The 68,719-nt window shown below is 44.9% G+C and overlaps 9 protein-coding genes across 13 annotated transcripts in view; 3 read left to right on the top strand and 6 right to left on the bottom strand.

Moving 5' to 3' along the window:
• Nucleotides 1-1,976, top strand: part of LOC120905554 (nuclear pore complex-interacting protein family member B3-like) — a 3,703-nt gene extending 1,727 nt beyond the window's left edge. The window contains exons 2-4 of the mRNA XM_040316443.1: nucleotides 1,515-1,628; nucleotides 1,758-1,818; nucleotides 1,892-1,976. Of these exons, the coding sequence (XP_040172377.1) occupies nucleotides 1,515-1,628; nucleotides 1,758-1,810 (167 nt within the window). The 3' untranslated portion in view covers nucleotides 1,811-1,818; nucleotides 1,892-1,976. The remainder of the gene's footprint in view (nucleotides 1-1,514; nucleotides 1,629-1,757; nucleotides 1,819-1,891) is intronic.
• Nucleotides 1,977-2,147: 171 nt separating this feature from the next.
• LOC120905576 (uncharacterized protein DDB_G0271670-like) lies at nucleotides 2,148-2,831 on the bottom strand (the record flags this gene model as incomplete). The annotated part of the gene is made up of 1 exon (XM_040316513.1): nucleotides 2,148-2,831. A coding segment is annotated over one exon (684 nt), but the record flags the coding sequence as incomplete, so codon positions are not given.
• A 12,215-nt stretch (nucleotides 2,832-15,046) lies between these two features.
• LOC120905552 (serine/threonine-protein kinase Doa-like) lies at nucleotides 15,047-30,384 on the top strand. The gene is made up of 13 exons (XM_040316439.1): nucleotides 15,047-15,598; nucleotides 17,099-17,402; nucleotides 18,962-20,542; nucleotides 21,839-21,911; nucleotides 21,982-22,048; nucleotides 22,132-22,245; nucleotides 22,333-22,423; nucleotides 22,506-22,676; nucleotides 22,755-22,924; nucleotides 23,011-23,124; nucleotides 26,211-26,401; nucleotides 26,472-26,534; nucleotides 28,077-30,384. Exons 1-13 carry the CDS (start codon nucleotides 15,300-15,302, stop codon nucleotides 28,199-28,201), a joined length of 3,363 nt encoding a protein of 1,120 aa, XP_040172373.1. The 5' UTR covers nucleotides 15,047-15,299; the 3' UTR covers nucleotides 28,202-30,384.
• Nucleotides 30,385-30,562: 178 nt separating this feature from the next.
• LOC120905553 (prolyl endopeptidase FAP) lies at nucleotides 30,563-48,256 on the bottom strand. Of its 2 annotated transcripts, XM_040316441.1 has the most exons (14): nucleotides 46,947-47,117; nucleotides 45,060-45,174; nucleotides 42,134-42,232; nucleotides 41,918-42,021; nucleotides 41,732-41,826; nucleotides 41,332-41,651; nucleotides 40,957-41,101; nucleotides 40,574-40,862; nucleotides 35,812-36,749; nucleotides 35,554-35,745; nucleotides 35,432-35,484; nucleotides 35,226-35,333; nucleotides 34,946-35,151; nucleotides 30,563-31,658 (listed from the first exon to the last, which is right to left on the bottom strand). In XM_040316441.1, exons 1-14 carry the CDS (start codon nucleotides 47,007-47,009, stop codon nucleotides 31,524-31,526), a joined length of 2,862 nt encoding a protein of 953 aa, XP_040172375.1. In that variant the 5' UTR covers nucleotides 47,010-47,117; the 3' UTR covers nucleotides 30,563-31,523. The 2 variants fall into 2 exon arrangements, with proteins under 2 accessions (XP_040172375.1, XP_040172374.1); XM_040316440.1 differs by lacking the exon at nucleotides 45,060-45,174 and having other exon boundaries at nucleotides 46,947-48,256.
• Nucleotides 48,257-50,381: 2,125 nt separating this feature from the next.
• Nucleotides 50,382-50,796, bottom strand: LOC120906090 (NADH dehydrogenase [ubiquinone] 1 beta subcomplex subunit 1). Its single transcript, XM_040317537.1, has one exon. It carries the CDS (start codon nucleotides 50,628-50,630, stop codon nucleotides 50,463-50,465), a length of 168 nt encoding a protein of 55 aa, XP_040173471.1. The 5' UTR covers nucleotides 50,631-50,796; the 3' UTR covers nucleotides 50,382-50,462.
• Nucleotides 50,797-53,567: 2,771 nt separating this feature from the next.
• LOC120906088 (syntaxin-16) lies at nucleotides 53,568-55,949 on the top strand. Its single transcript, XM_040317535.1, has 4 exons — nucleotides 53,568-54,079; nucleotides 54,158-54,255; nucleotides 54,335-54,425; nucleotides 54,490-55,949. The coding sequence occupies exons 1-4, from the start codon at nucleotides 53,999-54,001 to the stop codon at nucleotides 55,237-55,239; spliced, it is 1,020 nt and encodes a 339-aa protein (XP_040173469.1). The 5' UTR covers nucleotides 53,568-53,998; the 3' UTR covers nucleotides 55,240-55,949.
• A 1,409-nt stretch (nucleotides 55,950-57,358) lies between these two features.
• LOC120906089 (cytochrome c oxidase subunit 6A, mitochondrial) lies at nucleotides 57,359-58,164 on the bottom strand. The gene is made up of 2 exons (XM_040317536.1): nucleotides 57,948-58,164; nucleotides 57,359-57,724 (listed from the first exon to the last, which is right to left on the bottom strand). Exons 1-2 carry the CDS (start codon nucleotides 58,042-58,044, stop codon nucleotides 57,489-57,491), a joined length of 333 nt encoding a protein of 110 aa, XP_040173470.1. The 5' UTR covers nucleotides 58,045-58,164; the 3' UTR covers nucleotides 57,359-57,488.
• Nucleotides 58,165-60,369: 2,205 nt separating this feature from the next.
• LOC120906259 (small ubiquitin-related modifier 2-like) lies at nucleotides 60,370-62,853 on the bottom strand. Its single transcript, XM_040317804.1, has 3 exons — nucleotides 62,680-62,853; nucleotides 61,760-61,879; nucleotides 60,370-61,300 (listed from the first exon to the last, which is right to left on the bottom strand). The coding sequence occupies exons 1-3, from the start codon at nucleotides 62,695-62,697 to the stop codon at nucleotides 61,169-61,171; spliced, it is 270 nt and encodes an 89-aa protein (XP_040173738.1). The 5' UTR covers nucleotides 62,698-62,853; the 3' UTR covers nucleotides 60,370-61,168.
• Nucleotides 62,854-66,934: 4,081 nt separating this feature from the next.
• The window catches only part of LOC120906258 (glutathione hydrolase 1 proenzyme-like), a 4,567-nt gene continuing 2,782 nt past the window's right edge, over nucleotides 66,935-68,719 (bottom strand). For 3 of the 4 annotated variants that reach the window (XM_040317801.1, XM_040317802.1, XM_040317803.1), the window contains 6 exons: nucleotides 68,366-68,612; nucleotides 68,142-68,286; nucleotides 68,029-68,074; nucleotides 67,713-67,953; nucleotides 67,526-67,639; nucleotides 67,305-67,451 (listed from right to left, as the gene is read on the bottom strand). In XM_040317801.1, the coding sequence (XP_040173735.1) occupies nucleotides 67,305-67,451; nucleotides 67,526-67,639; nucleotides 67,713-67,953; nucleotides 68,029-68,074; nucleotides 68,142-68,286; nucleotides 68,366-68,612 (940 nt within the window). Of the gene's footprint in view, nucleotides 67,452-67,525; nucleotides 67,640-67,712; nucleotides 67,954-68,028; nucleotides 68,075-68,141; nucleotides 68,287-68,365; nucleotides 68,613-68,719 lie in introns of all 4 variants that reach the window. The other variant, XM_040317800.1, reaches the window with a different exon arrangement.

The following is a 68,719-nucleotide window of genomic DNA, read 5'->3' as shown; positions in this document are numbered from 1 at the left end:
TACAGTGTGTGTTTGTGTGTGTGTGTGTGAGAGAGAGAGAAAGAAAGAGTGAAAAAGAGAGTGATTGAGTGTGTATGCCCCCCCCACCCATTACCCGCCTTTGTCCCCAAACGTCCCCATACCACCATGTCCAATGCTGCAAAATGTCATGAGCATCACGTGATGATCGCAACCAAACTGATGCTGATACTCAATGAAAATGCGTCATGACATGCCAAACGCGACATGCGATTGTTTGAGTCAAATGCAATGCTCTTACTGACAAACCGTGTTTCATACCGTCGCTAGCATAGCTATGACTTCTTCTGGCTGTGATCAATGCTGCAAAATGCAACTGTTTCAGTCACCAACTGTGAGGATCAGGTGTTGGTGGACAACAGTTGGTGGACCAATCACATGCTTGGTGACATCTTTTTTTTTCACCACTCAACTCTTGGTCACTCACCTGCTCACGACATTTTCATTCGGTGATAATCACGACATTCATAGGATATACTTGAAGTGTGATCACAGACAACAAGCAGAGCATGCTTTCTCACACTGTCTGGTTCAATGGTCTGTCGGGTCAAACAGAGCGAGAAAGCATGCTCTGGTTGTTGCTTAGATCCATTTGCTGCACGCCCCGCATATTACTCATGACTATCGTGATAGGCTCATGAGTAGGCCGGTCTCGTAGTACAGTCGTCAACTCGTATGACTTAACAACATGCCCGTCATGGGTTCAATCTCCAAATGGACCGTGCCGCCATACGTAGGATTGACTATCCTTCTATGGGGGGAAATCAATTAGTCACTGAAAGCCAAACCCACAAGAGGTAAAGGCAGGCCTTGACCGACAACGGTTGTTGAGCCAAATAAGAAGAAGAAGATGATCGTAATGATTACCGACAGACAATGACGCGCCCAAGTGACTGACCAAGAGTTGGTAGCAAAACAATATAATCTCCAAGCATGTGATGGTTGCACCAACTGTTTGAGTCTCACCTCTGATCATCACAGTAGAGCACGTGACGCTGACATTTTTTTACAGCCACTATGACACTATGACTATGTCAGTGACATTTTGCAGAACTGATCATAGCAGAAAAAAAGTCATGCCAAGATGACTGACCAAGCGATGGTCGCAAAAATGACACGAAGTATGTTTTGGGTACGCCAACTGTTAGAGTATCAAACTCACCATCATCATAATTGAGTACGTGACGCTGACATGGATTTTGTTTTAGTCAGAATTGTGTATGACATTGACAGTGACATTTTGCAGCACTGGCACAAACGACAGCAAAACTCCTTCTTTCCCACCAACCCCCCCCCTCCATTAAACTCCCCCCTTCCCTCCGTAACCCCCCCCCCCTCCTTTATATTCATTCGCTCTGGGAAATGTCTCGGGATTTTTGCAACAGCTCTACACACGCGAACCGCACGCGTTTCGTTGCCGGCCAATGGCTAAGTTCAATCTTCTTTTTTCACCCGTCTAACCGCTGCTTTGCATTTGTACTCACGCCTAAACGCAGCTGAAGCAAAAGCTTTGCAGCAGCCGAACCCGAGACTGCTTACTCTGCTGCTAGCGGCAGTGTGTAGCGATACGGTACCGCCAGCACTGTCGCCAATATCCGATCTTCCGCTAGGTAAGCAACTGTCTGCTCTCTCTCTCTCTCCATCTCTCTATCTTCATACAACGCTCCCCACTCGCCCTCCCTCCTGGTTTTCCACTTTACACACACACAGCACGCATTAACGCCATGAACTTTACGCAGGTGCCGACTATTTTAATTGCAGCCGATCCAAAAGCCCCCCAGCTCTAGATTAGAAAGCTTCGTACGTACACGCGCATATGAAGTGTAGTACCGTTTTTCACACATCTCACCCATTGATCATTCCACAAACGCAGTGTGCGGGCGTGATCCAGAGCAGCAGCTGGAGCAACCGCAAGAACAGCCGCAGAAGCAACCGCAGGAACAGCAGCAGGAGCAGCATCAGGGGCAGCAGCAGAATCGATCGTCGCCGCACTATGTCCGACCGCTCAGCTTCCGACAGCGCACCACTAGCAGACCGCTCGACTTCGATGTACCAAAACCCTGCCAAGTGGCAGTCGTCGCTCCAATCTATCATGTACCACCACAGCATCAGCAGCAGCAGCAACAACGTCAGCAGCAGGTTGCCGTAGAACGACAGCAAGAGGAGGATGAACTAAGAGAAGAGGAGACCTTGTCTGAGGAAGGGGGGGAAGATGTGGAAGAGTCAGACGTGCAAGAGGAAGTTGAGGATGATGTGCAAGAGGTAGTTGAGGATGAGGAAGATGTGCAAGAGCAAGTTGAGAATGAGGAAGCTGAGGATGAGCGAGTTGAGGATGAGGAAGCTGAGGATGAGCGAGTTGAAGATGAGGAAGATGTGCAAGAGGAAGTTGAGAATGAGGAAGCTGAGGATGAGAGAGTTGAGGATGAGGAAGATGTGCAAGAGGAAGTTGAGAATGAGGAAGCTGAGGATGAGCGAGTTGAGGATGAGGAAGCTGAGGATGAGGAAGTTGAGGATGAGGAAGATGTGCAAGAGGAAGTTAAGAATGAGGAAGCTGAGGATGTTGAGGATGAGGAAATTTTGGAAGGAGAAGTTGTAGACGAGGAAGTTGTAGATGAGGAAGTTGGAGATGAGGAAGCTGTGGATGAGGAAGTTGAGGATGAGGAAGTTGAGGATGAGGAAGTTGAGGATGTGGAAGTTAAGGAAGAGGATGAGGGGGAAAGGCAAGAGGTGCAACAGAACGAGGAAGGGTACGATGGCCAGTCGGTGGAACGTAGTCCACAACCAGAGGAAACTGTAGGAAATGCTGGTGCTGGTCAGCTAGGGACGTCGCCCCTGCCCGATGTGCATCACTTAATGTACCCAGCACATCCCACCCACTCGTACGATGCCCACCACCACCACCGCCACCACGTCTATATGCCCACCATCTCGTACGATGAGATTCGGCCACGACAGCGTGGTACGTTGTATGGTGCATTTGGGCCGTTCTCCTCCCCGGAGCGACAAAATTGGGGTCCGTCCGATGATATTCATTACCGGGACCGCCGTCACTACCAGCAGCAGCGGGCTTTCGGTAGCACCTTCCTCTCCACCAACGAGGAGCACACCGAAACCGATGCCGAAACCGGTAGCACCACCACGAACAGCCCGGAACGGCAGTACGAGGAGCCTTGCACGCCGAACGATATCGAGGTACCGATGCATTCCTACCAACGCAGCGAGTAATGTGTGTGAGTGTGCTGCCTTTTGCTTGTGAAGCGTGTGCGCTTAGCATAACGGGTTGACCCTCTAAGATTTGCTTCTGTTCCGGCGCTTTTCGATTTTTGCACAGAATCATAGAAACAGTAAGAACCGCAAGCTATGATGCGTGCATAGGTGTTCCTCGAATTTCTCGCTCTCATTGTGATCCTTATTGTGATTACTATGCTGTCGATGCTTGGGTCACCGATTAGTTTTATTTTTTGCTTAGCTACACTATCACATTGCACCGTGCTACAAAAACTTATTTATATATACTGAACCTCTTATGTGTGCCATTTTTGTGGGCCACTGCGTAACTGCTACATATACACACACGCATAAAATTCTACACAAGCAGGCCCTTAACAAACCCGGACGGCTTATGCTGTTATTGGCATGTGTTAGTTTGTATATGCTTTTTGTCTCTTATTGTGTTGTAAATGTGTATATCGATTGCTTCGTGCATTCGGCATTTTATATAACTGCATTTTCTTCATTTAAAATTGTAAATATGTTTTTTTAAGTCATAATCGCAACTACAGATAGATTTCAACATCGTTAACTTTTTTCATACTGCATATCCATTTCTTTTTTATTCACACGCCCACATTACTGTTTTTATTACACGCCTAATCAACTCGAAACTACGTTTAAGTTCCTTCCTCTGTGCTATCTTCCACAGTTGTTGAAGATTGAATTAGTGCGAAAGATAGTATTAGTAATCGGGGCCTTAGATTTAATCAGTGACAGACGAAATTTGACGAATTTAGATTACGTGTTCGCTTGACAAAAAGTGAATTGTACAGTATGCCGCAGTGCTGAAATTGTAAATAAGTAAATATTGAAATTAAGCAAATGTTTCGCTTGAAATGGCATTTGCCTCACGACTAGTGATTCCCCAAGAAAACGTGCAACCAAAGCGGGGGCAAGTGTCGTCGTGTAAAAGTGAATCAAGGGTAGTAATTTTTGCATGCAAAATTTACATCTATTTTGAAAAACAAGAAATGAAACAAAAAGGAAAGAGAGAGAGAGAAAAATGGAGAGATAAAGAGAAGGAAGTTATAAGACGAAAGAAGATACGCAATGAAGAAGACGCAGAAAGACAATCAATGAAGAAACTGCATATTGAAATCTGACGAAATCAGATTCGATTTTGACCGAAAACTTTCTACAATCGATGCTAAGTGTTTGTATATCACTGTACAGTAATTTTTTGTAAATGAATTTCCTCACTTCATCTCATACACATATGTGAGGTTTGACTAAGAAAGCTTGAAACCACAACGAGCCCAAGTCTCGTATAGAAGGTTGAAATCGAAAAGTAAACAAAGAATCTAATAACGTATAGTGATTCCGACTTAACCGACTTAAGAAAGCGTGCAACCAAAGCGGGAGCAAGGGTCGTCGCGAGAAAGTGAACAATGGGGAGTAATAATTACATGCAAAATAGATGTAGAAAAAGAAGGAATGAGATAACGACAGCAAAGGAAGGAAAGATAGTAAGAGAGTGGGCGAGTGAGCTAGTGTGCTAGTGAGAAACTGTGAGAATGAGAAAGTGAGATAGATAGATAGAAATAGATGGTAAGAATAAGAGCGAAGACGGCCAGCAATGAAGAAACTGCATATTGCAATCTGACGAAATCAGAGTCGATTTTGACCGAAAACTATCTACAATAGATACTAAGTGTTTGTATATCACTGTACAGTAATTATTTGTAAATGAATGTCCTCACTACTGATATGTGAGATTTGACCGATATAAGAATGGTTGAAACCACAACGAGCCCAAGTCTCGTGTAAATTTGATCAATTCCAACCTTGCCGTGCGGTTGGATAAAGAACAACAAACTTTCCCAGTGTCAATACCCCCCAAAAGCCATAAACCTGATGACCATTTGAAATGAAGTTGCGTTAAACTTGGCTACTTTCCAAATTCATGGAAAATAGCTTAAGTTATAGCAATATGTTAGGCAGGCAGAGACCAAGTCTACTAGAAAGCTATGGATCGCATAGCCTTCTAAGTTGTCTAGGTACATTGTTCGAGATTTTTTTTTAAATAGTTATTTTGGTTTCATACACAAAAAATTTAATACTTAGTTCTTCTTGGGTTCTACTTGACACTGGGAAAGCATTTGACTTCTAGACGCCAACGAAATCATCAATCGAACAAAGCCACTACAAATGAACAAATCCAAAAAAAAAAACAATTGTAACCAATATTAACGTTGAGTAGAGTACAACGAAAAGAAAAAATTACAAGAACAGTACAAAATGAACAAACGAAAGAGGAAGAGCAACAAAACATGAGCCATATTAAGTGATTTGCCAAAAACAGATTGAACAAATAATCGGCCAAAAAAGTAGAACCAGTTCAGTCGAATTCTAGACAGTCAGTCACAATTTTGTTCCCGATCACGGTTACTTTATTCAATTCCTTATCCTTTTTATGGAATATCCTAGAATTAGGCATTTGTAGACACTAAGACCGCAAATTTCACTGTATAGCAATAGGTCCCAAGCAACTGATAAACAGTACAAATTATAATTGACATTTGAACGAACAACAAAACAATGAGCCCAAGTCTCGTGTAAAATCGAACAAAGAGCGTCAAAACTAAGGAACAAATCCCAAGAATCCCAATAATCGAATTTAGCATTGAGTAGAGTAGTAAATGGGCCGGTCTGGTGGTACAGTCGTCAACTCGAACGACTTAACAACACGCCCGTCAGGGTTCAAGCCCCGAATAGACCGTGTCCCCATACGTAGGACTGACTATCCTGCTATGGTAACAATAAGTCAATGAAAGCCAAGCCCACTTTACTAGTGGGTACTGGCAGGCCTTGACCGGCAGCGGTTGTTGTGCCAAAAGAAGAAGAAGAAGAGTAGTAAATATTATAGAAATAGATTTGTGATTTATAAATATGTAGTATATATGCCAACATTCTGTACATCGGTCAATAATTGTCCGTGTGATTTCAGCATTTTGTTCCTTAATGAAGATTAAAATTATTTTAATCCTTTGGTGCGAAATAATCCATAGGTGTTCTCTCTATTTCTTAATATTACATAAAAATACAAACACTTTCCGCTGCCCATCCCGGGCGATTATAGATTTATTGAGGGTTTGTTACTTAATGAAATATAATGTGTGTAAGCTGGTAGTTGGCAGGCATTAAAGCAAGCATCAAATCAAAAACTAAACATCTTCAAAGAGAACGAATACCGCCCAAGCAACAATTTCATTCCATTAACAACATCCAACAAGGAATGACATAGAAAAGGGCAGGAGAGAAAGAGACAGATAAACAAAGAGAGATGCAGAAAAAGAGGAAGAAAGAGAGAGTGAACGATTAGTATCCTCAGTGCCTCTAGCGATTTGGCAAAATCAGTATCAAACGTTTTATGTGTCAAAGGTGATGAAGGGTAGAAAAGTGCGTCACAACTGGTGCAGGTGATCGTCAGGTTTTATCTGATATACAGTGAAAGAGACAGCCTGCAGCCTGCTCCGTTTCGTGGTGCGTTGTTGTCTCCCCGACACACGAGAACCTTGAACTGCTTTTACTCGACGTTTCCCCGTGATTCGTTTTTGTCGCGTTGAAATGATCCTCCGCAGAGGATGGCCCCAATCCTCATTCCCGCCGTCCCTCCTCGCCCAGTTGTAGGTGTCGTGGGCGGCCGCGACAGTAAAATTTGTGTGACGGTTCGTGTCGGGTTTGCGCCAATAAAAACATTCTAGAGGTAGGACGAATTAGAGTGTCCCTAACCGGGCACTGTTCAGTATACAGTAGGACGGAGAGAGAAGGAGATAAAAGAGAGAGAAAGAGATGAGGATATGAAAGAGAGAGAGAGAGAGAGCAAGAGAGAGAGAGAGAGAGAGAGAGAGAGATTTTTTAACGGTTTGAAGCCACGATCACACACTGCGTGTGTATCTCGTTCTAGCGAGATGTATGTATCGCTTGCCAAAGCAGCAACGACCCCCGCCGGCGTGTGTGCTCATGTGTTCGATCACGCTTTCGGGCCGCGATCGACGATGTTTATAAATAGGTCCCTTCTCGAATACCCGCTGTAGACGCAGTCAAGGCGATGGTTATGAGCGCTAGCGGGGCGAACATGGAAAGAGAGATAGAGGGAAAGAGAGAAACAAAGTGAGAGAGAGAGAGAGATAATGAGAGAAATGAGGATAGAAAATCGGAAAAGCGGGAAGAGAGAAATGACGAAAGCGAGAGAAAGAGAACAGGGAAATTCGGTGCGTTACTTCTTCTGATCCTTTGCTGGTGGTCCTTCACTTGTATCTTATTACAACAAGATACAATTCGAGATCGAGAAAGAGAGAGAGAGAGATAAAGAGCGAGACAGATAGAAAGAGAGTTATGCATGAAGAGCGTGCATTAATGTGTTGCTTTTTTATCTGTTGGCGATCCAACAGAGTCGTGAGAGCATACGAGATGTGTCTTTGCATGCACGATGCACAGACTCGCGTACACCGCAGATACGCGTTACATTTACGTACCTACGTAGCCGTCTTGGTCTTGGTAGTGACCCTTCGGCCTACTCTCTCCATTGATACTGGCACACCGGGCCGCATTGCGGGCTTCCTGTGCACGCTCTGAAAAGATGAGTACAAGTGTCCTACACCCCAACACCCCCAAACCCGCTGTTGTGAGAAAAACTAGAAGGAGAGGAGATTAAAAAAATAACACACACACACACACATCATTCATCTCAGGTCCTCTCCACTCATACTCATATATGTCTGTCATTAGGTAGAAAGAAGCAGAAGAGGACGAAGCTATCATCGCCCCCAAAAACACTCCGTCCGCGACGGAAAGCCGCACAGTAAAGACCCAAGAGAGCACATTAACGCCACGCCAGTCTTCCTTACCGCGCCAGCGTAAGCGGGCACGCTGTTTGTTCGTGTAGCGCGCCGTGTGTGTTTGCAGTACTGTGCGAGCGGGTGGAGCAGCCACCGTGAGCGATCCCGCGGAGCATCGTGTGGGCCACCCGCACCCAGCATCCGCCACAGCAGTGTGTGGTGTGTTTTCGTACCAGGGTATTGATCGCGTGTGCCGTTAACGCTGGAGGTTCCTTAGTGTGTGCGGTTTTTCGTGTTGCTACCTGCGTGTGTTCCCATTGCAACAATGCTTGAGAGCGTTTGCAGTTAGTGCTGAACATCCCGCTAGGTGTACTATAGCGTGTACCGTGGCGTGGCTATGTGAATTTGCGCGTGCGTTTGCCCAGTGGTCATTTGTCCACCAGCGAACAAGATGTTGGAGTAGTTGGCTGCAGCCTCCCTCCTTTCATTCTATCGCTCGTTCTCTCTCTCTTTATCTCTTTATTCACCACTATCACACTCTCGACGCACCAAGACCGTTCCGACAAGAACGGGATGCCGCCTTCAAGCACCCAAACGCCACTCCATCAACTGCCGACAACTTCAACCTTCAACTGTCATCGTTGGTGCATAAGCTAAAATGCGGAAGAGGCTATAGTTAGAGGAGTTTTCCCGTTGCCCTGCTCGGGGAGATTTCCAGACCGTTATCAAGAACTCCCAGTTTGTGGGGTACTCCCAAACGCTCCGAGTATCTAAACGGAGCCCGAAATTACTGCTGTGGGGTGATGCGAAACAGGATCTGGTAAAGACGGCAGACCTTTAATCCTCCCATATATCTAAACCCATAAGACATGACGCCCTGATCTTTTCTCGTACTATGACGCACATCAGCGGACACATTGATTAACCTTTTGCGGATTGCTTTTGGAAGGAGCAACAAGACACAGAAAATGTAGAGTAAGGTGTAGAAAGGGTAAAAATCTTTTACTCTCTGACGTGTGTGTGTGTGTGTGTGTGTGTTTGTGTGTGTGCACCACACGTCATAGTCATAGGAATATACGCTGATGCTGGTGGCGATCGGATGCGAAAATTTGTGCGCAACTCTCACGGGGGTCTCACGTCGTTGTGTCGTGTCGTCCCGCGCTTGGGCGGAGAGATGAAAACATTCTAGAACGTTGTTGTTCGGTTTTCTTTTCCGTTCGCGCGTCTTCTTGTTTTGTCTTTCGCAAGGTGTTGCGAGCCCCGGCACAGGCCGGTCCACACCTTCACCTGCCACCGCTCGTTGTTTTTTTTTTCAAAGCGGTTTTTCCCCCACGCACCTCGTGTGCTCGGGGAAAATGCTGCTGCTGCTGCTGCTCTCCCACAGGCTGCCTGACATCGCGAGCCGTGTGTGTCTGTGTGTGTATTTCTCCATCGCAATATTTGCTTCGCTTGGATTAAAAATAAAAGCATCACGATGTGTATGTGACAGCATTCCACCATACCCAAACCTGCTTGGCCTGGCCGAACGGTGATTGAACGATCCGTTCCGCGAGCATCATATGTTTGTGACATAATGCGCGGTGGCCAACATACACACAAACAGGCTATCTTTTTTTTTTGTTTGCCCGAGGTGATGATGTGAGTTAGAGAAAAAGAAATATTTGCCCGTAGTTGACAAGGGTGTCCTATAGCAGGACCTCTTTTTTTTTCTTTCTTCTTTTATCCTCGCTCTCACTCACGCTCGCACTCGAGAAACGAAATTTACATCCCCTCTGCTCAGGCAACTCCCAATGGACGCCATCGCTTCGGCGGTATGCTGCGTGCGGGGAAACGGTGTAGTTTTTCTTTACCTCACTGCGCAAGTATTTTTATATTCGCGCGTGATTAAATCCCTCGCCACCAGTTACAACTGTTCGGGGAGGGTAGCTGATGATGGTGATGAGCTTGCGAATAGGTTTGCTAACTTCGTAAGCAACCAGGCGCCTCCTTTTGCATGTGCGCAGCGCTGGATGGGGACGGTGGTGGTGGTGGTGTGGCTTTTAGCTGCCATCATCTCGCGGGGGGCGGGGGGGGGGAGGGAAGTGAAAAAGCTAACCCCAACAGCAAGAAGCAGCAAAGCAGTTTTTATTTTATTCCTTTTTTGCTGCTGTTGCGCACGCTAATGCGCAAGTTTGCGTAAATACGAGACCGGCGTAGAAAAAAAAAATCCCCCCCCCTCATTTGGGGGAGGGATGTAGGAAAGGTGTATCTGTGTGTGGCGACACTGGTTAGGTCCAAGCAAGAACACGGCTAAGAAGTCAGGGGGATTAGGTACGGAGGACTAAGGGGAAAAAAAAGTTCTAGAAGGAAAGTAATCTTCTTTCGCTGGCTGAGCTATTTTGTTCTTCATGTCTCCATTTTTGCAGCAAAGAGAATTTTGCGATTCATACGGATTGGTATAGAGCATTATTACCTGCCCTAATGGCACCAGCCTTGGAGCATGAGTTCATGCTGTTTGGACGCTTGCTCGCGAAAAAATATGTTTTGTCAAAGAAAAACGAGATGTCATCAATTTTTATAAAAATATTGCTCATCTGGCTGGTGCTAAATGATGAGAGTGTTTTTTTATGATGGAAGCGGTTCCATGTGATTCATAAATATGTCATCTGCTTTCAATATTTCAACAGCGCCTCCTTGCTCTCTGCTGAGTTGAAGGACGCAGGTGACTTATTTGTGCTGCGTGAATTAGCGCACCTGGGTTAAGTTGTCGTCGGACGAGAAATGAAAATAGGGAAATAGAAAAGTCGTGAGCAACATCCAGGTCAGATCAGTATATTATCTCGCGTGCTCTCTCTCTCTCTCTCTCTCTCTCTCTCTCTCTCTCTCTCTTTATCCGCATTAGTACACACCTCCAGAGCGTATTAGAGAGCGTGAACGTTTGCGGGTTTAGAAATGTAATGCGAAAATACATTGCCCAGTTGGGTAAAATGCGATAAATGTGTTAAAATTAGCGAGTTAGTGATGAGAGTAGAACGGTGTCATACTGTCGAATGGGTCTTTTAACCGTTTTTCTTTTCTTTTCAAATAAGTAAGCATGCTTTTAAGTTTAAACAATATGTATTCTATTTTTTCATAATGTTACACCGTTTTCAAACTATTAGTGTATGAAGGCACTGTATGAAGCACATCTTCCACGGTACAATCGAAAAAGAAGAAGGGAAATTTGGCTGATCTAGCACTAAAGGATTTCTTATTGATTTATTTTCCTGTGTGTTAAATTTTCTACTATATCCCGTTTTGGATAACAATCAATGTAATTAAAAGCGAAATTGAGCCATTGATGTGAAATAACATAAATAATACAATAAAGTTCTTGTGTGTGCTTGTAATGCTTTGTATGGAGTTTTCATTCTCATCATCATCCGTCGAGATTTCATTGATAATCACTTGAACGTGTATGCGTGTGTGCTTGTTTTTGTTCTTTTTTTGTTTGTCTGCTATTTCACTGTGGTCATTCTAATCTGGCAGTTCAACACGTTCCTCGGCAGCTTTCCAACAAGCGAAATGCAAATTCGATGGAGTCGCCTGGTGCTTCATGTGTGCTGCTGCTTATGCGCCCCCTTGATACGCATATTAGCACGCCTGCTGGCCAAATCAAAGCACCAAAATGAACAAAAAACATCAACCAAACGTCTCAATATCTCTCTTCTCTTCTTCCCTTCCCTTTCTGATACTCCCCTTTCCTTCCATGTATCTTTTATTCTCACACAAACTCGCAAAAAACATACACACACACACACATGACCCCGGGTCTCTCCATCGTTTTCCATCATCCAGTGCCTTGCGACCTGTTTTTGTATTCTCTAAAAGTATATATACATGGTAGTGTGTGTGTGTGTGTGTGTTTATGTGGGTGCACTTAGAGTTAGGACTTGAAAAGAAAAAAAAAACAAACAAAAACAAAACCCCCCAAAGGCACAACACCATACATCCCTTCCCTATCCGGTTCCGCCTCCATTTTGTAGCCGCCTTCATATACGTACCCATATGTGAACATACGTGTTCAAGCCAAGATTCGACAAGCTGTGAATTTGTCCACTGAACGCTAAACAGAAAAAGCAAAAGAAAAGGTATTATTGTATTTGTATCATCACATGTAACGGAATGAACGGAAGTCAATGTTACACGATCGTGCTTTAACTATGCTTTGCTTTTAGTACTGCCTGGCTATTTGCATTATTTCGGTTTACTACATCGTTTCAACTCCACTAATATATCCAAGGATCGCCCGCCCATAGTGGTGATTGTTCGACTATGAACACAACTCACAACTACTCCTGGAAGAACTCCAAAAACACTGTCCCTATATACAGGCACGTCTGTCAATCGTCTGTTTGTGGGCTTTTCGTGACTCACGTCACTCAGAGCCTTGGAGATAGTCTAGCGCAGTGTAAAATGCACGCAACGTTCTCATAGCTTACCTTATATATTGGTATTTTGGCCCTCTTTGCATTACGATGAGGCATTCGGTTTAGTGATGGAAAAATGAAGGTTTCTCGAATCGATTCCGGAAATGGCTTCGGCATCAGCTGCGAAATCAGGATCGACTCCAAAATCGGAGTTGGTTCCGGCATCTCCATGAATACAGGCGTTAGGGTGCTGTGATGCTCCAACATTGTATTGGAAGCCGCAAAGAATCGAAATTAACTTATAAATGATCCATCCCTTCGGAGATTCTAGGACTGATTTCGCTCTCCAGAACTTCTGAATTCAATTCCAGAACTGATTTTGATTCTGGAGGCAATTCCAATTCCGGAGTCAATTCTATTTCCTATTCTGGAGCAAATTGCGACTCCCGGTTGGATTCGGATTTGGAAATTAATTCCGGAATAGGAGTCTACTCCAGAATCGGAATCGATTTCAGGTTCGGAATCGGGTGCAGAATTGTTGCCGAAAATGGAATCGAAGTCCGGTAGGTCCGATTACGAGCTACCACTAGTGCGGTCGATGGACAATGAATGGAATGCATTTTGCACCTCATTCCTCAATTACGTCCAAATTCCTCATAACATTTGTGCCTGGAGGCCGTGCCCTGTAACTCATCAAACATTTTTTTGGGCGATAGATACTACGCAGACTTTACTCGGTTGTATCCAATCTGATTAGCTCCGGAGCAAACCTGTTGCTCCCAAGTATGCAATAAAGCATGTTTAAATGTTGTGAGTATCTGGATTGACTCTTACGAGCTATATTTCCTAGAAGTAATCAAACATTCTATGTTACAACGCCACATTAGTGGTTGCCCTGATGACGTCACACGCATCTCGTATCCTTTCCAACACGATGGTACGATGGTGTGGGAAAAGGGGAAAAAAGGGAGCGTGGGTGTACCATCCATGAACGCGATGAATGCTGAATTATTCCGGAGGTTCGTGGACTGTGAATCGCCCTGTGGTCTTTTATGGACCCAAGCCTTTGACCATCCTGGCGGTGGATGCAAACGCTCTGGGCGTGTTTGAGCGACGCATGCTCCGGTCCATTTTTGGCGGTGTGTTCGAGCATGCAGTTTGTAGGAAAAGGATTTACCTAAGAGCTTGCTGCCCTGCACCGAGCATCCTGACGGCGATGAACGCGATGTTATGAGGATACCGGACTCATGCCCCACCAAGAAGTTGTTCGACGGCAACGCCCAGTCCGGCACGTTGCGCAGGGCAGCGAGCTCGATGGCTGGATCAGGTGCAGCGAGATCTGTTGGAGATCGGATGTCTACATGGGTAGGAGGCAGCATCCTGGAGCATTATTGTTGAACGAGCCATGTCAGAACGACGTGCTCTACTCTACAAGCAGAAAAAACGAGAGGGAGATAGATAAAGAGAAAGAAAGAGAAACATAGAGAGAGGAAGAGATCGAGAGAGAGAGAGAGAGAAAACGATCGCGATGAATAAAATCCACCACAGCACAATGCGAGCGAGTACGAACTGCATTCTGTCTGCAGTGGTGCCCGCCACTGTGTCAGTTTGTTTTTGATTGGAGTGGAATGGAGGGGAGCGGTGGGAGTTTTTTGTTGTTCATTGGCTTCTTTCTTCTTCCATCAACACCAGCGCTACGCGGGATCGAACACGTTACGCGCGAGTGCGGGTGCGTCAAGATCGGCAGCTCGGTATATCATATCACACACTCGGGTTCGGTTCGCGTCGCGCCCAGCTGTGTGACACAAATGGTGGGCACACACTGTGCGTGTGCCAGCGTGTGAGTGTGTGGTATAGAAATTGAAAAACAGAGAAGCAGAGAGGAGTGTGCTGAGGTATAAATATAAATATATATATGTATACATATTGCTGCTGATAGCAAGCGTAGCAAGTGTGTTTCCTATCCCAAAATAGCGCGTTCGCGTTAGTGTTACAGACACAGGGAAACAGAAAAAAAGATATAGAGAGAGAGTATGATACAGTGAGAGAGCGTGAGCAGGACAGTGTGGCGCATACGGATTCGGAGAGTGGGTTTAGTTCGCCAACCGCAGCCATTATCACAATCCATTCTTCTGGGATATTGTTGATCATTGGGCTCGGCTGCCCTGCGGAGTGCGCAAGTAACGCGTGTAGCAAGTGAAACGCGTCACTATTGATGCGCTGCAGGGTTCAGGATAGTGGTATGAGGAAGCACTCTTCACTCTTCCCCCCCTTCCTGCCCCCTATTCCACCCCGTGTGTGGCGACAAGACACTAAACAACCGTGCGCCGGATTAGCTGGTCTGTCTGCCGTCTTCCGGCCATCTCGGCAAACGCGCGCGCACGCTCGCGCTTTCACACGCAACTTACGCATAGTGCAGGTTTCGGCTTTGATAGCACCCCCGTCCGCTTCGCCCTTCGCCAGATAGTGTGTATATAGCAAGAGAGAAAAGACACGCGCGATGGTGATTTAGTGTGTGCAGTTGTGGCAGCCGACCGTATTGTGCAGATCTCGTCCCCTCATTCTAGCCCCCCCTCCCCCCCTAAGTGCTGCTCCTTTCTAGAACACGCACAACAGTGGTGAACGAGATAAACAAGTGCGCGCGCGTGTGTGTGTGTGTGTGTGTTTAGGAATAGTGAGTGTGTGAGACAGTGCGAAGAATTGTTCGTTCGTCCCCTCGTGCCCTGGGGCTGCATTGACCGCAACGCATCGCTCCGACGAAGTGTGATAGAGGAGTGTGTGTGTGAGAGAGAGTGAGCAGTGTGCGAAATCCGTGGTGCTGCTGCTGTACTAACCGGCCATGGCGGCCAGCACCACCACCACCAGCACGGTGACACCCTCGTCGTCCTCGACCAGCGCCTCGGCATCATCGACGTCGGCCCGGCTGTCGGCCGAGCGGCTGACCAGCCTCGGGACCACCTCGGGCGGCCCCGGTACCCGGCGCCGCTACATACGCAGCAACACTGCCAGCGTCACCCAGCTGTTGTCGGACAGTTGCAGCAGCATACTGCAGCGATTCCGCCGCAATCCGAGCGAGAAGTTGGAGCAGCATCAGCCACAGCACGGCCAGACGACGCAACAGAAGCGATCGCAGTTTCGGTAATGATGGACGGTGGTGCATTTTTCCTTACTATCGGAACGGCGGTGGTGTTTGGTGTTGCGTGGGTACCGTAAGCTGGCACGGGGTATCGTCCCTTGCTTAATGGAGCATCTAGGATCGAACGAGTGTTGCCGCGCTAGTCGGTTCGATCAGCTGATAGTGGAATTAGTGTAGGGGTCTAGCACATCAACCATTTTCATTCGAGTGATCTTTAGGTTCGGAGTGTTTTGTAGGATTGCGTGAAGTCGAAAGTTATCCGAGCGTGTGATGTGCAAATTCTGAAATGCTCCTATTGCAAGACTTTAGTTACATCATCAGTGGATAGGTGGACAGAACCTCAGTATCAGGAATATTTAAGGACCTACTTGTCCCTACTCTGAGTAGTACCTACTCTGTGTGTGTGTGTGTGTGTGTGTGTGTTTGGTTTGGGGGTCCTCCGAAGCATTCACAGTGCAGTGCACAGTCTGGGGGAGTGCATAGCATACATCCAACAATCAACATTTAACCTCACCAACATTCCTCATCCCTCCCCAACAAACCGGAAGTATATGCCACTCCCCTCTCCAACTCCCCGAATGACATTGCGCGTTATCTAATAGTTTTAAATCGGCCAATTTTCGGTCGTCGGCTTGCGGCCGTCGACGTCACCAACAGCCTCCCCAATCAATGAAATACTACAACACACGGCCTCCTTTCTGCCTTTGTGTGCATGCGTGTCTGTTGTCGTACGTTTTCAGATAAGCGGTCCGAGATTTACCCTTCGTGAGGCCTCGGCTACTGTGGACTACTGAAACAAAGCGAATTTACACACACACACACATAAACACGCACGAATAAGTCTATTCTAGACCTCTACCGCACCCCCCCCCCCCCCCCCCCCCATGTTGGCCGTCATCTTCTGCGCACTCGCACATGGTTTATGTTTGAGGCGGGGAAGAATTCGCGCCAGCAAGGAAGTGTAATTTCGGTATTTTCATTGCCCGACCGCAGCAGCAGTGGCACGGTGGGTATTACGCCAAGCCACATCAAGGGCAGAGATGAGGCAGAGGAGTGGGGTAGGTGGGGGTCAGTGTGTTGCAAATTGCGTGAATTGTGTATGCGCTTGCGGTATTCTGCAGTCGCCTTGTATTTACTACCTTCGGGGCCGGAGGTTTTCCGGGATATCTGTGCACTGGCAGCAAAAGCATAACAAAGGACCGCCCACAAACACCGTCTGTGTGGGCCATGATTGTTTACACTGTACGGAAATGATTTTTATGAGGCACATGCATTCATTGAGGCACATCCAAGTATTGAAGGTTGAATGTCGAATCTCACGACATCTCTGAATAGGAACAGGAACGAGGACTCAAAAACTCAACCCAACATCTTAGAAGCAACGATAGCACCGCCAACACCACCACCACCAACGTCCGCCTCCGTTTGAAATCTCCATCTCCGTCTCTCTCACTTTACTCCTTTTCTCTTAATTCTGTTAACCTCACTGCAAACACCGCTAGTGGCTTCAACGAGCTCACGACATCCGCGTCGACCAGCTCGATCCTCTCCCACGGAAGCGGCAGCGCGACGGCCACCTCCGACTATGGCAGCCTCGGGTCGTCTACCGACTCGGTGCACCGGTCGCCATATCTGAGCAGCTTCAACAGTACGATGAGCTCGTACTACAAGCCACTGTTTCGCACCTTCGGCAAACGCTTCGACTCACCGACGGCGTCCAGCGGGGCGTCCACCGCATCCACGCACCAGCTGCACGCATCGAGTAACAGCAGCAGCAGCGGCAGCAGCAGTATCACGCGCAGCAGAGTAAGTGATCGGATGTGTCGTACCCAAACACTGTGAGGAGAGTGTGAGAAAGAGCGAAAGAGGGAGATATTAGGTATAGGTTAGGGTAGTTTATAGTTGATAGATTATTGACCAAAATCAATCGGGATCTTGAGGATCCTACATGAATGTGTACTTCAAGTAATGGTTATAGACTGTATAATCTACCTACCTGGGTAGTGAAAATTTTATGCACAAGTAACAAAAATATGGATTTTGTGGTACTTGTCTCCTGGATCTAACCCTGAAAACATTCTGCGATAAGTTGAAATGAAAATTTCATAATCATAAGTTAGGTTATCATAAGTTGAAAGCCCCACCTTTTTACTTATTGAATATAATTGCGTAGCGTGCGCAGGAGTAGTGTTGGGTTTTATGAATCTTTCGTTTAGATTCATTCATATGAATCTTCAGCGATGAGTAATTTGAAGCACGAATCGACTCTTCAAAGATTCAAGAATATTCAAGGATTCATGAATCTTCAAATATTCATGAATCTATAACATTCATAAATCCATGAAAATAGATATATCTCCAGGGATTCATTAATCTTATAAACATTAAATTTGCGCGATCCCGCCTAATAATATGCCCGTCGTGAGTTCAAGCCTCGGATGGACCGGACCGTCTCCTCGTCGCAAAACAAATTTGCAGGCTGCGTGATACTTGTCAAGAAGTCTCAAAATTCTTTATAGTCTTGAATCTTTTGAAGATATACTCTATGAATCCTTGGAGATTTGTGTATCTCTTGAAATTTATAAATCCCTAGAGATTCGTAAATCTTTCGAGATATATTAATCTTTCGAGATTCATGAGTCTTTCGAGATTCATGAATCTTTGAAGATTCGTAATTTTTGGAGATTCATGAATCTTTGCAATCGAAATCTTTCTTTGCTACCGAAACTGCTTGTGCTACCCCCCTTTGCCTTTCTAAGGACAGCAGGCCCAGAAGAAGCCATCTAATCTCATATGCTGGAGGCTCGTTCATGTTCCATCTTAAGGTACATATAGCTATTCTTGTGAACTTCTTCTGAATACGCTCAATACGTGTGGACTAACAACTTTGCGGAGACCATGTTACAACATTGAATTCAAATATGGACCGGCGACCTATTTTGCAACGAACCGTTGTTTTAGACAGCAAGGGCCATTCAAATCAGATGTCGCACGATGAATGGAACCAAACTGCCGATATGCTTTGTAGATGACGGGCTCTTACGTACTCTGTTGACGGAAGGAGAGTGACCAGTCAGGAATAGTACCTAGGTCCTTAATTTCTTTGTTACGTGAGAGTACACCAGAGTCAAGATTGTAGTCTCTCAGAATAGGGTCCTTTTTACGAGTGCTACATATAGCTGATATACGATCAGACCGACCAACGCGGGTTTTATCATGAGGGAGAGATAAGGTGAAGGAGCATTAAGAACTCGAGGCGCAGGTATCATCTCCCGGCAGAGCTTTTGTCTAGCAGAGGGAGCAGCAAGGTTATCGCAACTCTCAAGCACTGTGAGATAACGCGTCCACCACGTTCCAATTTGCAGCGCGAAAGCACCACCGAGGACAAGGACAAGACGCCACTGGTGGTCCCGGGCAAGGCGTCCGGTGCGGCCAGCGGCAACAGCAGTACTGGTGGTGCCGGTACCGGCAGCACCATCTCGCGCCTCGAGTCCAAGTACTCGGACATCCTCGACCGGGTGCACCGGCGCAAGGAGCAGGAGGACAAGGAGAAAACGCTCGAACCACCGTCCGGCTCGGTGTACCATCAGCAACAGCAGCAGCTGCCGCAAACACAGCGGCTGCTGAACCCGCTCATGAAAAGCTCCACCACGGCCAGCATCGTTCGGGACAAATCGTACTCGAGCGCGAAGGAGCGCACGCCGTACAAGCTGCAGCTGCTGCTCGGGAGCAGCCGCTCGTCCAAGCTGTCCTCCGGCACGAGCTCCACCGGCGCGATGGTGGACAGCCTGTACGATCGGAACGGCCGCACGTACGGGGCGGCGGACCGTAGCTCCGGTCTGCGCACGTTCGGAGCGAAGGAAAGCAGCTACCATCAGCACCATCACCACCAGCAGCAGCAGCAGCAGCAGCACGGCGAGGGAGGCAAGGAGAACGTGTTCAAGTCGAAGTACGACCCGACCGAGCTGCTCTCGGAGGTGTCGGGCATGCCGGGCAGCGGCGGCAAGTCGCGCCGCACGATCAAACCGTACAAGCGCAGCGACACGACCGACATGGGCCATCTGCTGCACTCGCACCAGGCCCACCAGTACGGCCAGCCGTACGGCGACGGGTCGCTCGCGGACGGGTCCGCCTTCTCCGCGTCCGCGTCCAGCTTGACCACCAAGAAGGAGCGCCGCAAGAGCACGGCGGGCGGGGGCCGGTTCTTCGACGCGGACGGCATCTGCACGGTGCCGCTGTCGAGCGACGACGACCGCGACTCGTCCGGTGCGGCCGACGCCACCGACAGCAAGGATCCGCGGCAGCGGGAGCGTCAGAACAGGCGGCGGGAGATCGAAAGCCTGCTGCAGAAGTACGCCCCGCTGGACGATCCGGGTAGGCAGCAGCTGCTGCAGCAGCAGCCACCGCAGCAGCCGCGCCGAGAGCGCCGATCGCACGCCACCGTTAATCCGAGCACGACGGAACGGTCGCCCCGCCTCGAGGACGATGTCGCGTCGCTGCTGCTCCAGTCCGGCACGGCGTACCAGCGACAGCGGACCTCCTCCTCCCACGTGCGCATGTACTACCAGCAGCAGCACCAGCAACAGCATCAGCAGCACCAGCAGCAGCAGCAACTGCAACAGCAACTTTACGGCACGGCCACCACCGGCACCGCTCTCGGGGGCGGGCTGCAGAAGTCGTACACCGTGCAGAACGTCGCCTCCCATCTGCTGAACGGGGCCGGGCACCAGCTGCACCACCACTACGGTCAGCAGCTACCGTACGGGGGCGGGGCGTACCATCACCATGCCGCTCCGGTCGGTGGTTCGATCCTGCCGATCAACACGGGCGCCGCCCACGCGTACAACAGCCGCACGGCAGCCGCCCTAGCGGCCGGCGGCACCGGCCTCGTGCAGAACCAGCTGCGCGGTCCCCGATCGCGCATCCCCAAAGCGCTGTCCACCTTTGTAAGGATTGCTCCCACACCCACACACATACAATCGAACCATTATACAAACCATTATACAAACACGCACACAACGTTTGGCGTCGTCCTTGCATGTTTCTGCTGCATGATGAGACATTCAAATTTCCAACGATTGCATGCCCTAATCCTCTCCATCCTAGTGAGACGTTACCGAACATCCGAAACCACTCCGGCGTGTGTGTGCGCGTGTCTGTGTGTGTGTGTGTTTGTGTAACCCGTAACCTAACAGGAATGCCTTATCCGATTAAAATGTGTCAAATAAACCTAACCTAAATTGCGTATTCGCTATCTGCCAGCGCCACATTGGTGACATCTAGTTTACAGTATGCGCGAAAGCTCAAAAAACAAACACTTACAGGGGTTTTCAAAGGCTCTCATAGTTGCAGGACACTTCCTGCTCTCTTTCTTATGGGAGGTGATCTTCAACTGATAGCAATTTGAATCTACGGCAGCCTTTTTGGACATGCTCCTTGCAAATTCCAATTGTATTTGTCCAACAAGGGTACTACAGAATCCAATTCCTATTATATTAAGTTCATTTCACGTAAGAAAGAGTCAATAAAGTGTCCCATAGCTATGAGAACGCCTAGAAAAGCCAGTATTGCCTTTTTTTTTTTTTTTTGTTTTGGTTTATGAAGTTTCACACCCACGAACTGTCAAATTCCCAATGTACCAGCGGCCAACACGTTCGTCCATTAGGTGATCAACACAGCAGGCTATGAAATGCCGCGAAAACAAACGTCACCTGCAAGCGTCAACCGGGAGCGAGGAGTTGGCCCCGGTATCTACCACCAGTTTATTTGTTTGTTTGCGCGTTTAACCCTTAACCCTGTGCGCACTTTTGATCCTGCAATGATAAACCTTTTGCTAATCGGTTATCTAGTGTCATACCTGTGCTCCCGCTACCTGGTAAGACCGCCTGTGCGTGCATCGAAGAAACGTGTGCGATGATGGTGCGAGAGCAGCTCATCGATGCGAGTTACCGGTCGCCCCTTAATCGTCCATCATTGTTTTTAGTAAACGCATCTTAAACCAAGCATTATAAAGCATGTGACTTGTTTTTAGTTTTCGTTTTTTATAATGAGTGTCTAGCAATTTCATTAGTTACACTGATAATCGCAAATGATCGTTTGGAGGTTTTTCGCCGTTACCGTATTGTTTTTTTACCACCAGTTTTGAGTGTGTGCTGTCCGTTGCCCACCCGCCACATACTCTCCCCCGATTATCGATTACTAATTCTATTTTGCTTCCTTCCCGCAACATTCCGACCGACCAGAAACAACCATTCATCCGGGACGATGCCGATGGCCATCTGATCTACCAGATCGGTGATATCCTCCATAACAGATGTGCGTAACAGCAAGATTGACGCTGCTCGAAGTGAAGTAAAGATTAACATGTTTTGTTTCGTCTTTACAGATAAAATACTTGCCACCCTTGGCGAGGGTACGTTTGGACGCGTCGTCAAGGTGAAGGACTTGGAGCGGTAAGTGTGCATTGGTTTCGCTAGCGCCACCGTGGCCCTAATTACGCGACTGTGCGGTTTTCTCCCTTTTTCGATTCGCGCAGCAACCACGTCATGGCGCTGAAGATCATCAAGAACGTGGAGAAGTATCGTGACGCGGCCGAGCTGGAAATTGGTGCGCTGGAGAAGATCATGCAGCTCGATCCCAACCTGGAGCAGTAAGTAGCCAGCCGTTGCCGTTTTGGCAGTTGGCGTAATTATAAAACCATTTTCTTCAAAACCCCCCGTTTCTGCTTGTGTTGCAGCTTGTGCGTGAAAATGCTAGACTGGTTCGACTACCACGGCCATACGTGTATCGCTTTCGAGATGCTTGGGCTGAGTGTTTTCGACTTCCTGGTAAGTGCAGCGAGCAGTGCACCGTTTCGTTACCGTGCGGTTTAATAATACGTGTTCCCTGTTACCTTCTGGTGCTCTGCAGAAAGACAACAACTACGAGCCATATCCGATCGAGCACGTGCGGCACATCTCCTACCAGCTGTGCTACGCCGTCAAGTTCCTGCACGAGAGCCGCCTCACGCACACGGACCTGAAGCCGGAAAACATACTGTTCGTCGACTCGGAGTACACCACCACGACGGTCCCACGCAAGGTACGGACCGTATGGTCTCGCATATCTTATTATTATTATTATTTATTTTTAACACTCGCCCTTTCGCTTCCGTAACAGAACCGCGAGGTGCGCCGCGTCAACTGTACCAATATCCGACTGATCGATTTTGGCAGCGCCACGTTTGACGACGAGCACCACAGCACCATCGTCTCCACCCGGCACTATCGCGCACCGGAAGTGATCCTCGAGCTCGGCTGGTCGCAGCCCTGTGACGTTTGGTCGATCGGGTAAGTGTTTTGCGAGGGACGAGGATGCATTCGCTGGAAGGTGGAAACTGATGGCTTGCTTTGTTTCTCTCCTCCGCTGCTTTTAGCTGCATCATGTTCGAGCTGTACCAGGGCGTAACGCTCTTCCCAACGCACGACAATCGCGAACATCTGGCCATGATGGAACGGATCCTGGGCACCATCCCTTACCGCATGGCAAGGTAAGACTCAGGGCGCTACCACTTTCGCCATTACGATCGTGTTATTTTGTGCGAATTCATCAAACGAAAGGGAATGTTATGATTGAAGTATCAGTGATTTGTTTGGCAGAGTCTAACAAAAAACCTTTTGAGCATTAGGCACTACCTGCTGCAGTTCTTTGATTTTATATTGCTACTAGATCATCCTTCAATGTCCATTATTCAGGATTTTTTTATTGCAATGCAACAAAAAACAAAATATTTACTTTGCCTCTTAACTACTCCACTTCGAATAGCGGGTTTGAGGTTTCCATAGAAATGTGTTAAGCAGTGGAGGTTCATGGATGAAATTATCTGCGTTTTGTATGTTTGATTCATAGAGACTTTGAGCATCCCTGCTTTATTCGTCTTTTTGATGTAGCTGTGGGTTCTGTTTCACTTTATATTTCTTTGTATACATTTGTATACATTTGTATATTTTAGGTATCTAAGCAATTTTGTTTGGATTGTTAGATAAAATGGTGTCTATGTTTTGGTCCAGTTTGCAATTTGTTCTATTTTGTGCGAAGCCTAGACAGTCTACTAAGAGGTGTCGCACGGTGACGTCAACTCCACAGTAGCTGCAAGAGGAGTTGATTTTGCTATTAGGTACCTTTGAGTGTATCTTGTATGTCCTATGCGCAGCCTGGTTAGGATCTTTAGTTCTTGGCTTGATCTCCGCTATCTGCACGGCTCCGTGTCTATACTGATATTGCGTAAGAAAAGATTTTTTTGGCTTAGCCAATGCTGGTTCCTTGTTGCGTTTATTTTTGTCTTGAGCCATTTCACAAAATCTTGACAGTGCTTGCAATGTTTGCACTATCCGATTCTTTACAGCCTTGGTGAGGTGGTTAGCCTTTTGATTGCCCAAAATCTACGTGTTCTTTCCGTTTCCATAATCGATTCAACCTAATCGTTCTCGACATCAAAACCCTAGCAGGATTGAAAGTGAAATATTTGAGTTTTCAGTAATGAAACATTTAGTTCTTGAATGTTGTTAAATGTGTTAAAGACAATCATTAAAACATCATGACTTACACTTCGAATACAGTCAACTCTTGCTTATTTGAGAGCCAATGGGATTTGAAAGTGAACGAAAAGTACATAGAATCGAAATGGATAAAACATTTAGTATGCAACCTTGACTGTTGCTATAGGAAATTGCGAACACGATTGCAGATTGGAGCATACTAGTGTTGGGTAAATTTTATTCAGATTCATGAATCTGAATGAATCTTTGAAATGATTAATCGAATCGAGCTGAGTCTCGGATGGAAAGATTCTCGATCTCGAAGGATTCACAAATTTCAAAGAAATCATAAACCTCCAAAGATTATTATTATTATTAATCTTCTTATTGTAACAAGCTACGCGGCCATTTATGTCAGCCTATACATGCTTTTGAAACTTCTTGGCAAGTACCCCGCAGCCGGATAGTTCGTTTTGCCACAGTTCCAGTTCAGGCATGTTCTTAAGTCGTGCGAGTTCACTACTCTATCATGGGATCGCGCTAATTCAATATTTTTAAAATCATACATGTCTAAAGCTTCATGAATCCCTGGAGATTTAGGAATCTTTCGAGATTCACGAATACTTGAAGAGTCATTAAACTTTAAAGACTTGAGATTCGAGGTTCGAATCTCTCATCGCTGAAGATTCTTATGAATGATTTAACACTAGAGTATACATCATTCAATAACCATGGCAACACCATACACAAATAAGAGGGACACAGATTTGAGAAGTTTTCCAAATTAGAAGGGCATAAATTTCCTGAAACTAACGGATTGTCAAAATTTTTCTCATAAGAAGGTTTTTTTTCGAATTGGAGAGGTTTCAGGTTAGAGCAGTGGTTTTCAACCTTTTTGCAGCTTTTCGCCCAGGGTACATGTAGGATTTCATTCCCCCCTCACAAGTAAATGAGCCGGGGGAGAGCGTGGCATTCCATGGTATTTAGCGAAATTTCTATCAAAAAAAATTTCTCCCTTGGGGGGCAATTCCCCACCGGTTGAAAACTGCTTGATTAGAGAGAGTTCAATGTGTATTGAAATAGATTACAGTGGAGCCCTTCATAACGAGTAATCCTTATAACGAGTTTTTCGCATAACAAGAAAATCTAAATCCTTCTTTACGAGCTTTACGAGAAAATCTCTACAAACAGCCTTCTTTACGAGCAAAATCTTGCATAACGAGCAATTTGCAATTTTTTTGTTCCCTATAAGAAATCGTGAACATTTCGAGAATTTGAAGATGTGTGTGAGGTGACAAGTGTGAGGTGTATTGATGAGTGTGTTCTTGCATGAATTATTGATCTACTTGCTCGTGAAGGCTAGAATTTTGATACTAAGAATTAAACAATGCATTACTGTTGCCACTTGGAGGTGTTCCGTATGGTTGAGATGCATATAATCCCATTAACCTGCACTTTTCTTCATCTGAAACCAATTATTTCACTTTTCTTACACATTGTATGAAAAAGAACCTCCTGCATAATGAATGAGTCATTGGAACGGATTAAACTCGTTATGAAACCCTCATATTGTATTGTATTTGAATTTGTACCCATTGTATTTACTTGTTAAAATCGATTACTACTGCAATTTCGACTGTCCATCTCTGTTGGTTTTCCTTCTAAATATTTCAAAATGAGTTCCAGAAAACGTGTCATGATGCTCAGGCTAGTGAAAATTAAATTTAGTTGAATTTATTGAGCTCTATGCATTCGGTTATGCTATTTTTAGGCACTAGATTCATGATGTGTCTCATGAATATGTTAAAACCTGAGTAATTGTTTCAAAATTACGTTTACGGCTTTGGTCTAAAAAAAAGTTAACTTTTACAAATCTCGTTTAACTAAAATTTTAGTAAAATTTGAAATTTGAGTGTTTCGTTGAAATCGATTCTGTTTGGGTTGAGTTTTTTCCTGTTTGAAGAATTATTTTTTAGTATTTTTTGGCAGTTCCATGATCATGTGACATGCGATAGTCGTGTGATATTCCATGCGGCATTCAAATGCATATCTGTTATCGCTGTATCTCTAAATCGACTATTTACCCGTTTAACTTTAGGCAAACACGGTCCAAGTACTTCCGCTATGGCAAGCTGGACTGGGACGAGAAGTCTTCCACCGGGCGGTACGTGCGGGACAACTGCAAACCGCTCCATCGATGCGTCATCACCGACAAGCCGGACCACCTGCAGCTGTTCGATCTGATACGCAAGATGCTGGAATACGAACCCTCCAAGCGCATCACACTGGGTAAGAGGATAGCTCGTGTGCCGAACCACCGTTCCGCGTTGTCTAACCGTGTGTCTTACCATCCTTACAGACAAGGCTCTGCGGCATCCGTTCTTCGCGAAGCTTCCCGCACACCAGCGCCTGCACGAGAAATGTAATGACAGCCCCGTCGGTGCCCACTCGTCCACCGCCAACGCTGAACGCGAGCGTTCGCACAGTCTGTCGCGATGAAGGCGTCATCTGTAGTAACACCACCAAACACCACCAAACACCATACACACCAGCCAACATCCTCACAGCCCACCCGAAACAATGAGCATCATCCTGTATCTGTTACTAGGGGCAAACGCCCGCCCTTCATACGTCAAACGTCATCGTCAAGGCCATGCGGGCAAAACGGGGGCCATCCGTTTCCATCCTGACATTGCATAAGCGCCCATTTGTGTACCGCCTAGACAACAAATTACTACTAACCTTTTAACAAAACAACAGCAACGGAAGCCCCAGTGAAGGCTTCACAGGTGTTTGTGTGAGTGTGTGTGTGCGTGTGTGTGCAATATCGGAACAGTAGGGCCGGAGGGTAGATTGAGGGTGTAATTTTTCTGTCTTGTTTCTGTCGCCAATATGAACTTTAGTAGTAGACATACTCGTCAATTTTTAATTAAAACAAAACAAAAAAAAAGCGAACAGCCCACGAACTGTACCGTCATTGTACTGTTCTCAATAAGTGCGGTGCACACGCGCGAACGTGCTGTGCTAGGTTGTGGTAGGCAGATAACTGATCGAAGTTATTACGCAGCGCTACTTATTCCGCATACGATTGCCGAATAGTATCGAACCTTATGATATTCGGGCGCAATCGGGAGACAAGCGAACTTGGCGCAATTCGAGCACCACAAACTCGAAACGGTTCGCAGGTTGCCGAGCGAGCGGCAGAACGCGTTAAATGTAAAATAAAACAACGGCCCCAAATGCAGATATTAGTAGCGAATTTTATTGGGAACTGAACGTAAAATGAATAGGGTAAACTTTGCACATCGGTTCGGCGCGTAGATGCTCAACATTACTCCTCTTCCTAGCCTGACATGTCGCGTCCAGAACCAGAACAAAGGCAACTTTCACACCTACAGAGAGCGTGTGAGATATTGCGTAATTTAAATTATAAAAAAAAACGCGTGATCGGTTAGGAGTTTTTTTTTATTCTTTTTTTTTTTTTTTTTTTGGGAATCGAAAACACTTCTTCGTTCTACAGACACACACACACACACAGAGCCACATAAGAGAGAGGGAGGTAGAAGAAAAAATAATGCGATCTCGACCGGCACTAGCAATCGATAGTTTAAGTTTCTTTCTATGTGTTACCTAACCCCTGTTCGATTCATTACACATAGCGCTCAGTGTGTTCACACGTCCGTCATCTGAAGTAGCGCTTTCACACTCACCTTCGACTACGTTTTGTCACATGTAGTATGTGTGTATCGGTATCGTTTCCCGCCTCAAACGGGTTGATTTTTTTCTTTCTTTCATTATTCATTAAGCGATAAACTCGCTGATTTGAAGGCGATTATTTTATACCATTCTGATGCGAGAATTTGTTTCTTTACCTTAGCCACACACTTACTGAAAAGGTTCTGTCTTTTTTTACCGTCTTTCTTTTTGTACAAAAAAAAAAAAAACTAAACCCCACACCGAGCAGTCATTGTGAAGGCAACGGATCCGCGGCACCCGGAACCGGGAAGCAAGCCGCGACCGCCAATGCCACTCTCGCTGCTGCCCATAATGGCACGCTGGCAGAAGGGCAGCATTGGCTCAAAGGCCTAGAACGCAGTGAGGGGAGGGAAGGGTATAGATAACTGAAACGTCCCCACGACCCACGACCCACCCACCCACAACACAAAACAACCGCGAGTACCGGAAGCGAAAACAGCAACAACAACAACGTCCCTTATGAAACACAACACACGCACGTACACGCACATGATATTATGGTATGGAGGGATGGTTTCACGCTGTATGGAGGGATGGTGCAGATCAAGCGTGAAAGCGATTTCGTCGTGTTTCGTCGGTCACAAAACTGGAAGGCGGATGATATACAGGGAATGGAAAACAACTGCATCAAAAAAAAAAAAAAAAAAAGCGCGCGTTAATGTCGGATAGCAAGCCGATAGTAGTGTGGTGCCTGCCAAATTCCAACACCCGTAACACATCGCGTTCCTCAGCACGCACCGGCGAGGGATGTATACACCCTACTTGTTCCTATTGTTTAAGAGGATGTTTTTTTTTTGCTTGCTTGTAGAGAAAGGCTGTTAGAAAAGGTTTGTGCAAAGTTCGCCTATCATTTGTCTTCCCTAGACGTTTGTGTGTGTGTGTGTGTGTACGAGCGCGCACACACACATACACCCATGACTTCCGAGCACGGTCGTTATCCTTTATCCTTTGGGGCATTAGTTATAATTAGCACACGTGCATCGAGCTTTGAAAAAAAAGAAATAATGGAATGCATTAGGAGCAAGGCAGAGACAAAACACAGAAAAGCGCCATAAGGAGGGACATGCCCGTAGGAAACGCTCAATTGAGGAAAACAGGTGAAAAACAAGAGGGTTAGTAAACTATTGTGGGATGTCACTCGCTACCGTTACGATGAGGAAAGTGGTCGTACAAGCCGAGGTGTGCCATGAATTCCATAGTGGTCCCATCCGCAGCATAAATCGATGAAAAGGAAAGCATCGACAGATCGTGGCGTGTTAAATATATTACATAGCGTTTTGCTTTCGGGGTTTGCTTTTCCGTTTGAAATTCTCCATGCTTTGCCTAGCTTGGTATTTTCCTTTCTTTTTTTTTTTTTTTTGTTAAACAATTTGTTTCTCACTCTTCCCTTACCCTAAACCGTTTGGAGATCGGTTTACCCTAACGGCAACGGGACAAAGTGTAGATAGAGCGGTCCGTTTTTTTTTGTCACCAAAAGTCTAAACGTTTGGGATACATTAGCAATCAAAGCGAAGAAAAGCAAACGAAAAGCAAGTTGCCCGAACAGATGGCGCTAATGTACGGGCGGCAAGTGTGTGATCATCAACAGTGTAACCATGTATAGCAACATATTTGTAGGAAAAAGGAGGGTTTCAGATTTCTGTGTTTTTTTTTTCATCTTTTTGTTCCCCGCAACAAACGGAAAAAAAGCAAATAGCAAAAGCTCTTATTGTATTCGCGCGACTCCGGCGGGAGGCACAGGGCCCGATACATCGGCTGCAGGAAAAGGGGTTTTGCTTTCCCCCATTGCTCTGTGAATGAATTTGTCGACGAGTCTCTTATGTTCTTATTAGCATTAGAAGTGCGGAGTGCGCAAGCCGCCCCGCTCGCCCCTCTCCGCGCGGGGGGGGGGGAACACTCCCAACTCCCAGCTGGCGTGAAAGGTGCAAAATGCGACGCAAGCATCGCAAGCGCTGCGATGTACAGAGTAGTAGGGAGACTAGATAAAGCAAATGTGTTTATATAGGGAAAAAAAACAAACAAACGTGTAAAACACCCCTCACCCTCTTCCCCTTAATCAACCCCTCCCCCCCATCCCCCTTTACTCACCGAACAAAGATCTCTCCTAATCACGCCTCACGTCGTGTTGTGGCAGCACTGTACAAGGTGCAACGAAATTCTATTACTGTTGCCGACAAAAGGAGCAAAACAGAGGAAAGGAGGCGAAGAAGAAAATGTGTTATTTTGCAAAGCGGGGAAGTGTAACGGAAGGTTCTGAAGCAAGGGGAGGAGGGGTGAGAGAGGGGGTAGGGCAGTATATGTGACAAAAACAAACAAAGGACAAAAAGAAGAGCGAACATTAAGAAAACGATGCAACAAGTCCAATTTCTAGTGATTGTTTAGGCAAATAAGAGAGAAAGAGAGAGAGAGAGTTAGAGGGGTCAACCGCAAAACAAATGGGAAATGTGAGTGATTTTGAACATGTTCGTTTAGTAAAGACTTATTTAATAAAAAAAAATATTAAGAAAAGAAATTTACACACACGCTCTCGTTTTTGACGTAGAAATCAATAGTGAAACTCACGCGGCCGCAGGTTTTACCCGTACCGTGCTGGGGTTTTTTTGTTTTTTTTCTTTATATTTCTTTTTTTTATTAGTAGTTGTCGTCCGTGTCTACTTTTTTGCATTTCGAACAGTTTGTTTTGTTTTTGTTTTGTTTTTTTTTTGCTTCCAATCCAGTGTTCCAGTGATCAAACAGCCTGGAGGACTTTCGGCAATTTGAATTTCGTACGCAAAGGAGGAAAGAAAAAATCGAAATTTTTAACATGATGAGTGCGTGTGTGTGTATGTGTGTGTGAATAGGTGCTTTTTAGTAGGATTTCACTGTCTTCTCTTTGCTGGTGTATGTTTAGCCTGGGACTGTTTAAAATAGCTATCGCACAATGAACACAACACTCATACACACATACAGCCTCGCAAATCTACACACACACACACACTCACACATACACACGCATGCTGGGTTGCAGACAAGTAGAAGGATCAAATATGAAATGTTCAAACACCGGGGGAAGTGTGTGTGTGTGTGTTTTTTGCGTTTTTTTTCAAACGCTAGACAAGACTAGTATCTATCTGTTTTGCGAATTGCCAGCGCAATTCACTACTTTTAGGTTGTTGTCTTCGTTTCTTCTTCTTCTTCTTCTTCTTCTTCTTTTTCTGTCAAAAATTGGCTTTCCTCCCCTCTCTTTAAAGCGCCATGCGTGTATCTGCGTGCCTGGAGGTGCACGTGTTTCGTTTTATTGTTTCCTTTTTAAATTTGCATCCATTTAATTTTTTTCATACACCCACACATTGTTTTTTTTTTTTGCTTTAAATATGTATGTCATTTACTTCACTCTACTCCACGTTCGTCCCTGCTCAGCTGCAAAATGGGTTTTCCTTGTTTCTCATTTATTAGATTCTTATATATTTTTCTCTTCTTGTTTTGCTCTTTGTTTTTTATCTTTAAATTATCATTACTCTATCATTAATCAAACGTGTTGTGATGTTACTCTGTCTTTGTGTGAAGGTGTCTGTGTTTGTGTGTGTCTGTGAGAATGGTTGTATATGTATGCATGTGTATGTGTGTGTGTGTATTATTTTATTTCGGTTCGCTTGGCCTCCTACCACTGGAAGAACTACGTTTTAGACAGGAAGAATGCCGACGTCCAGTCCTGGTTATCGTTACCGAAGTTCTCCTCGATGTACGTCTCGATCGTGTGGTACAGATGCTCGGACACGCTCCGATACTCGTGATCCTCGTCGACGTACATCTGGCAAAGGCAAGGGAAGAGAACAAAATTAAATTTAAAATAAAACCCGCCACACCATGAGATGTAGTGCAGTTGGGCGGCCACACTACTCGTTCTGAGGTACAGGGCCAACAAAAGTCGTGGATACCTCATATTTTCTCCTATCTTTTGTCTTTCAGGCTTACTGGCCAGTTCTTTAGGCGACTTATCCGAAACATTTCTTCGCAAGTCTTTGGGGACACTTTTCGGCTGAGCTAATGCAAACAATCAGACCAAATATCTTGAAAAACCTCGGAAAACCGTGCATAAATGTATAAAAAGGTATGAAATGTAGTTTGGTATCAAAATCGATTCTGATTTAAATTATTACAGGTCCATCGATTCGGTATGTTGAGTGGCCATCTTCATATTTCATAACCATATATGTACAGGCCAAGCACTCTACGGCTCGAAACCGTCAAATATCGTTAGTGCAAGGCTCTAACAGAAGCAGCAGAGTAAATTTATTAATAATGTTATTGCTAATCACTCAATAATTCTTCCAGATGCATCAGAAATTAAGCAATTGATCATTATTTAGACATATTAAATTACTGCCTCGAATTGATTGCAAAATTTTGCTCCCAGCCTGGTTACAAAGTATGTATGGACATGTTACTATCGTAAATCGAAACCATGTTCAGCAAGGTAATGGTTAAGACTATGTGCCATAAGCGCTCATGCATCTTGATTACATTCTAGATACCCTTTGGTTACATTGGTCAACATTTTGGTTTTGGAAACTTGTTGTTGTATTGAAATATGTCCTTTTCATTCATTTGTTCTGGTTTTTATTGGTTTATTATGGGTTGATTATTAATATTAATTAATTAATAAATTAAGGGAATATGTAGGAAAACTTGAAACACATTATCAGCACTACTTCATTTCTGATAGTTTTAAATGATTTAAAAACTGTAAAAATATTAATAACAATGGGCCTTAACAGCCAACGAAATTCGATCCTATTCGATCTATTAGCAAAATTCCAAATGGATCATATTGCATTTTCTCAATCGGAATCCGATCGGTCTAGTAATAGAATCTACTATCCGTTCGGTATTGTAGAAGACTGGAATGCAGTTTAAAATCGATAAAAATCGAGCAGTTCAAAACATCATAAAAAAATAAACAAAATAAACAAAACAAAAAACTTCAGTCAATATTCTAGACTATCGATATCGATCAGACTATATCATCTGCTGCACCCAAGTTGATATAACAGTGGAAACCATTTTACAGGATTTCCCACTAATTATTAGTGAGTTATCTTAATTTTTGGTGGTTCTAGATTTTTGATTCATGCTATAGGACATCAATAGAATTTAACTAAATTATGGTTTTAAATTTAAATGGAATTTAAATTGGTTGGTTCCAATACAGACCAGTAAATTTTGTAAAGTAAAGTTGATATTGATGTCATTTTGATTATTAATATTTTTCAGTTGGAATTAAAGTAGAAAATTCCTACTTTTGATGTTGTCCAAAGTCCATAAATTACAACAGGTCGTTCAGTCCAGTTCAGATCTTTACAGAGGAGTGGAAGATGTCATACAAGACCTTAGTACCCGTTATTCCCTTCCTGCCAATCTCCATAGTAATTTCCATTCATTATGGCGACCAAAATCAGAGTCATAAGCCCTGTAGTTTATCTAATCACATTGATCTTGGATGCCTCATGGAAGCCTGATAGAGATCGTTTGTAACATTCTATCAAAAGTAACACGTGTTTGTGCTGTCATCTGATTTCTAAACGTTTTGCATAAATATAATGTTTTATATTTAGTACACCTAAAGATGGGTTCGATCTTTTCCAAAACAATATGCTAAAAAGTGTGAGAGCTTGCGTAATTCCTTTTGGCTGAGTGATTTTGTTAATTTCTACAAGTCTTTTTCTTATAGAAATTGCTTAATTGGTCACCCAGTGCCTTGATTGATGGCTTAACAATAAAAAAGTAATGTTCTTAAACTACATGAGTTGGACATTAACGATTTTGTATAAGGTTGAAACTAAACCGTGAGTTGTTTCTTTTAAGAATTCGTAATCAAATATTTGTTGCTAACAAATTCAATCATCGGAAAGGGTTTAACATAATTTACATTAATTTTTAACCATTTTACTAAAACAGTAGGTTGATTTGATTTTCCTTTTATGACTACAACAGTTTTTGCAATTTTTATCTTTTTTATGCATACATGCATAGAGAGAAGGTAAGAATAAAACCGACAAGGTTTTATGACGATGTATTAATCGTCTGACAAATAATGGAGAAACCTTTGAAGTTGAAAATCTCTTCATATTTAAGTAGTCCGGAATTGACTGACTTGTACTATAGAAGCAGAAATGCTTCTATCAATACATTTTGGCTCAAACGGTCACGTGCCAAACCAAAAGACCTCGCGGGTCATCAGTTTGACATCTCTAGTTTAATGCCACTGTGTGTTTTGTGTTGATTCGTCACTGAATAGTCCGTTAATAAGCCTTCTGCTTCTTCTATTTTGGGCGATAAAGGGTGTATCCTACTATGTTTGTTCAAACCTATGTTAGAAAACTCCCATATTCAGAGGCTTACTTTCGCATTTTAAGACGTCTACTATCCAGTGTCATATGCCATGAATAAGCCAAGTTTACTATTGTATTCCTTCCACAAAATTTTAAATGTAAACAAAACCGTATGATTAACGAATGGGCAAAATCACTGGCTACTCGAATCGGGAAAAGTTAGCCAACAGTAGAGACAATTATCCACCGGTGGAAAACATATTCCACCGGTGAAATCGAGCATGTTATCCGATTGGATAAAAGTTATCGACTTTCGTTTGCGATCAGGCCCAATAATACACTCTTCAAAAATTACTTTGGCTAATTCGGACCCTAGACTTTTGGTCTAGGTTATGTAATACGGATTTGATTATTATGTAATGTAATATTCTGTTCAATTATCAATAACAACTGATATCAAGCGCTTTTAGAACCATGCTGATCAATATTGGCACGGGACGTGTTCATTTTGCTAAGAACTGTCAGATTTTCTGTCGACCGCATAAATTTCATGTTTATATTTATGCACGGTTATTCTGGGGGTTTCACGATATTTGGTCTGATTTTTTGCCTAAACATAGCCGAAGAGTGTCCTCAAAGACTTCTGAAGAAACGTTTCTGATACTTCGCCTAAAGAACTGTCAGCAGTAAGCATCAAAGTCAGAAGATAGGAGAAAATATAAGCTGTCCACGACTTTCGGTGGCCGCCACTGTAGGTGCCGCTTACCTGGTGCCGGAAGATGATGCCCCGGTTGACGAGGGAGCGGGTGAGCAGGGCGGCATGCTGCTCGTGCACCACGCAGTCGGCCGTGCTGTGGATCAGCAGGAAGTTCTTCGACGCCAGGCTGGCAACCTTCGTCGATAGGTCCGACTCGATCAGCGACCGCTCGGTGTCGTCCTGCTGCAGCACGTAACGCTCGGTGAAGAAGGAATCTGTGACGAGGGTACAAAACAAAAATGAAGGGTAAAACAGGAGAAGGCTGAACAGGTGCGGCCGGGTAACTTACTAAAGTAGCGGAAGGAAACGATCGGCGAGATGGCGGCGACACACTTCAGCACCTGGTTCGCGTCCGTAGCAAGCATCTGCATTGCGATGTAGCCACCGTAGCCCTTGCCTGCAGACGAGGTTTTTGTTTTGGGGAAGAGGATGTTAAACTTGTACACCGAAGACGCTTCTAGGCACTAAAGATATAAAAAGCTAGCTAATACGTACCATAGACACAGATGCGATTGGGATCTACTAGCTTCAGATTATCCCGCAAATACCTGTACATAAAGCGAGCGTTAACGTCGTTAGGAACTGTTATTATGGGGCTGAGACGCGCCTTCACTTACATCAGTACGGCCAGCTGATCTTCGACCTCGATGCCGACGCGTCCACGGATCTGCGTCTTGAGCGACTCGCCCTGAAAGCCGGACCCCCTCGCATCGATCTGCGCGATAATGTACGACTGGTGGCTGCTGAGGTACCAGTTCCAGTCGACGCTGTACTCCTCCGACACGAGCTGCCGTTCCGGGCCGGCCTCGCTAAACAAGGATGGCATTGAATGTGAGCTTTCATCGACCCGCCCGACTAGCATCCCATAGACTTACATGTGCAGTATCAATGGCAGCTGCAGGTCGTCGTCCTCCTTGACGCCGGGCGGCAGGAACAGCTTTACCTGCGCGTTAAAGTCGTACTTGATCTGCACGCTAAACGTCATGATCTGCGGCTTGGCCAGCTGCACCAGCTGCTCCCGCAGCTCGTTGCCGTCGTTCAGGACGCGCACCTTGCGCTCCGTGCCGGCCTCCACCAGGTAGGTGGACGGTGATTCCGGCCCGAGACACTCCTGCACGAAGTACGTGTAGTCGTCGTTGAACGAGACGCGATTGAACAGACAGTTGTTCGGGCGCTTCGGATCGCCACCGTCCGCGCCGTCGCTACCGTCGGTGGGGCCCCGGCCGCACGTCACGCAGTACGGCACGGCGGAGCCGAACGGGCGCAGCAGCAGCACGTCGCTCGCGTTGTGCCCGGGCCGGCCAGTTTCCTGGTGCTGGTGCGGCTCGCTCGAGCCAGCCGAAGACCCAGTGCCGCCACCGCCGCCCGCCATCGAGGCGAGCTGCTCGAGCCCGAGCGGTATCTTGTAGAGGTGGCGCTGGCCCGGCTTGTGGTACGGGGCCGCCATGAAGTAGACGAGCCCGTGCCGCTCGTCGTACCCGACGATTTCCGTCACCTCGAACTGGCCCATCGTCAGGGTGATGGTGCGCTTGGTGCCGAGCAGGACCAGCACCAGGTGGCGATAGTAGCCGTGCGAACCGTCCCGCACGTTCAGCCGCTTCAGCATGTACAGATGGCGCGGCATTGCCGGTGGGGGCGGCGTTGGTGGCGGTGGCGGTGCGGCCGTTGTCGTTGTCGTGGTCGGAGCTGAACCGGCCGGTGGCTGCTGAGGTGCATCGGCGGCATAGTTTTCCAGCGCCGTCGGACGCCGGATGAACAGTGGCGTCTCGCCGATCAGTACCCACGAGTTGGCTACTGCCTTCTCTTGGAAGATCTGCAAGGAAGCGAGTGGAATAAATGTTGAAGAGATGTTTTGAAGAGCACTTCACCGGAACTCGATGATATTTAATAATGATGATTAGTCATGATGATGATAAATCAAGAAGGACGCAGATGTCTTGCAAATTACTTTTCCTGAATGTTTACTATTTTTTTTTTTTTTGCATATTCCTGCCTTCTGCATCACTCATGGAACTACACTGTCTTCGCAAAACGCCGCTTCGAGACTCAAAAGGCTTTTAGGAATAGGTTCAGATTTACTCCAGTAAGACATGCTATGTCTACCCACCCTGCAGAATAACCATTTTAGCTCAGTTCCAATGATACAAACGGACAACACACCAACAGTAGTTTGTATCAATAGTTCTCTCGAAATAGTCTCAAATGTTCTTTTGTAGGTCCAAGAATACTGTAAGTGGCACTTGACAGCGATCCATAAACGCTTTCCACTTAGTCAATATCAGATTTAGTGGGGTCTCGCAAGAGTGAGGTCCCTCTCGATACTGCTCAGCAATGAGAAGGTGATTCTCGGTCAACTAATTGTAATTGTTGCACGTAATAAGAAATGGGTTTAAATACCCAAACGTACAACCAGCCTCACAATTTTTGTAGTTAATCTTTTATCTTATATAGTGTTATAAAGTTCCTATCTTTTTATTGCAGTATTATTTCTTTTTTGTTCGCTAAACACTTTACACTAGTTTTGTAGACCCCTTTACCAGATTCCTTTTTGTTAACCAAAGTTGTTGTTCATGTTTTCTTCTACAACAGTTAGTGACTTCGATATGTAGGGCATTTAATAAAGTGAATCATTTGTTTGAGTTTGTCATAATGTTTCAGCTGTTTGAAAACTTCCTATGATTTGGACTCTAACCGTAAGATTTCAGCCTAATATTTAACCATTTTAGTTCTTTTCCATTTTTAATTTCAATTTTTTTTTGTCTCATGGTCATCTTTACTGAATCTTTCCAAGGAATCCATATTGCAAAAAACACGGTCTGTAAGGGTACGACTACGGTTAGTTTTTTTAATACAAATTTACTTACTCCATCAGCATCTTTTGCTGGAGCTAGGTTCAGTTAATATTAACTAGGTTCAGTGTTACTTAACCGGTTAATATTAAAAGCCCTTATTGGGGCCCTTCACAATTCTAGTCAGTTTTTTGTATGAAGTTTGGCAGTTGGAGGCTGAAATCAAGTAAACATTCCATACAAAACCTCACATAAAAATAGCCTGCAATTTTCAGTCTAGATTATTCTAGCCTCAAAGCTAGAATTAGATTCGAGTACCTGCTCGAAAAATGGCAAAACAAGGTGGTGTTTACATTTATTCCAAGGTGCATTCAAGAGATCTGGTAATGGAATCTAGAATCAAAGTTTATGTAGTCCAGGTGGTGTCAAAGCATTTTTTTATAACCAATTTTGAACATCACTTTTTGACAGAACGAGTGAAAATTTTTGTTCAAACATGCTTTCTGGAGGATTGACGAATACATAAAACAATCTTAAAATCTTAATTCAGAAATCGAAGCGATAAAAATCAGCCTTCTAAATTCATAGACCTTGGGATAAGTCCACCTGTATATTATACCCACTTAGATAGCAGCTCGTAATCAATGACAAATCAAAAATCAATACAATGCAAGCAGTTGACAGGCTGAAATTTCAGCCTACGAGCTTCAAACGGAAAGGGCCCCATTATTAGTATTGGGCCGGTCTGGTGGTACAGTCGTCAACTCGTACGACTTAACGACATGCCAGTCATGGGTTCAAGCCCCGAATAGACCGTGCCCCCATACGAAGGACTGACTATCCTGCTATGGTAACAATAAGTCACTGCGTTGGTAACAATAAGCCAAGCTCACTTCACTAGTGGGTACAGGCAGGCCTTGACCGACAACGGTTGTTGTGCCAAAGAAGAAGAAGAAGATTATTAGTATTGTTTTGATTTAGTTAAGTCAGATGTAACTGATGCGTGCACACTAGTGTTGGGAATTTTGTTAAAAAAAAGGAACGGAACGGAACTAGCTCATTTTTCAAAAAGAACGGAACGTGAACCTGGGGTGCAAAAGAACCAACCAGAGCTTAGGATGCCAAACTGTCTTCCGGGGGGGGGGGATTGGGGGGGGGATTGGGGGGGGGGAACGTCTTCCGATGTTATTCAGTGCTACGAGTTGACGATTGTATCGACGAGATTGACGTATTATTTGAATTTCACTTACTATTTAAAACAAATAGTTTTTTCACACAGATCGTTTTTTAAGATCACGGCACTCAAACGGTTGTCGAATGGAACAGAATGCTTCAAATCGAATGGCCAAATATTGGAATCATGCCGAGTGCCAAGATCATGTGGACATCGTGGCATAAAAAATAAATACATTTTATTTTTCGTTGTTCATACTCGCATATTATAATACATCTTTTCCAACCCGTTCTGCCATATGAGCACAAATTTAAATTTTATAATAGTTATTTGTCTAGTTAAGACAAGCTAAATTATAACAAAAAGTAGAATAGATGTTACAAATTGCACCATAATGCCAAATGCAACACCATTTTTGGTTTCGCTTATCACGATTTTTATATACGATACGCGACGAAGTGCGATTAATATTCCTGTGAGCATGGGAGAGTGCACAGGCAACACATACTGTGTGCGAGAAAGAGTGAACAGTTATCTTGCATGCATGCAGCAAGCAACAACCAGACAAAGCCGGTTTTTTCAAAGAACGGAACGCACGAACGATAGCACCTTGCTAACAATATTGAAGCGGTAAAGACCGGAACGGAACGGAGTGAACGGAAAAAACGAATTGAACGGAACGGAATGAACGGAAAGAACGGAATGAACGGAACGGAACGAACGGAATGAACGGAACGGAACGGAATGAACGGAACGGAACGGAATGAACGGAAAGAACGGAATGAACGGAACGGAACGGAACGAACGGAAAGAACGGAAAGAACGGAATGAACGGAACGGAACGGAATGAACGGAATGAACGGAACGGAATGAACGGAAAGAACGGAATGAACGGAACGGAACGGAACGAACGGAAAGAACGGAAAGAACGGAATGAACGGAACGGAACGATTTTGTATAAAGGATCGGAACGGAACGGCCTACATAAAGAACGGAACTTTTTTACTAGGTTCGGACCGGAACGGCCAACACTAGTGCACACATATTGCCACCTGTGCGACATGAGTGTAAGTTTGAAGTGGAACTTTGAAGTCTAGCAAGGTTCATTGATCAAAGGATTCTTTGATTCTTTTCATTTTTCCGCTATTTCCCGCGGAAACTTTCATTTTTTGGCAATATTTCCTTGTTGAACTGTGTTATGGTTTATCGATATAGAAACAGTAGTCTCGTTTTACTTTCACATGTAATGGCATTCTATGAGCGTATTAATGCGTAATTCACTGTGAGCGGGTTCGGACACTCCTGCAGTAGGCTAAGACCGCAAAGCGGTTGTAGTGCCGGATAAGTAAGTAAGTAAGTAATGCCATTCTAGGTCTGAATGACTGGATCTTCGCGGAGTTATCGATCTGCAATAATTTACTTAAGATCAACAAAACATAACATAACAAAAACAACCCAAAGGAGGAATTTCATCTAAGTTCATGTGACATCCGGCCATAAAAGAAAAGTTGGCAGATCCTAGCATTCTGCAAAATTTCTTCTTTTGGATATTCAGAAAAACAATTAAGAAAGACTTACACAATATCGAAAAAAAAACTTCCTTACACTCTTCGCTGGACAGTTATTGATCATTTAAATAAGCACCGAACCGATTGCGAACGGTCCTTTCCTTACCTCCACACAACTAAACGTCGGTGCCCGGCAAAGCAGCACATGCGCCACGCTCTGGTTACGGCTCGCGTACGTCACCGAGAGCTCCGTCGGCGAGAGCCAGCTGAGCCCGCCGACGTAGCTGTCGGTCGACCGGATGTACGCCGGCACGTGGACCGGTTTCGGAAAGATGTACTTCAGCACGCCCAGATGCACCACGTACACCGTCACGTTCGGGTTGGCCGCATGTACCTTCGGGTAGCGCAGACTGTGTATCTTGGGATACTGCTGCCCATCACCGTACCACAGATACCTTTTGGGTAGGGCCGAAGAAGGGGGTTAAGAAATCGGTTAGAAGCTGGCACCTGGTTAGAGGAAGATTGATGCTTCGCCGGGCGTATACTTACTGGTACTCCTGAACGCCGGTCAGGTTGAAGGAAAGAAATGACATATACTGGCCGTCGGGCGAGAAAAGCAATGACGGTCCCTTCAGCTCGAGCACGTTCGAGTACAGCCAGTCGGGCACACCGTTCAGCACGGGCCCATCCCGTCCTGCGCGAACCATGCGGGGAGACCATGGCAAAGGAAGATACGAAAACAGGGAAATGATTTACTTGCAAAAGCCGGCAGGACGTGACGTGCTATTGACAGCAGATTAATTTTACTTTTCACGTCGAGAGAGAATGTTTATGGCAGTAGCGAACTACTGCCGTATCTCCCATCGGGCAGAGATAAATCACGTCCCTTCCGGCACACTTTAGACGGACAGCATCGAAACCTACCGCTGGTGGTGATCCGGCAGATAAGATCGTACTGTACGCGGGGCTTGTAGTAGATGTCACCCTGATGCACGTACGCGATGCCCTGGGAAGAGGCCGTGCCCAAGCTCGGCGACGCGCCCGCACCAGACGATCCAGCCGACCCAGCGGAGGACGAGTGGGAAGATTGGCCGGACATCGCCTTTTCGCCACCAACGCCCGTTCCCGAGCCGTTCGAGGCCACCGGCGCCCACAGGACATGCTGGAGCTGCGGTGCCGTCGTGTCCGATTCCTTCGCCGACAGGGAGAACACGTTCGACGCGGCTAGGTCGTAGATGTAGTAGCTGCAGTAGAAGGGAGGAGAGTCTTCTATAGTGTGCACCCTGCACAGCACGATGTTTGCTGAGGCCTTGGACTATCTTACCTGCGATTGTAGCGCTGCGTGTTTCCGTTCGAGGCGTACAGTAGTACAAAGTTCCGATCCGGTGACACGTCGTAGCTGTCAACGTTGAGCTGCCGCTGCCGGTTGGGATGGGAGTGTTTACGTTAGTAGTAGTAGTAATATGTGTTGTTGTTGTTGTTGTGCTAGAAATGCAGCAAAGATACTCACGAAGGTGGCATTGTTCATGAGCACCTCGAACCGGAAGCCGCCATCGCGGGTGATTTGCAGTGCGGTCAGGCCACCTTCCGCGTTGATGAACACATACTCGTACCCTGTTGCCGTGTAGAGGGCGCCACCGCAAACCAGGAAAACATGGACATGGAGACGTGTGAGTGCAAAGAGGAACAGAAACAGGCACACAAATACACATAAAGAGCCACTTACGATTGATCCAGGAACCGTTCTGCGTGTTCCACTCGTACCGGCCCGATTTGATATCGTACAGCGATATTCGACGCCCGTGCAGCTTCGAGCTTTCGATCTCTACGGAAGACGAAGGTTTCGAAGGGGGTGGGAGGAGTTCGTTTTTGTTGGGTTAGAAGAGCATAGCAGCGAAACAATGGTCCGGGACGAAGAGTTAAAGCAAAGAAACCCCGTACAAAACACACACACACACATCGAATATAGTACACTAAATCAAGGCATGATAGTGAGAGATAGATAGAGGGATAGAATGGTACGTGTGATGTGTGTTGATACTAAAACTAAAACAGGGGATGCATAACTGAGACGGATGAAGCGGATATAAAGAAACATTGACACACACACATACTTTAAATGTACCATTAGTGATGTTTTTTTTTTTGTTTAATCTTGTTCTTGGCTATCTTCTTAACTATCTTCTTTGTTGCTTTAAAGAACCTACGCTAGGTCGTGTTGGCTTTTGGTTGCTTTCATTCGAATCGGCATTACTTTAGGGCACTTGTGCGCTACTACGGACTAGTGATGGGTAGAGTTGGTAATTATCCGTAGTCGACTCTGATCCGACACCGATAATTTCAAAACCAACTCCGAAAGGTAGGTTCGCCCAGCATCATCCGGAGTCGTCAGAAGTCTTCCGGAGTGTCCCGGAGTCGGAGTCGTCCGGAGCTACCCGGAATCGGAGACGTCCGGAGTCAAAGTCCTCCGGAATCGAAGTCCTCCGCAGTCAAAGTCCTCCGCAGTCAAAGTCCTCCGGAGTCGACGTGGCCCTAAGTCGGCAGGAGTCGGCCTTCCAAACAATGGCTTGTATACGAAGTGCACGCGCAAAGTGAAAGACATAAAAGACAACGAAATGAAATCAGGCGATCACAAGCATATTGCACCGGATGGCTCCAGTTGACTCCGACCGGCACCAATTCCGGTCGACCCCCATGTACTCTGGACGACTCTGAATAACTCCGACTCCAACCAATTCCGGCCAACTCCGCCCAACTCCGGCCAACTTCGGCCAACTCCGGCCAACTTCGGCCAACTTCGGACGACTCTGGACGACTTCGGACGACTCTGGACGACTCTGAATGACTTCAACTCTGAGCGGACTTAGTAGTTCCCATTTTGAATCGGAATCGAAATAGCACTAACAATAGTAGGAGTCGGATGGGAGTCGTGGGCCCAGAGAGCACATCACTATTACGGACACACTAAATTGCAATTGGTAACACTAGACACTGAGGAAGAAGCCCACAAGGTGGGCAAGCTGGCCATATACGTACAACAACAAAAGAAAAGCAACACGAAACATGACGAAAAGCAACCAGCTTGGTAGCGGAACACAGGCAATGCACAAGGAAGTAAACATTGGAATCGAAACGGTTTGAAATTCGATCTATGGCTTAGTCCATTTTTTTAAATGAGAGTGAGTATGGTTTTGTTTTTGAGGTCGCAATGGGGTGGAATATGACAGTTTTCATTTCGGTGTGTTACCAGAACGAACGAATGAGGATGCTTCTGCGTGAAGCGAGCTGATGAAATGTACAAACAATTTTGATTGGCTAATGGGATCGGATGACAAACCAAATTGCCTCGGAATGTTGATAATTGCAGTGACATCTGGATAGGTACCATTACAGCTGAACTTTCGCCACGAACTAAGAAACTACTCCTCGGTATCAAAAGAACTCTCACCATGGAAACAATCGATATTTCTTTACTTAGTTCGCAGCGCGAGCTCTCTTTAATTGAGGTTTCAAATAAATTAAAAAAAGTAATAATAATCAAATGATCTGCTATTCCTACATATTATAAATAACACACAATCTCTCTCACTCTCTCTCTCTCTCTCTCTCTCTCTCCCTCTCTCATCACCTAGCATGCGCCCTTTTTATCATCTACTGGGATTTGAACAACCAGCTTCTCGTGGGAACAAACGTGCCACTCCAGTTAGCAGTAACGACCGATAAAAGTTCTCGCACTAAGGTGTGCTTTCGAACCGTTTTGCTACGGCTGCAGCAACGGCATACGCTGGCAGATAATTGGCAAGATGACGTCAGCGTGGTACCACAGCCACAGTGGCATTAGTGAAACCCAATCCCTCCGGCACACCCGGGACCCATGCGGATGGAACATTTAATTTACAATTCAACGGCCCCAAGGTTAGTTATGGGCACTGGAAACGCAACGTTTAGGCGCAAAAAAAAAAAAACCAAAACCAAAACCAAAATATCCTCTCACATACACACTCATCTGTTTACCACTGCAGCACAATGCGGTCGATATCGTCCAATCCCAAATAGAACGAGCAAACGTTTGTATTTTTGTTGCACCAAGCGAAAGCACACTGAAAGCAACAGCGAAAGCCATTGTAGAGGACAACCAAGTGCATAATTGACCGAGCAGAAGAATTCCATTGAGGGAGAAGGGGGAGGAGGGGACCAAACGAGCGTTTAAAATTCTCATACACACACATTCATTCGTGCAATCGTATGTGGTCATTTTTGCAGTCGAAAAGATGAAACAAGTGGGCGTTGTATGAAGGATCATGGAATGGGAAGAAAGCTTTGAACAGCAAACAAACAAACGAACCAATTTTTTACCAAAAAATACAACAACAACAACACAAAAACGTGTCAGAAAAGAGCAAAAAGTGTGTGTGTGTGTGCGAGCGCGCGACAACAGATAGCAAGGTATGAGGAACGTTAGAAACGTTAGAAGAGGCTGAAAAGGGGTGTTTTTGTTGTTGTGACTGTTGTTTTGTGCAGGTAGTTTTGCTTTTTGCCCATCAATTATATGTGTTCTATAGTTGATAGGTGGATGGGGGGGTGGCGGGGGGGGTTTATTTTTGGCATATTTAGAAAACATGTAAACACACGTAAGAAAGAAATCAATGCACCTGGTGATAGAAGTAGAATGGAAAACACAATTAGCCCCAATACGGCAGCGATCACTAAAAGCGCAATAAAAATGCCTCTCCAATTTCTTTTTTCCGAGGAAGAGACAGTTAATTCCTATGCAGAAGAATAAAAGCGAAGAGAGAGAGAGAGAGAGAGAGAGAGAGAAGAGAGAGAGACAGAGAGAGAGAGAGAGAGAGAGAGAGAGAAACACCGAGTGGTTCGGTCCAGAGTAGGAATGGTACAAGTTAGTTTACAAATAGAGAAAGAATAGAAAGAGAGAGAGAAAGAGAGAGAGAGAGAGAGAAAGAGAGAAAGAGAGAAAGAAAAGAGCGATCAGTTTTCCTTCGTTACTTTCTAAACAGCGTCTTCTACTACTACTACTGCTTCTTCGTGTGTTGGGAAATATGGTGTTGCATTGCTCCTGTAGTTGCTATTGTTGTTCTTGTTGCTGTTGTAGTTGTTGATTGGACTCTTGTTGTTATTGGTAATGTTGTTGTGATTTTGGGTTTGCCAGCGCTTGTTTTTTTTTTTTTAGTTTTGCGTACTATTGTTACTATTTAAGTATGTGTGCACGGATGTATAAGGGTATGTGTGTATGTGGTTGACTGTGTACTAAATTATCACGGTTAATGTGTTACTTGCGCAGCGGGAAATTGAGGTTAGGAGGACATAGGACAGAGCGAGAGCGAGAGAGAGAGAGAGAGAGAGAGAGAGAGAGAGAGAGAAAGAAAGTAGAGCGAGAGAGTGAGAGGGATATAAAGGAAAGGAAAAGAGAAGGAGAGAGAGCGAGGAAGGCAGCACGCGCGCTTTTCCTACGAGTAATAGGTTAATGTGCCGAGGTACGATTTTCCCCATTTTGGGCACGTTCATTGTTCCTAATCCCTTTTACGGCACACATTCATCACACACACACACACAGATTGTGTATGTGTGGTTATGGCATTGTTTTTTTTTTTGTGTGTTTTACTGCAAAGGATTGAGGTTGAGGGCAACACAATTGGGTTTGCTCTGCATTTTGTTTCCAATTTTCCATCGGGTTTGTGTCTGTTTTTTTTTTTTTGCTCCTTCTTCTGTTTCACTCTTCTTGTTAAGGGCCAAGAGCAGGGCAACAGTGTGGTGAGCGGTGTAGATGGCGGCGGTGTCTTGTTGTCCTTATCAGTGTTGCTGTTTGGGTTGGTTTTGTGTGCGGGGAAAGGCGAGAAACGAAGAAGCACTTCTAAAAAAAAAAACGAGCCACTAATAGCAGCACTCATCTAATAGACGCACGGGGTAGCTGTTGAGGGCGCCAGGGAAGGAGTCTTCCCTCCCCTTCCTTCCCTGGGCGCAGTGTTGGAGAGGTTTTGGGGGGCGGGGAGGGGGCAGGATCTTTAGACGGGCACTAAAATTAGCACAGGTAAGCGAGGACAGGCAGCCGGGACAGCGAGCTGAGCAGTAAGTTAGTGGTTTGTTAGTAGCATTACTAAGTAGTAGGACTGCCCTTCGTGGTGGTGGTGGTGGTGGGGAGAGGGGAGGGCTTTATGGGGTGAGAGGACCGAGAGGGGGACGAAAGTAGGCGTGCAGAAAGCGGCAGCATCCTTACGCAGGAGCGAACAAGGATAGCAAGAAAAAACGGGAGTGATTAGATCTCGGGGGCGCACCACTCCGCGGCACCCTGCCGTGCATCCGGAAGGCGTCTCCGGCAACAGGAGGAAGGAAGAAAAAGATACAGAAAGAGGGAGAAGGAGAGAGAGAAAGAAAAAGATAGAGAAAGAGAGAGAGAAAGAGAGGAGAGAGCAGAAGCTCTTTTGCAGATAGTCACAGAGGACAGTTTGTACGGTGGATGGGAAGGGGGAGCCAGGGCGGGAAGCGGAGCTGGGAGCCGGATTCTTGTTTGTCTTGCACTTCACCTCGAACTGCGAGTCCTTCTTGTTCCGAACGGTCGCATGGCCCGTGCTCTGGACGGTGTTCATCTTCGTTGCCCTTGGATGGTGACTCCCGGTCCCGCCCGTGCACGGTTGGCTGTCGCTGTCGGCAGAAGGCTCCCGGGGACCTCACGGTTTTCGGGGCGATGCGTTTTTTTTGGTTTTTGTGTTTTTGGGGCTCTGCAGCTCCTGGACGATGTTCCTTCTCTCTGTAGCGCTGGGTGGGTGGTAGATGCTTTTTTTTTTTTTTTTGATTGGATGAGCCTCCTTGCAGCAGGGCAGGACTGTGTGTTGATTGATGACACGACACGACGCTGCGGAAGCGCTGTTTCACACTCACACACATACACTCCCAGCCTCTCTTGTAAAGTGTTCACTTGGAGGCCTTCCGCAGCACTACGGTGGCACTCGAACACTGTCCACGGAGTGATCTTGGTGCAAGCTGCAGGGTTTGAGGGTGGGCGGGCGCTCAAGCTGTACCCAATCTGTGGTTCAACTTCAATCGCCCCGTGCTGCCAGCTGCATCCTTGCCTTTTCCACTTCTTGCTTAAGCACAGTTATATGGTCCACCCCTTTGAGATGCTACTCGGCGCGCGGAGCCAGTCCAGGACACATACACACAAAGACACTCTCACACACACAGTGAGAGAAACGCACGTTTTACTAGGAAGCGCAGCACATGTGGAGAGAGCGTGAGCGAGATGAAGGAGCCACCCACCAGGCAGAGGAATCATAAGCGCGCACATCCACACACACACACACGCGTGTACGCCCACTCGTCTCACACACACGCAGACCAATTGGCACACGGCAGGATAATGGCAGCAGCAACAGCAGTAGGCCCCAACACACTAGACACCACTAGAGGCCGCTGCCGACCCGAGCACATACTGCGGTAGAAATCACTTCTAATTATACACACACACACACACACACAACAAGATCCAAATGATCCCTGATCCCTAACACACACACACACGCAAACACTTCGGTTTCACTCTCCCGTGACTTTTTTTTGTTTTAGATAAATCCTTTGGCTTTGATCGCTTTGAATTCCACTGCACCCGCGAGTGTATCAGCTCTAGAGAGGACTCTGTTTGGGCCGCTGCCCGCCCTCCGTTCGCACTGTTCGGTCCCGCCACTTCCTCCAGCCGTCCTCTACTCCGGGGGATGCAGCAGCAGCAGTGGAGTGAAGACACACTACAAAGCCGCGCACGAACGGCGTGTGCATGAATGAATGAATGGGCTGGCGTGCTGGCTGGCAAGCTTGTACCGAGTCGGCCGGACCGTGGTGCTGCTCGCGGCCAGGATGTTAGTGTAACAGCAGAGTGCTGCAAAGCACTCCGCTCTCGCTCGCTCACCGTTGGATCCTTTCTCTCTTACTCGCTGCTCCCTCTTTTGCTCTCTCTCTCTCTCTCTATGTAAATGCTGTGAAGTATGCGAATATTGGGGCCTTATGGGCATACAGAAAAATTGGTTTAAAATCCCCAACACATCCTTTTCGTTATACATTCTAAAACCATTAAGAGCAAATTAAACCAATTGTTCGGAAAAAATATTAATAACAAAAACTTGGAGGAATCTCAACCCATTTTTTTATTTGCCCATACGCCTCATGACTCGTTCGGAGTCGTCCGGAGTTATTGGGAGTCGGATTCATCTGGAGTCGTTCGAAGTCGTTCGAAGTTGTTCCAGTCGTCTGAGTCGTGCAGAATCGGCTGGTATCGAAGTCGTCTGGAGTCGCCCGGAGTCGGCCTTCGAAACAATGGCCTGTATACGCAGTGCACGCGCAAAGTGAAAGACAAAAAACACATCGAAATGAAAATCCTAATCACAAGCACATTGCACCGGACGGCCGCAGTCGACTCCCATGTACTCTGGACGATTCTGAATCGCGCCGACTCGGGCCAACTCCGGCCAACTTCGATCAATTTCTCAATTAATCATTGTATTGATTTGTTCAAACTTAAAGCTTTGTGATTTGTGATTTGGGTAAATCTGATTCAGATTCATGAATCAAAATAAATCTTTGGAATGAATCAATGAATCTGAATCTCGATTGAAACGGTACATGAATCTCTAAAGGTTCATGAGTCACAAAAGATTCTTAGATCTCGAAAGATTAAACTTTCATAGAGCTTGAGATTTTTCATTCTTCTGCTTCTTGGCGTAACAACCTACGTGGTCATGCCATCCTCATACAGGCTTTCGAGACTGATTGGAAAGTACCACACAGCCGGATAGTTTGTTTTGCTACGGGGAAACGGTTCATGCGAGGTTTGAACTCACGACGGGCATGTTTTAGGTGGGGTTTAGGAAATTCAATATTTTGAAAATCATACATCATCATTCATGAATATTAATAAATTCCTGGAGATACATGAATTTTAATGGATTTATAAATCTCATAGATTCAAGAATCTTTGCAGATTCGTAAATCTTTCGAAAATCATAAATCCTTGGAGATTCTTGATTTTTTAGAGATTCATAAATCTTTGAAAAATCACCATTCTTTGAAGATTCATGAATCTTTGAAGATTTAACTCGAGATTCGAATCACTCATCACTGAAAATTCATATGAATGAATCTGAACAAAAGATTTATGAAACCCAACACTAAAAGCTTTGAAGGTGATTTTAGATCGTGACGCAATGGAGGCGCCCATTGCCCCGTACTTCCTTAAGCTCGTTCCAGTGCTGTCCATTGCCCAAGTGTGTGCAAGGACACACATCGAAGGATGCTTTGACATGTTTATCCTTTAAAATGATCTCTCTCACTCTCACTCTCTCTGTCTCTCACTTTCTCTCCGGTTCTACCTCAAAAATCGCCTCTCGCAAAGAAGTGTGCTGTCCACAAGGACCTTGGCCCGAGCGCGCGCGTGTGTGCAGTGCTCATTTACGTGCTCTCGTGCTGCTGTTACTGCTGTAGCGCATTCCAATATAATGTCCGAACGAAAAAATAAACAAGAACATGGACAAGGTGGCTCATGCGTACTAGAGCAGTTGGTGTTGCTTTAAAGTTCACCAACTGTTGTACAACACTTTTACTAGTGACTTTCTTGGAAGGATGCATCGCAATACGCATTAGGCCATTGTCAATTCCAGTCAAAAACACAAGATTGCAAAAAAAAAACTCTCAATCTTGAAGCGAATTGACGTACATTCTGAATGCTGGCCGAATTTCCTTCCAGCGATTTCTTCCGCCACAGGATGGTTCACATTTAACCATTAACAAGACGACACTGTGGAAGCAGCTCCGCTTACATTTCCCTAGCCTAAGATTTTTCATCCCTCTAGTACAACATTCATAAAAGCTTCCTGTACAGTTCCTTCCCTCAACTTTCACGCCTTGACAACATCCGGACCACGTCCTAAAACGATACCCCAATAATAGTTAAACACAACAAATAAGCCAGGCAGTCCGAGTTCACAACATCAATGTATTTCGCTCTCTAGAAGGGGGGTACTTCAATCGCTCTCTTTCGCTCTCCGGCTGCCCGCCTAAGGCCACGATGGCTTCTCGCCCTCCTTCAGCGTGCGGCCGTACAGGGCACTCTTGTCGCGGAACATGGTCATGCGTTCCGTTTCCTTCCGGTCGAGGAACCAGCCGACGCCGAACCCGAACAGCGGCACCACACTCCACAGATACTGACGGTTCAGCCCGAACATCGCGTTGATTGGCGTGTGCGTTGGTTGGTTGAGATTGAGTGCTGCTTTAGGCGAGCTGTTGTTGGGCCTGCTGCTGCTGCTGAATCTGCTCCAGGCGAGTCTTTTTCCACTGCCGGGTGTAGCTGTAGTCTGCCGCAATCGAGCCGAACGCGAGCGCTGGGAAGATGATCACGACCTTGTAGCGGTTCCAGAACTGGCGAATCATTGGCTGGCTGGCGGGTGTTCACGTCGTCGTTGCCAAATGGGGGAAGAACCAAAGATGAGACCCGTGTCCGCGGGTGCCGGTTGGAATTTCACAATTAATAGTTAGCAAATTCCGAATGGGGGGAAAAAGTTTTGCCTTACCGCTTTCCAAAGTTGCACCGAATTATGTAAGTGTCAAAAGTGCGCACTGACGTTTTGGCATGTTGTTATTGTACGCTTTGACAGATGGATTGGCGATTGGCGTAAAATAGTACGATTTTCTTTAATTATTTGTTGATAAAAATGTTTCAAGATTCTTTCAATACATTTAAAATGTTCATTTTTATTGACGTAATATTTATTACAATTATGATACCGTTTACATAGTTTTTGTGCTGATGTAGTGGCTTCATTGATCTTCCTAAACGGAGCTACCTCAAAGCGCACAAAAGGGCGACAAGAAAAGTTTGAAGATATTGCTGTTTTTTATTAACAATTTAACTTTCAGTGTAAACATATTATCAAACTATACATCAAATGCAAGAATGTTATTTGAAAACAACTTTAATAAAAGAAAATTGCATAATTCTATGAACAGCCATTCGATAGGCGAAACCCGATGAACAAAATACCCAAGTGACATTTGTTCTAAATTTTTATCTGCTCGAATGGTGCTCGAGATCCAAAAATAGTAAAATTTGTGCGTGATTTTCCGTGTAGAAAGCATCAAATTTTCGTTGGCGCGTGCGAATGACGTTCATTGGATGATGATGGTGTCTAATTCGTTTTAGATTAATTTGCTTCAATATTTGGCGAACAATGAAGGCACATATCGTGCGGCATTATTTTGTGAAAATTCGGTGGTTTTTGGTATAAAATGGTTAAACGACCAGTAATGGGGCTAGAAACGTTATTTCCCAAAGGTTAGAGAAGAAAGCCACGAAAAAACTAAGTCGATTTTAAAGGGCTTGTTCTAAAAGTCCCTTAAACTGGTGCAGTTTAAGAGAATTTTAAGGCACCAGTTTAAGGGAAACAGTTCGAAACCCCAATTTTCGAGCTCGTAAATGTCAATTGGGGTACGATTGAGTGTGCTTATACCGAACTGTGAAGTTAAGAATCGAACTCGACTGAAAAAAAAATATCGGTAGGTTGGTAGCGTACACATCATTAAACCACTCGGCAGCTGAAACGGGCAACATCAATTTGGTTGAGGTAAGTTTTGTTTTTGTATGGTTATTGTATTTACTCAACATATTTCACACCAACACGTGTTGCATTATGCATCGGAAGTGATAAAAAGTGTTGAGTTCTGGTTTGCTGCAACAGAAGAGTGAAAAACCTGTTCAGCATTAGGCATTAGGCTAATGTAAACCACCAGCTCTTAAGCAAGTGAAATTCGAGTAATGGTCGTTGGTGTTGATGATTCATAAATGATGATTTATATTTGCTCGAAATGTTAGAAGGCTATATAGGCCATGATTAGATGAAGTTAGGTAAAACGCAATGCAAGAAAAGAACAAAAATATATTGATGAGTTATAATACGCCATCTATGAAACAAACCAAAAAAGCTATGGAGCTTTTGTTTTTTTCTATGGATATTAGATTTTCCAGTTCTTTTGAATTTAATCTGTGGCGCTTGGGTTCTTTATAAACATATATGGGTTAAAGATGGACTAGCTCAATGCATATGATTTGAACTGATAGCACCAACTGTGCTAACATTTGGTGGGTTACCCAAACGACCTTTGTTCTAAATTTTTAAATATGATGAGCTTAAATGTTGCTCGAAATACCAAATTTTGGTTCGGGCGGAATTATTTTGTGAAAGTTGAGTGGTTTTTTGGTATAAAATGACTATGCGACTAGTCCTAAGGATTGGAAACGTTATTTTCCAAAGGACAGAGAAGAAAGCAACGAAAAATCCACTTTATTGCCGATTTTAGGCCAAATCATGGTCTGGCTTGTTCTTAACGTCCCTTGCACTGTTTTAGACGACCATCTTTTGTACCGCGACAAATTTTCTGCGAGCTATTTGTGCTAATAAAATTTCTCGGTTTTAGAACAAAATCAAGGGCAACCGTGATTGTTGCGGGTTTGTGAAATTTTCATACGGACGTCACACGAGGAGTAAACTTTGACATAAATTGGGTTTGCCATCCACCCTCTAATCTTTTGACAGGAAGTTTTTGCTCTTCCATACAAATCAAGCGTAAACTTTTTGAGATTACGCCTTGTGTGACGTTCGTATCACAGCTCGGATTTCGCGACGAAACAATCGAAACTAGCCATACTTTAGTGCTAAAACGTAGACGATTTGACAGATGGAAGGTGTTGCCAAAATTTGTCGCGGATGTTTTTTTGGGTTGTCTAGTTTCTATGTCGGATGCATGGACGTAACTACAACGATGGAGACGATTCACTTTGCATCGACATAACATATAAAACCTTTATGCCCTAATTATACAATACTATTCCACGGGCCCGTGTTAATCCTATCTGCCCTAGCTCAGCCGCACGAATGAATAATACTCACTCACGCTATCTCTCTCAATGCTCTGGTCAGCGACCCGTAACACACGCACATCCTTCCACGCACACATCATACGGAAGTCGTCGACTGCTATCGCTGAGTGGCACACCCAGGTGGATAGAAAGGCTAAGTCTGATCGGACCACAACACTAGTATTTCTCTTAAACTGGTGTAGTTTAAGAGAAATAGCTCGAAACTCTGATTTTCTAGCTCAAAAATGTCAATTGGGCTCAGTCAGTTTTAGAACAGTTGGTGTTGTTCTAAAATGCTTTTCAAGTAAAGCATTTTAAGGCAACTGAAAAGCGTCGCATTGAGGAACTTAATTAAAAAACACGATAATTGCTGTTTGAAAATTATGCTTTGAATGGGGAATTCGATTATTATCGAGCTGATACCCACCGTAATAATTCGATCCGGGTGGAAGTTTTGGCTCGACAGCATTGCAACGCGAGCCTCCAATTTTGCGCGACGGGCCGTCTATTCACATCAAAACGTCAAGCGTGATATCGATCGGCAAACGAAAACAAAACAAAGCCCGAAACACGTAGCTGGCCCGAAAGAGCTGCCAGCTGCTGGTTTTAGAGAAAACCTCCTCTGGCACATACATACACAATCTCTCTCGCTCGAGGAGGGAAAATAAAGTGTTTTCCAGCATGTCGCACCGCAACCTAACCGAGCTGTTTCACATGCTGCGGAACAATGCCGTACACAGTCGAAACGTCGGCTACGATAACGTGAGTAGAGCGCGATCGTCTGTCATTAAGCTGCATATGGTTCAAGCATCATTGTTCTCCCTTTCCCTTCGGCACCAGCATTCGGACAACGAGACTCTGCTCGAACCAGCGGGAAAGTCGAGCGAGCAGCCGCGCTGGATCGGAAAGTACGACGAAGCCAACTACCTGCTGTTCAAGTGAGTGTTTGGCCTCGACTCCTCAAGGTGTGAAGCATGCGAATCGTGGACGGTTATATGTGTTTTCTTGTTTGTCCAGGATCCAGGAGCGTCTAAATGAGGTGAAACGGCTGCAAACTGCCGAGGTGCGTTCGGTTTTGAGCGACGAAACATCCGCCAGCAGCAGCACGGTAAGCAAGGTGAGCTGACCCATATCCGGCTCGCTACCAACGATTCCCTGTTTTCCGCCCGCAGACCGAAAGCTTAATGATGGAGATCAAGCAGCTGATCTGCCGCTGCCACGACAACATCAACTCGCTGCGCCGGCAGGACCACGGGCTGGAGGAGATGCTGCTGAAAAACGTCCAGAAGCACTGTCTGATCATCCTGCAGGGCCTGACGGAGCAGTACCGGCTGCTGCAGGCGCACAAAACGTCCCGCGCGCTGAAAGGCACCGAGGCGGGACCGAGCGGTAGCGCTGGCACGGGTGGTACCGTACTGCGCTCCAGCAACACCACCAGCCTCAATCCAGTCGACACGTTCGACAACTTTCTGCAGCTGGAGTCGGCCGCAGATGGCCGGACGGGAGGGCCGACGGTAGCAGCCGGCGGCTCCAGCTACGACTACGAGGAGGACCAGCTGGACGATTTCTTCCAGCTGCCCGCGACCGGCCTCACGATCAACCAGAAGCAAATCATGCTGATCCAGGCGGACAACACGAAGCTGCTGAAGAGCCGGGAGGACGAGGTGCTGCGCATGACCAACTCGATCACCGACCTGAACGTCATCTTCAAGGACATCTCGAAGCTGATCCAGGAGCAGGGCACGATACTGGACCGGATCGACTACAACATCGAGTCGGCCCAGGTGCGGGTCAGCGACGGGCTGCGCCAGCTGCAGAAGTCCGAATCGTACCAGCGCAAGAACCGCAAAATGCACTGCATCATGCTGCTGGCGTTCGCGATAATGTTCATGATCATACTGATCATCTTCACCAAGCTGTAGGCTGGCAGGGCGGGCGGGCATTCCGAGACAGGGCTGGAACGTTATTTATTGTGTCTGTGTTAGGGGGGGTGGGAGCTTTAAAGGTTTTTTTCCTGTGGGAGTTTTTACTTTATTTTCGACTGCTTTATTTTAGCCATATTTTTGTTCATTCTGTTACTGTGCTTTTTACACAATGCTTTATTACGATGGAAGGGTTTAAGCTGGGATTAAAACAATGTTCACAGCGATCACACCCAATACGAAGAGAGTTGCAGCCGTTTAAAAGCTACTTAACGCAAACGGCAGTTCGAATCTAGTCCAGAAAGTCCCGGTCTGGATCCAAGTTTTTTTTTGTAAAATGGGGAATATTTATATTCCTGTATATAGGAGAAAAAGAAGTAAATAGGTCCACACCAAAGTAATGCTGTTTTTTCATCCATTTTCCCTAACCCTTTTGCTGTTCTCTCGGATGAGAGAGGCAAGAAATATTTAGCAAAATCAACTTTTATCTATCGTTTAATACAACAATAACCTATCGCTTTTAACACGAATAGGCAACATTAATTTGCTAAATTAAAGGGTAAAATAAAAGTAGCACCAAAAAAGGCCGGTCTATCATATGAAGATTCCGTAAACCGCTAGGTTTTGATACATTTGAGGGAGAGACAGCCTGGCTTCCATATAAAATTATAATAATTTATAATAAAAAATGGTTTAAAAAGTATATGTAATCAGAAAAGTCTCCCTGATATGTCTTATTGTCCTCCCGAAATAGAAAAGGTACAAGGTTCAGGAACACCCCCTGAACAGCCATACTGCAGAGTCATGGAGAGGATTCGGTTGGCTATCTCTAGTAACAGAATGTTTGATGTAATTATTTTCATGCGAATACAACGGTAGGGATTGTGAATGTTCCTGATTTTGTGTCCAGTTTCATGTTAACGATCGATGTTCAATTCGATGTAAAGAAATCATTATACAAATCACTGTACAAATTCTACTAAATTTCCTACGCTGAATTCCTACTTTCTTTCCTATGCTAATTTTTACGCTGCTCATTTACTACCGGGTATGGTTTTTCGACTGGGACTGGAACTTTATCGAATACATACACGATTCAGGTCAAATTATCGCTCTGAATCCGAATCCAGCACAGTTCCAGCTACAGTTCTTGAAAATAAATGGAATCGGGAGCTATTTCTGGGTCAGTGTGAGTTCATGATCAGTTCCAGGACCGGTATGGGTTCAATGGTAGATTCCAGAACCAGTATGGGTTCAGTAACAGTTTCAGGATCAGTATGGGTTCAGTATCCGTTCCAGTATCGATATGAGTTCATGATATATTCCACGGTCGGTATGGGTTCATGATAAGTTCCAGGACTGTTATGGGTTCATGATAGGTTCTAGAGCCGGTATGGGTTCATTATCAGTTCCAGTATCGTTATGGGTTTATGATCGGTTCCAGAGCAGGTATGGGTTCTAGGACCGATATGATCAGTATGCATAGTTTCAGCGCCGGTTCTGAAGGCATTAGGTCAAGTGCAATTCTTGAACCAAAAAAGTTGATTTATTGGTATCAGGACCAGTATGGGTTCGATTTAGGTCTCAGAAGGGATGGTCATAAATAACTCATTTTAAATGGGTTTCGAGACCATTGTTTTCGGCGTACTCTTTACAGTGAAGGGGATCTATGAAACTTATTTTCGTAGCCCTGTAATCTGGCCAAATTAACTAGTGTTACTAAATTGTGTTTTGTAGATATGTGTCTTTGCTGTATTTTCTCTCTTATTAGATTTTTTGGTAAATTGTTTGTAATTAATTCTAATTCTGTACGCTTGAAGACTAAAAGCACTCCAAAGATAACCGCATACTTATTTCGTATGTTTTTTTTTCTAGGAACTGGATTGAATCACGAATGGACGGTCTGTTCATAACTCTTTGCCTAGGCTGGTTATGCAAGCTCACCATTAGTAAACTTCCCGTAGGGATTGATTCTCTCTTCATTTTGCCTAGCTGCTCCTTCAAACCGAACAAATGCGATGGTGGACCACTTGCAGATGATCCTGCATCCTGCTCGCCCTCCTTTCCCTTCACACCCCTTGGCGCTGGCGAAAAGAAGCAAGAAAACAGACACCTTTCCTAGGATTATTGAATCGTACATTCGTTCACAGACTTTATTTAAACAACACTATGCGCGCCGGTGCGCACGGAAAGCACGTGTCCGCGGCACCAGCAGCGACAGCAATGGGCAGAACACCTCCCCAGCCCGTTTAGTGCTCGTAGCCGTCCGGCAGCGCGTTGGCGTGCGGGTTGTGGAACAGGCTCTTGTTGCCCTCGCCCCACGGGAAGCGCTTGTTGCGGATGCGCAGGTGCTCGTACTTGACGAACTCCGGTCGCGGGTGACCGTGCTCCTCCTGGTGCTTCAGGTAAGCGTTCAGCATGCACAGTCCGACCGCCGGCACGGCGACGAAGAACGACAGCTTCTTCCACACCTTGTAGCCACCGGCTGGTGCGGGATGGGTCAGTGTTGGGGGGGTGGAGAAATAGGAACGAAAAAAAAAAAATAGACAATGAATGAGTGTTTCGGGCAGTTGGAACCATCGGCAGGACGACGGTGTGTTGTCCGCTAGCTGCGCAGCTGATATTATGTAAGCCAGCCAGAGGGGCTGGTGCAGGAAAAAAGAAAAACACATACACATGCACAGGCGTACATCGATCCGATAACCTACCTTCATGGCCAGCTACAGCGGACGGTCCACCGACCTCGGCATTGCGGACGATTGATTGCGAGATCGAACGGCGCAGGATGTGCGAGACCAGCGACATGATTGCAGCGTTTTCGTTTACTTCCGTACGGCGTAAGAAGTCACACAATTTTACCCTTCTCGGTACGCACCAAAACCTTTTGCTGCTTTCGGGAAGGCTGAAGTCGATTTGACAGATGGTGTTTTTTTTTCTTCCTTTCTCTCCTCTCCTACCAAACGTCAGCCGAACGCAAATTTGCCGCCAGGTGGCGCTACGAGCGCACGGTGTAGCTTGCGTGCACAGATGTCGTAGAACGACGGTGGAAATAGCGGCCTCTCTTTGGGTTGAGTTTGGTTTTTCCGTTCTCTGTGTTTGCTTTAAAAATTTTCCTTTTTGTTGTGCACTTTCACCACAAAACAAGATGCATTTATCGTTCCTTTTTTTTGTTCACTTGTTTTTGGCTATCATGTACGGTAGCCACGGCTATGTACCGGAATGTGTGAACTAGTGATGGGAGCTTCGGATTGCATGCGTGGATCCACTCCGACTCCGACATGCTTAATTCGGATCCGACTCCAAAATAAGTGTGGCTTCGAATCCGACTACTCCAAACGAATAAAGATCCAATCGGTTCCGATTGAATCCGGATTACTCCAATCGAATCCAAATGGCTCCTATTGAATCCATTTTCCTACCGTGCTTAATTCGTAGAGCAAAATACTTCCACTGCGAAAGCAAACTTGCAAGCAACCCAAGCTCCTAGCTAACATTGCTGTTTTCATAGCTACACATGTAAGCCAACACTCTTTTTAACTTTTGGTTTGATGAATCTCGTGATTTTTTTGTTAGCTTTCCTTATATTTTTGATTGCGTTCAACGATTTACCAAAAGTCTCTCGCATATTTTTTACCCATTCCCACAATTAATTGGCATTTTCCTGTAATGTTTCTAACAAATAATTTTAACAAATTCGAGCTAATAATAAATCATTAAGCTGCAAATAGATGAACCGAGATTTTCATGGTACCGTGCAAACCGCGTATGACTTCTACTGTTATAACATTTTGTTATTAAATCTGACAGACAGGCGAGTTAATTGCGGTTCGTGTATGGACTCATCCGAGGTCTACTGACGATTTCATGTACCAAGATGAAATATGTTTATCAATTTGTGAATAAAATGATGAATTGCTCATAGTTAGTGCAAAATAAAATACAAAACTCGCTTCTCGACACGAGTTTTCTTACAAATCCACTGGAAAAGGTAAAAACAATCGGTTCGCGCTGCCGCAATACCGATGTTGGGTATCTCTGCGAAACAGCAGGCGTGATTGAAAGCGCGGAAGATTTGAAAGCCCAATTGTTGTACAACTGTTATGAACAAGGCGCGAATTTCCAGCTTTAGCGGAGCCCAAATCGGAAAGTATTAAAAATATCACAGGAAACTTATACTGTACTGCGGCACTGTATAGTGCAGATAGTTAATGGATTAATACAGTGGAGCGCCGTTTATCCGGGCTCATCGGGGCTCGATCCCGCCCGGATACTGGAATAACACGGTCAATAAGTCAAAGTGTATATTTCAACTTCATTAACTTCATGTTCTTCCACCAAGAATTTTTGAAATGTGCTATGAATTATAGCATTTTTTGTTTTGACAATGTGCTCTGATAACCGTTTTTTTTCTAAAATTCTCATCACGCAATGTCATCTTTGTATTGAACTTAACATCACGGATAAGCGAACAGCCGGATAAAAGGTACCCGGATAAACGGTGCTCCATTGTAGTTGCATATAATGTAGCAGCTAATTGTAATGAATAATTTATTAAGGATGATTCAAGTTACCCGAGTACGTAAAATAGGCTAAACATGATTCCAGTCCAACCAGACCTTCTCCCCCCCCCCCGCCTCCCCTACTCCTGAGTTGATCCGGAATCGAATCCGAAAGCAGCTGGATTCGGATCTAACCAAATCCGGCTGCAGGCCCATATTGCCCATCACTAGTGTGAACGTGTATGAACTAAGTGAAAATAATTAACTTGCTTTTTTTGTTCCGTTTGTTTCCAAATAAGAAATAATATTCAACTATTATCAGTACTAATATATATTTATTATTCCGCCAGGCAAATTGACTATCAACGAGCCAAATAATACAACTCACAAGGACCACATGTACCGGGGTTGATCACAATGCCATCCCATTATCGTTAGTAAAGAACTCAAACAGCATTCCTAATTTGTTTGGACCGTCCCGAAGAGGTCAGCCAATGTTAGTTTATTTTTAATTTCGAAATGAATTATTCTTATTTCAGTTTCTGGTAAGAAGTTCTAGTTCAAATCATATGGAAAGGGGTAGTAGTTCTGCTCCGGCAGAAAGCGCAATCAGACTGTAAATCCCGCGTCATTTCCTTGTTTTGTTGTTTGGTTTTTATTATTTATCAAATAACATGTATCGTACAATTCAGATTCTTATTTTTGTGGGGGATGGATAAAATGCGCAGATTTTCCTGTCAGATAAATGTGTTTCTGCACGTTTGGATAAATCGTATGTCTGAGTGAATGTGTGTATGCATGTTTGCTGACTTTTTTTTTTTAAAAGTGGTTTTTGTCGTGATTACACCTGAATAATCCATTAGCATCGACTAAACCCATCGAGCTGTTTCGGTTATAAATAATGCTTCTACCTTTGATTATCCGTACACGCACACGCATACATACACGTAATTAATAAATTGATACATGGAAAGACCTCCCTCGATGAGTCCTGGCGCGCACTCACAATTCGTTTGACATGAGACGAACGATTGTAATTTGCCGTTAACTGGTGCAAACACACTTCGTTAAAAATAAAAAAAGAACACCATTCATCCCCGCTCCATTTATGGTGCGCTACGGATTTTCATATCAAGCGGTGCTGCGGCCGATTTCATCGGGAATGAAAATGAACAATACCGAATAAGCACTGCTGCTAAGGTCCGGGGGGCGGGGTACGTGTAAACTAAAATATAACTTAAAATTATGTCCACCCGCAACACACGTCAGAGATAGTCTAGGATCATGGGTGGCTGGCTTGGGCTGCTCTAGAACGAATAAATGTTGTTGCGCCAGATCGAAAGTATAAAATTACGTCTGTACGTCTATGACCCTCCGTCCCGCTGGCTGGGAGGGGGGTGTGTTTGTTGTGCCGCTTGGGTTGGATGTGTTTAGAAGCCTCCGGTCTGCTGCTGGTACACCTCAATCGTGTCACCTTCCTCCATGTCGAGCGTCGTCGGCGTATCGTTTTCGTTGATCGGCTGTCCATCGAAACGGAAGCGGACCACCTGCATCGACAGACCCTGTGGTTGGGAGCAAGGCAATGAAAACAGCCGGTAAGTAAATGTTCTTTTGATATACGCACAGCATAAAAAAGGGAGTAATAGTATGAGGTAAAATGCGTCCAAATCATGTGTTAAACTGACTTCTATGCAATGCCGTGCAAGAATGAAACATTCAGAATGAAGTTGTCATTAAGCTTAACTTTTCGGTACTTGTCACTGGACAATGGACTACGCTTCCGGTAAAAAGAGTAATCAAGGCAAATGCAAATGGTGTTTAGCATTCTTCGTCAAGCTTATTGGACTGTTTATATGACGAAATTTGTTTTTGTTACATTTTCATCACACGAAAAGCAAGCGTAGAATGCTTCGTAGATACGAAATCGTGATAATCGAGTGTTGATTTAAGAATAAAAGGACAGCGAAACAACACACACCTGAAAGCAGCTGTGTAATCCAGACAAAACAATAATTACTTACCGCTCGGTCGCAGTAGGCGTTCATCAGCTTACGCAGCGGTGTGTGCCGCTTGATCTTGAACTGCACGACGGCATTGTCCTGGCCCAGAACTTTCAGGTTGATATGCTCCGATTCGGATCCCTGTGGTCAGCCAATTCGTTTCTAAAATGTTGATTATGAGGACGATAAAAAGGCACGAGGAGAGAGAGAGGGAGGGATAAACAGATGGAATAGGTATTAGTAATGTAAAATCTCGTCGCTAATTGAGCAAGCAAAACTGTTTACAAAGCTTCTTTTAGTAAACAAGGCAAATTAGTCGAAGTCGAGTAATGAAGATACTGCTCTCTTGTTTTTTTGCTAGCCGCCAGACAAATTACTGCACTACGAAAACGGATATAAAAAACAACATCAAATACGCTTCTCCTAACATGAGCGAAAGGGACAGGGATAGCATATTGCGAGGGGGAGAGCGAACCGCTTGAATTATAATGGCGTCCTCGAGGGGAGATGAAAAAAGAAGAAATTTCCCGTATCCTAGCATCCGGGCTGCCGTGGGCTGCACCGACAAATTGGCAATTAATCGAAGATGCTAAACAAATTACCAACATAACAGTACCACAACAAACTAGTTTAACCGAACGGAAACTTACCCATGCATGCGTCCAACGCCCGGCATTTTCGTGATGTCGGTTGTTGAGGGGGAGGTTGATGGTGTTGGTGTATGTGCGTGTGTATGTATGTCCAAGCATCGGTGGATCGCCATCGAACAAGCCGCGCGAGATGCGAGATGCCGGGAAAGTTCCATATACCAGGACGAATTGGAAGAGAACAAGAAAAAAAAACACGCACCCACACACACACATATGCATCGCAAGACGCAATTTCGATTAGTCATTGTGGGCAACAGCCTCGCGCTCGGTAATGTGAGCCTCGCAACGTACCTTCTTTTCGTCAGCCATTTTTACTTACGCACCGGGACGGATAGGGGGACACACTTCAAACAAGCGCACAGGAAGTTCACTGTCAAGAGCAAAACACGAATACGGGCAAGCTTAAGTTCACTGCAGAAAGGCGCGTCCGGTGCGGCTTGCTACAACGATTGGAATAAATTTGTGGAAGAGGGAACAACGTTTGACAGCCGCTCGGCGCTGCCGGATCGGTTGCGATCCGTTCCGAAGGGATTAGAGATGGGCCGCACTGATTCAGATTCATGGGTCGGTATGAATCTTCAAAGTGAATCATTGAACCTGAGTCTCAAATTCCTATACTCGTTTTTCGAGACTCATCAATTTTTAAACTAATCAAAGAGAATCAATTTAAAATCATTCATTTAAAAAAAAATCATGAACTTCGAATGATTCGTTCATCTAAAACGATTTGTGAATCTGTTTACATTCATAAATCTCTATCTCAAGATTATTCCACTTTTTGTCTTATCATTGTCCTTTACTACGTTACACTACAGACTTTCTCTGAGTCACGCGAATAGTGCGAATAGACATTCGCATAACTCGGATTTTCGCGCAAGTCGAATATCACGAGTTTTAGAAAAAAAATATTAATAAATGGTAACTTTTAATTAAATTGTATGCTTTTATGCACTAAACTACATATGTCATATAACACATATGAAAATTTAGATTACTTCTGTCTTTTTAGCGATTTCAAACAGTCAACGATATTTTAATTTATTTTGCATTTGACAATTGTTGGAGAAAATTGTATTGATTTGCGTAAAAAATATCAAAACTAAAAATTCGCGTAACTCAAGGAAAGGCTGTACAGGCGGCCCCGAGTAAAATACCGCGTATCTCGAATTTCCGCGCAAGTCGAATCTCGTGATTTCCAGCCAAAATATCACTAATTTTCGTGCAATTTTGCAAGTTGGTGGTGGTTTTAGCAAAAAAATTAATTATTTGATATGTGTCTACTGAAATGAACTTTTTTATACCTTTTGAAATGTTTTTACATTCGATCAATACGGAAATTATTTGGTATTTCACAATGGATGTGTCAAATCAGTACAATTTGCTCAAAGAACTGTCAAATTTGAAAATCCGCGTATCTCCAAATCCGCGTATAACAGGTACCGTGTATCTCGGGGACCACTTGTACATACATTCACAACAGTTTGAAACGATTCTGCATTTTCTTCATTTTTTGTCGCTTCTTTTTGAGATAGCTAAATCTTTAGAGATTGACGAAGATTCATTGAAATCAATGGAAATTCGACCTAGGGTTAGAATCACGCCTCACTAAGGCAGCGATAATCGCTCCTGCTGGCGTGCGTTTTCTGAAAATGTATGGAATTTGACACCCGCTGCGGGTGACAGTTTGCACTAGTGTTGGGTAAATCTTATTGAGATTCATGAATCCGAATGAGTCTTTGAAATGATTGTTGATTCTGACGCATGCGGTTGCAAACTGTCACCCGCTGCGGGTGTCAAATTCCATACATTTTCAGAAAACGCACGCACACCCGCATCAGCGATTACCGCTGCCTTAGAGAGCGGTACTTGTTGCGACGCAATGCGTTGCGATTTTGCCAAAATGTATGGGATTTGACAGACGCATGCGTTAACGACGCACGACGCAGCGTCAAAGTAGAAAAATTTCTATTTCGACGCACGTCGTGATGCGTCTGTCAAAATGGTTTAACCATATCGGGTGAAAATCGACATTTTTTCACGTTAAATTGTTTCGAGCGCAATTGGACGTGTAATTGGACTACTAAATAATTTTATTAACAAAACAAAATAAATGTAGAGAAAGTAATTTCGTAATTGCTGCAAAACAGGTGTGTGCGGGTCAGTATGGAATATGCAATAAAAAAGAGAAAACATGCTTTGCACTGTTTTGAGCAGAACTTGAAATGATTTTACAGTTGTAATTTAACATTATAATCACATCAGAACCTATAAATAAGAGGCATTATTGCTGTTTGTTAATGTTTTTCTTTGTAAAATGTGTTGACATATCCATGCAGAACGCAGCGAACAGATACCAGCCTGCGTCACGCAATGCGTTGCGATACGCTGCGTCGAAACAAGTACCAAGCCCTTAGGCTCGTGGCAACGCTCATCGGATGCGATTTTATCAGACGAGATTTATATGGGATTTGACAGATAACGTCGGATGTGCGATTACCGCTACCTAAAGATGCATGTGAATGAATCTTAACGAAAGATTGATCAAGCACAACACTACAAGGATTCCGTTCCACGGCGGAACAAGGCAGCAACGTAAATCTAATACCCAAGTAACAACATTTTCGCTTGTGTTACTAAGCTTGTTTAGGTCATGTTTTGCCCAAAGGAGAGTACAATAAACTAAAATAGTGCATTAGCAAGAAACTGTTCTGATTGATATACAATCCATGATTATCCTAATCTCTCACTACACAAAAATTAACGTCGCATATCCTGGAATATGAAATCGGACAGCAGGTGCTGTCTGGCTTGAGACGAGACGAAGGTTGGAAATACACGAATCGCTGTCGTCGTGGTTCGCACCTTGTTTATAATAACTGTAGAACAGTTCGATTATCCTGAGGCCGAAAATACACGACGCAAGGTTTCCTCGATACCGCGATCAAATTCGTATAACTCGGTTGTCAATCCAGTATAGCAATGAAACGTCATTCGATCTTGCTACCGAGGAATCTTATAAATGCTCGTGGTGGATATATCTGCGGAATTGCGAACGAGATTGCAGACGAGGCAGATATGCCAACTGAACTGTTCTACTGTTAGGCCGAAAATACACACGTTTTTAATAATAATGGTTTAAGGGTTTGATGAGTTTTCCAGGGCTTTCTGCTGTCACAAGGGATCCAAGATGGCCAAACCAATTTTGTCTAATACTTGACCTCTTTCCTATACATTCCTTGGTTCTACTGTTATGCGAGGTTACCGAGGGCGAGGAAACCTCGCGTCGTTTATTTTCGGCCTGAGATGTTCGTGGTAGCGTGACATTATTATTTTCACTTTCACATGTTATCTTGCCACATTAAATCGTCCACCCGAACTCGGATGGGTCCGTACACTATCTGCGATAATAAGGTTTTCCTAGTCCGTTTCGAATGTAAACATTGTTATTCACCGTGTGCAAATTTTATTTCACATCACAAGGGCCACAAATCCATTAAACGACCACTAAGCGGGATCTAAACGGCTCAAGCTTTCAATCTAAAAGGTATCTAAAAATACTTCGTTTAGTAGATGGTAAAAGACCTATGCATTCTAAATATACATTTAAAAAAGCTGGTGGTACCAACTGTTCATGGGATACCCAGCATATGGAGCTTTCCTCGCTTTGAGAGCTTTCTCATTCCTTTTGTACTGTTACATGGTTTCGTATTAAAGTTACATCGCTAGAACTAGAACGGCGATACGATTGGTTAAATACTAAACTCCAATGTATACCACCAGCACTGAGAATTGAATACTGGTCGTTGGTGCTGATACCTGCGTATCTGACCACACGACCATTCTTATTGATTTTTACTCGGAAAGTTAGAAGGGTGTATATGCCATGATTAGATGAAGCTTGTGGAACCACATTGCAAGAAAATGACAGCAATATAATTATGAGTTACAATAAGTCATCTATTGAGCAAAACAATGAAGCTATAGAGCGTTCGTTTTTATATATGTATATTTGATTTTACAGTCGTTTAGGCTTAACCTGTGGCGCTTGGGATCGATCTGACCATTCATTCTGTTGCATCTAATTTTCATACCAATAATTTTAAATTTCTTCAGTATGATTTTCAACACGTCGCAATCTGGATTGAGTTTGACAGTGATGTGTTGAAAATCATGTTAAAAATTCAAATTTTATTGTGAAGCAAATACACCATTTGACCGCTGTTGAAAAACATCTTGGACGTGGTGAACAATGATGTACAAATTTGAAAGTGACTTGGAAAATCCTGTATACATGTTTGATCGAGGCAACGTGGAATCTTTGGGCGAGGCTTCTTGTGGCCGTTTATAATAGTAAAACAGTTCAGCGCTCGCAATGGCGTAGAGATACCAATCTTCAGCATTTCTGCGTTTCGTGTATTTGTGGACTAAGAAGAATATTTTTTCAGATTTGTTTTGCTAGTCTACTGACTGTTTTACGACATTTGTTAAATCAGTTACTTGTGAGAATATGTTTTATTTGCGAGTGATGATATGAGAAAGACATTGATTTGAGGAAACAAATTGATTTGTTTTATTTAGATTGCTTATGCGGCCTCAAATTCTAGTAGAATTCTTCCATATTTACCCATTTAACCCTTGAATTAAAGGGAAAAATGGCACGTTTACCTTAACTGATAAACATAAATTGTACCTAGTAACATTTTACAAAAACTGTACACTATCTAGCTAGCACCACGAGAGAAAGAGAGTTAAAGACAGCGATAGACGCCAGGCGCGCGTCTTTGCTTTTGTTTAAGATTGATGTTGCTTAAATGCTGTAACTATTTTATAACGATTGCTCCTAACCATACCTATCTTATTAGTTTTAAGGCTAAGTTGCACTTGAATGCGACCATGACTTCTTTTTGGATAATGTTTCAAAAACCGGCAACATCGCCACCCTTCCGGAAGTCGGCATTCGCGTAAATGCCGGATGCATTCTGGGCGATGGCACATATGATGGAACCACGTTCCCGATATCGCATCGTGTGATGTCCTTTAGCTCTCAGTCCCTTTACGATCAGCTGTATAATGGTAGTTATAATGTGAATAATTACACTTGTAAAACAAAAAAAGAAGCTTTAAGTAGCCTACTTACATCCAAATTACCATACTCGTACTGTACAGCCATCGGGATCAATTGATGGTGAAACCGTGGCGCATCAATCGCTTCTTTTATATCATATCCAAACCATAGGACACGCATTATGGTCTACCAAGACGAGAGATGGAAAGAGAGGATTAATTGATTCCTAAATATTAGTATATAAAGTATTCATTCATACCAATGCAACGGCGGTGGTAATTTTCGTTCCACCAGCTGCTCCAACGACCAGCTTGACCTCATGGTCTGGATCGGTCACGATCGTGGGTGACATGGAGGATAGAGCTCGCTTTCGGGGCCGAATAAAGTTAGCCTTCGAGCCGGGCAGTCCAAAATAGTTGCGCAGGCCTGGAGAAGAGAAGTCATCCATCCCACTGTTCACAATGATCCCGGTACGAGGTCCCATCAGGCCCGCTCCAAAGCTGCAATACACAGGGACACAGAAGATAGTGAAAATCTCTGATTTTTTTTCAGGACTTGTTGTTTCGAGGACTTACTAGAAGTTGACCGAGCTAGTCACCGACACTGCATCTCCGGATGGTGCTGTCGAAGCAGATGTACAGAGAGTAATTAGTTATGGTTATTTAGCTCCAATAGAATGAGCTCCTACCTAGCACGGAGATGTGTGCCGTGCCTTCATTGTTTGGAGTAAAGAAGTATCCGTCATAGTCGCCCGGTTTGGTTCCGGTTTTCATCTCATCTATACGAGCACGTATCGCTTCCGCGTACTCGATCGAGGTGAGATTGGACGTCAGCTACGTAACAGATATAAGGATTTAGGATTTTAGAAGCATGTCACATAACTTACTGTTGCCGTAATGCACGGTTACCTACCTCCGCAATATCCACGAACAATGGGTCACCGATTTCTGTTCGCTTTCCGTACGCAAACTTGAACGCCTCCACGATACGGTGCACGGTGAGGATTGTTTCCTCGATGCTGTGCACATCGTCTGGCTGGAAGTGATAGCCCTTGAGGATGTTCATGATAAACGCCAGCAGGACACCGCTTGCCGGAGGAGGCGCCACGTACATTGTATCTCCGTTCAGCTCGATCGGTATAGATTCGTTCCAGCGAACACTGTACACAGGAATGCATAACATTGGGAAATAAATCATTAGTCAGTTATCCTGCATGTCGTGTTGGAGAGAAGCTTTAAGAAAAATGTTGGCTGCATTTCGCCAGGA

This window comes from Anopheles arabiensis, chromosome X (genome assembly GCF_016920715.1).
Source record: "Anopheles arabiensis isolate DONGOLA chromosome X, AaraD3, whole genome shotgun sequence".
NCBI classification, from domain to species: domain Eukaryota; kingdom Metazoa; phylum Arthropoda; class Insecta; order Diptera; family Culicidae; genus Anopheles; species Anopheles arabiensis.
Note: the sequence above shows the minus strand (reverse complement) of the source record. Positions and strands in the feature narration are given on the sequence as shown.

What these genes read in the sequence shown, in the direction of transcription:
- LOC120906090 (XM_040317537.1), bottom strand. Translation starts at nt 50,630, where the DNA reads ATGTTCGGGCTGAACCGTCAGTATCTGTGGAGTGTGGTGCCGCTGTTC.
- LOC120906088 (XM_040317535.1), top strand. Translation starts at nt 53,999, where the DNA reads ATGTCGCACCGCAACCTAACCGAGCTGTTTCACATGCTGCGGAACAAT. An exon ending in GAAACGTCGGCTACGATAAC is followed by an intron (nt 54,080 to 54,157) that starts GTGAGTAGAGCG and finishes CTTCGGCACCAG; the next exon opens with CATTCGGACAACGAGACTCT. An exon ending in CATCCGCCAGCAGCAGCACG is followed by an intron (nt 54,426 to 54,489) that starts GTAAGCAAGGTG and finishes TTCCGCCCGCAG; the next exon opens with ACCGAAAGCTTAATGATGGA.
- LOC120905552 (XM_040316439.1), top strand. Translation starts at nt 15,300, where the DNA reads ATGGCGGCCAGCACCACCACCACCAGCACGGTGACACCCTCGTCGTCC. An exon ending in CAGAAGCGATCGCAGTTTCG is followed by an intron (nt 15,599 to 17,098) that starts GTAATGATGGAC and finishes AAACACCGCTAG; the next exon opens with TGGCTTCAACGAGCTCACGA. An exon ending in GCAGTATCACGCGCAGCAGA is followed by an intron (nt 17,403 to 18,961) that starts GTAAGTGATCGG and finishes TCCAATTTGCAG; the next exon opens with CGCGAAAGCACCACCGAGGA.
- LOC120905553 (XM_040316440.1), bottom strand. Translation starts at nt 47,307, where the DNA reads ATGTGTGTGAGTGTGAAACAGCGCTTCCGCAGCGTCGTGTCGTGTCAT. An exon ending in CTGCCATTGATACTGCACAT is followed by an intron (nt 35,746 to 35,811) that starts GTAAGTCTATGG and finishes ATCCTTGTTTAG; the next exon opens with CGAGGCCGGCCCGGAACGGC. An exon ending in CGTTTCCTTCCGCTACTTTA is followed by an intron (nt 35,152 to 35,225) that starts GTAAGTTACCCG and finishes CCCTCGTCACAG; the next exon opens with ATTCCTTCTTCACCGAGCGT.
- LOC120906089 (XM_040317536.1), bottom strand. Translation starts at nt 58,044, where the DNA reads ATGTCGCTGGTCTCGCACATCCTGCGCCGTTCGATCTCGCAATCAATC. An exon ending in CGCTGTAGCTGGCCATGAAG is followed by an intron (nt 57,725 to 57,947) that starts GTAGGTTATCGG and finishes ATCCCGCACCAG; the next exon opens with CCGGTGGCTACAAGGTGTGG.
- LOC120906259 (XM_040317804.1), bottom strand. An exon ending in ACGCCTACTGCGACCGAGCG is followed by an intron (nt 61,301 to 61,759) that starts GTAAGTAATTAT and finishes TCCCAACCACAG; the next exon opens with GGTCTGTCGATGCAGGTGGT.